The sequence below is a fragment of the Henckelia pumila genome, chromosome 1 (assembly GCF_033568475.1).
Source record: "Henckelia pumila isolate YLH828 chromosome 1, ASM3356847v2, whole genome shotgun sequence".
Classification (NCBI taxonomy): Eukaryota; Viridiplantae; Streptophyta; class Magnoliopsida; order Lamiales; family Gesneriaceae; genus Henckelia; species Henckelia pumila.
Window position 1 is genome coordinate 134,810,577 of NC_133120.1, and position 72,089 is coordinate 134,882,665.

At 36.5% G+C, this 72,089-nt stretch overlaps 2 protein-coding genes, 2 long non-coding RNA genes and 1 other non-coding gene across 9 annotated transcripts; 3 read left to right on the plus strand and 2 right to left on the minus strand.

Annotated features, from left to right (window-relative positions):
• Positions 1-11,443: 11,443 nt before the first annotated feature.
• Positions 11,444-16,870, plus strand: LOC140877558 (uncharacterized). 3 transcript variants are annotated; one of them, XM_073281096.1, is made up of 4 exons: positions 11,444-14,500; positions 14,628-14,853; positions 14,968-16,017; positions 16,093-16,870. In XM_073281096.1, exons 3-4 carry the CDS (start codon positions 15,643-15,645, stop codon positions 16,363-16,365), a joined length of 648 nt encoding a protein of 215 aa, XP_073137197.1. In that variant the 5' UTR covers positions 11,444-14,500; positions 14,628-14,853; positions 14,968-15,642; the 3' UTR covers positions 16,366-16,870. The 3 variants fall into 3 exon arrangements, with proteins under 3 accessions (XP_073137197.1, XP_073137200.1, XP_073137204.1); XM_073281099.1 differs by having other exon boundaries at positions 11,444-11,649; XM_073281103.1 differs by lacking the exon at positions 14,628-14,853 and having other exon boundaries at positions 11,444-11,649; positions 15,627-16,017.
• Positions 16,871-21,650: 4,780 nt separating this feature from the next.
• Positions 21,651-22,070, minus strand: LOC140860326 (uncharacterized). The gene is made up of 3 exons (XR_012143681.1): positions 21,996-22,070; positions 21,845-21,916; positions 21,651-21,722 (listed from the first exon to the last, which is right to left on the minus strand). It is a non-coding gene; the product is annotated as an uncharacterized lncRNA (long non-coding RNA).
• Positions 22,071-25,854: 3,784 nt separating this feature from the next.
• On the minus strand, positions 25,855-28,379 carry LOC140876170 (uncharacterized). Its single transcript, XR_012148695.1, has 3 exons — positions 26,959-28,379; positions 26,446-26,522; positions 25,855-26,375 (listed from the first exon to the last, which is right to left on the minus strand). It is a non-coding gene; the product is annotated as an uncharacterized lncRNA (long non-coding RNA).
• A 3,890-nt stretch (positions 28,380-32,269) lies between these two features.
• LOC140875166 (protein HIRA-like) lies at positions 32,270-40,055 on the plus strand. Of its 3 annotated transcripts, XM_073278750.1 has the most exons (11): positions 32,270-32,710; positions 32,801-32,914; positions 33,458-33,733; positions 33,955-34,206; positions 34,296-34,693; positions 34,827-35,802; positions 37,179-37,389; positions 37,532-37,772; positions 38,054-38,176; positions 38,885-39,002; positions 39,208-40,055. In XM_073278750.1, exons 2-11 carry the CDS (start codon positions 32,807-32,809, stop codon positions 39,622-39,624), a joined length of 3,120 nt encoding a protein of 1,039 aa, XP_073134851.1. In that variant the 5' UTR covers positions 32,270-32,710; positions 32,801-32,806; the 3' UTR covers positions 39,625-40,055. The 3 variants fall into 3 exon arrangements, with proteins under 3 accessions (XP_073134851.1, XP_073134841.1, XP_073134861.1); XM_073278740.1 differs by having other exon boundaries at positions 32,270-32,914; XM_073278760.1 differs by lacking the exons at positions 32,270-32,710; positions 32,801-32,914 and having other exon boundaries at positions 33,597-33,733; positions 33,952-34,206.
• A 23,053-nt stretch (positions 40,056-63,108) lies between these two features.
• LOC140876964 (small nucleolar RNA R71) lies at positions 63,109-63,215 on the plus strand. Its single transcript, XR_012149188.1, has one exon. It is a non-coding gene; the product is annotated as a small nucleolar RNA R71 (small nucleolar RNA).
• Positions 63,216-72,089: the final 8,874 nt, after the last annotated feature.

The window sequence follows — 72,089 nt, forward strand, 5'->3', positions numbered from 1 at the left end:
AAAAGTAAAAAGGAAAGAAACAATGGGTTGCCTCCCAGTCAGCGCTAAATTTGCAGTCAGTCTATACCTCGACTGCATGTCGTGATTTATTCGACATTTGGTGGAGCATCGAAAGTGATATCGTGCTCTTCCACTCCGACGTTCATTTGGACTCCTTCATAATAGTGCTTAAGCCGGTGGCCATTCACCTTGAAAGTTTTGGATGTGTCCAAACTTTGAATTTTGACTGCACCATGAGGATAGACGTTAGTGACAACAAAAGGTCCATTCCAACACAAACGTAACTTACCTGGAAACAACCGAAGTCGTGAATGATATAGCAGAACTTTCTGACCGACTTCGAAGTTCCGTCGAGAGATCATCTTGTCATGGAATGCCTTTGTTTTGTCTTTGTAAATTTTAGAACTTGCATAAGCATCATTGCGGATCTCTTCTAATTCTTGCAACTGCAGCTTTCGATGCTCGCCGCTCTCATCCATCTGCATGCTGAAATTCTTTATAGCCCAATAGGCTCTATGCTCTAATTCGACTGGCAAATGACAGGCTTTCCCAAAAATTAACCGATATGGTGACATTCCAATCGGTGTTTTGAACGCAGTTCTATAAGCCCACAAGGCGTCATCCAATCGCAAGCTCCAATCCTTTCTCATAGGATTCACGATCTTCTCTAGGATTGATTTGATTTCTCTGTTGGATACCTCAGCTTGACCGTTGGATTGTGGATGATATGCCATGGAAATCCTATGCGTCACATGATATTTCTTCAGTAGACTCGCCACGGTTCGGTTGCAGAAGTGTGTGCCTCTATCACTGATGAGGGCTCTAGGAATTCCAAACCTAGAGAAAATGTGATGCTTGATAAACTCTGCAACAACTTGAGAATCGTCAGTACGGGTGGCTTTTGCTTCCACCCACTTCGAGACATAATCCACAGCAAGTAATATATAAATATAACCATGTGAATTCGGAAAGGGTCCCATGAAATCTATTCCCCAAACATCAAAGATCTCACAAACTAGAATGGGTTGTTGGGGCATCTCCTTTCGTTGGAAGATGTTACCTGTCTTTTGGCATTGGGCGCATGACTTACAGAATAGGTAGGCGTCTCGAAATAAGGAGGGCCAGAAGAATCCGCTGTCCAACACCTTCCTTGATGTCCTTCTCGGTCCAAAGTGGCCACCACATGCATAGGAATGACAAAACGTGAGAATAGGGATTACCTCGCTCGCGGGAACGCATCGTCATATATCTTGATCCACACAGTGCTTCCACAAGTATGGATCATCCCACATATAATACTTCGCATCACTTCTCACTTTGTCTTTTTGCGCCTTAGAAAATTCAGAGGGGAAACCATTAGTAACTAAATAATTCACAATATTTGCGTACCATGGTAATTCGGTGGTCGTTGAGAATAGCTGTTCATCAGGAAATTCGTCACGCAAATGCAGCTCCTCATCAATATGAACTAGACGACTCAAGTGATCAGCAACTTGATTCTCGGCCCCTCTTTTGTCTTTGATTTCTATATCGAATTCATTCAGCAGTAGTATCCATCGGATCAGCCTTGGTTTTGCCTCTTTCTTCGCCATCAGAAAACGAAGAGCTGCATGGTCAGAATAAACAATAACCTTAGCACCAAGTAAATATGAACGACATTTATCTAAAGCAAAAAAGTACTGCTAAAAGCTCCTTTTCAGTAGTGGAGTAGTTTCGTTGGGCATCGTTCAGAATGCGCGAAGCGTAGTAGATGGCATGCGATGCTTTCCCAACTTTCTGGCCTAAGACAGCGCCGACAGCATAGTCACTGGCGTCACACATAATTTCAAAGGGCTTGCTCCAATCCGGTGGTTTGATTATTGGTGCAGATATCAAGGAGTTCTTTAGTTTGTCAAAGGATGATTTGCATGACTCATCAAACTCAAATGACACATCTTTTTGTAATAGCCTGCACATGGGGGATGCGATCTTGGCGAAATCTTGAATGTACCTCCTGTAAAAACCTGCATGGCCAAGAAAAGAACGTACTTCCCGCACACATATGGGGTAAGGTAAAGACTGAATGATATCAATTTTAGCTCTATCTACCTCTATCCCTTTTGATGACACAACATGACCCAAAACCACACCTTGCCCAACCATAAAATGACATTTTTCAGAATTCAAAACGAGGTTGGTTTCGACACACCTCTTAAGGACAAGTGCAAGGTTAGATAGACAGTTTTCAAAGGAATCACCATAGACAGTGAAGTCATCCATAAAAACTTCTAAGATATGCTCAACAAAGTCTGAAAAAATACTAACCATACACCGTTGGAAAGTGGCCGGTGCGTTTCAAAGTCCAAAGGGCATCCGTCGATAAGCAAAAGTGCCAAACGGGCATGTGAATGTCGTTTTTTTCTGATCCTCTGGTGCGATAGCAATCTGAAAATAACCAGAATATCCATCAAGAAAACAATAGTAAGGATGACACGCTAACCTTTCAATCATATCAATAAAGGGTAAAGGAAAGTGGTCTTTTCGGGTGCCGGCATTCAACTTCCTATAGTCAATACAAACCCTCCACCCATTTTGAATACGGGTGTGAACCATCTCGTCATCCTTATTCTTCACAACGGTGATTCCTTTTTTCTTGGGTACCACTTGGACCGGACTGAACCACTGACTGTCAGAAATTGGGTAGATAACCCCAACTTCAAGTAGCTTCAGAATCTCAGCCTTTACCACCTCCATCATCGGTGGATTCAGTTTGCGTTGCGGCTGACGTGAGGGGTTTGCTCCTTCCTCCATCAGAATTTGGTGCATGCATGTCGACGGGATAATTCCCTTAATGTCTGCTATGGTCCACCCAATAGCAGTCTTGTGCTCTTGTAACACCTTGACTAATCGCTCCTCTTGATTAACTTCCAAGCTGTTGGAGATGATAACTGGTAATGTTTCTCCTTTACCAAGGAAAACATACTTTAGATGGTTTGGAAGTGTCTTCAATTCGACCTTTGGTGCCTGCAAAACAGATGGAAGATGCCTGGTATTAGAAACTGGCAAAGCTAAGTAAGAGACATTACCTGACTGAGGTAGCTCAGGCGAACTATTCAGAAGTTTCTCAATCTCTTCTATTTCTTGATTGCATCGAATTCCATCTTCCGTCTGCATAATGGGTGCTATAATAGCCACCTCTAGATCATCTTTCCCTGCATGCTCACAATACTCTTGTGCCAAGAAATCCGCAATATCAACAGAAAACACACAATCATCACTATAAGGGAATTTCATGGCATCATAAATATTAAATTTTACAACCTCACAATCGAATTCCATAGTAAGTGTGCCACTGTGAACATCAATTTTCGTCATGGAAGTTTTCAAAAACGGTCTGCCTAACAAAATAGGACTATTATGATCACCGTTTTCCATGTCTAGCACATAAAAATCTGCAGGGAACACTAATTCATTTACTTGCACCACACATCTTCTACTACTCCCCTAGGGTATGCATTAGACCTGTCCGCTAACTGTATGACAATTCCAGTTTTGTTCAATGGGCCAAGTTTTAAGGATGCATATATAGAATAAGGCATAACATTAATTGATGCTCCTAGATCTAGCATGGCCTTCTCAAGTCTAACATTCCCTATAGTGCATGGGATAGAAAACATACCTGGATCCTTACATTTTGCGGGTAGTTTCCTTTGGATCACTGCAGATACATTCTCACCAAGTTCCACTTTTTGACAGCCCTTCAATGTCTTCTTCCTCTTTGTTGTGCACAACTCCTTCAAAAACTTTGCGTATCGAGGTACCTGCTTAATCGCATCTAGCAATGGAATATTGACCTCACATCTACGAAAAGTTTCATAAAGCTCCTTAATCCCCTCACCTTTTCTAGAGTCCTTAAGTGCTAAGGGAAAAGGGGCAACAGGCTTATATTCAGATAAAGGAGGAAACTTATCTCTTGGCGAATCATCCTTGGATGATTTTTCTTCACTTACCTTTTGCTCTTCTTCTTCTTTCAGCTTCTCTTTGGGCTCAACCTCAACTTCTTTCTCCTTCATTTTCAACTCCTTCCCATTCCTTAAAGTTATCGCACTTGCGTTCTCTCTAGGGTTCACTACAGTTTGAGATGGCAAACTGCTGGAATTTTGTGATTCAAGCTTGTTGATTGCTGTAGCTAGCTTTCCCATTTGAGTGGTTAAGTTTTGTATACTTGCCCGGGTGTCCTGTTGAAAAGATGCAGTGTTAGTGGCAAGTTCCTTAACTATATTTTTGAGAAACTCACCTGGAGTTGGTATCTGAGGTCTCTGCTGTTGCTGTTGAGGGTACGGCGGCCTATAAGTTTGATTATGTGGTGGGGCTTGAGGTCCCGATTGACTTGCTTGAGGATTCCCATATCTTAGATTTGGATGATCCTTCCAACCAGGATTGAATGTGTTGGAATAAGGATCATACTTCTGTTGTGGTGGTCCAGGAAATCCGCCAGTAGCGTTTACCTGTTCAACTGAGTCCTCTTGAAGTGTAGGACACATATCAGTGGCGTGTCCTATTGCAGCGCAGATGCCACATGCCTTCGCAGTCTGTCCATTCCCTACAGCCATCTGACACACAAGAGTCTTCAATTCAATTAATTGTTGTTCAAGAGAAGAAACATTTACCTCGTTGTTCTTCCGTGGTGGATGATCATTCCTTATGGTGCCAAATTGTTGAGAATTGGCAGCCATATTTTCAATCAAATTCCGTGCTTGTACCAGCGTTTTGTCCATGAAAACACCTCCACTCGCCGCATCCAACATGCTCCTGTCATGAGGCAACAAACCTTCATAGCATAATTGAATCAACTGGTTTTCACTTATCTGGTGTTGCGGACAACTAGCGCAAAGATTCTTGAACCTCTCCTAATATTCGTGCAGTGATTCCCCTGAATATTGCTTGACGCCATAAATTTCTTTTCGGATGTTCGCAGCTCAAGAGGCTGGAAAAAATTTATCCAGAAAGATCCTTTTCATCTCCGTCCACGTGGTGATAGAGCCAGATGGCAAATAGTATAGCCAATCCTTAGCAGCACTCTTCAAAGAGAAAGGAAAGGCTCTCAGTTGAATCTGCTCCTCCGTCACTCCATGGGGTTTCATACTAGTGCAAACCACGTGGAATTCCATCAAGTGTTTGTTCGGGTCTTCACCTGCAAGACCATGAAAATCAGGTAGTAAGTGAATTAAACCAGATTTAAGTTCAAAAGTAGCATTATTTTCTAATGTAGGAAAAGTAATGCATAGAGGTTGTTGATTAGGATCAGGAGTGCCCAATGGTCTGAGACTCAGGTTAGCATTAGCAGCCATCTCTTCTTCTGTAAAAGCAGCTCTAGAAGCGGCTTCTTGTTGTTTCCTACGGAGTTCTCGCCTTCGCCTATGCAAAGTTCTTTCGATCTCTGGATCGTAGAAAAAATCCTCTTCAACAAGATCACCTGAAAGCATGAACTAGAGAAAGCTAGAACCAGAGAAAAGAAGAGAAAGAGTGAGAATAACAGAATAAAGAAAAATAAAACAAAATAAAAGAACACAAAAAAATTTAACACCGTTCCCCGGCAACGGCGCCAAAATTTGGTAGCGCTTATCGCGTATGCCCAAATTACCCGACTCAATCAGATAAACAAATAATGCAGTAGCGTGAGTAGGGATCGTTCCCACGAGGAAAGGTAAATTTAAAAGTGTTCTTTAAAATAAAAAGGGGTTTTGGAGTTGAGATTAACTACTAAAAATCTTAGCAATTAAATAATTAAAATTCAATAGCATGCAAAATTTAAATAAAGACTGGAGAAATTCAATAAGAGATGAGACTTGGTATCGGTCGACTACACCCTTGATATTCATTCATTCAATCATCGATTATCTAAAATAATTAATCTTATTAAATTTTCGTAATTGAAAATTCAATTCCTGTTTCACCGTAATATTAGTTAATCAGAAAACAGCATTCTTAATTAACACTTACCAATGGACCAACCCGATAACAGCAATCTAGATTTAAATCCACGGTAGTATTCAAACTAGTAAAACTGACGAAACTAGACAACACAACACCAGCGGTTATATTTAGCCTATCCAATAATTGACCCTACAAGATAATAAATTCAACTGCAGAAATTATCACACGTAGTTGCTTCGCAAATTAAAGGTTTCAAACAATTATTGATTTGAATTCTAATTTAGCTCTCGCTTGTAATACAAAATCCTAAGATGGCCAATCCTAAAATTTCGCATACAAACATAAAATAAAACAAATCAAAAATTGATACTTAATAAAGATTAAAACACTACAAATCAAATCTCATGAATGAAATATACCAAGGGTTCGTCTCCCTTAACCAAGTAAAAGAGTTTAGTTACAACGATTCATAACAAAACTCACAAAAATCAAAGAAAAGAAGAAAACTAGAATTAAGAATTTTAGAAGAAAAACCTAGCCCCCAATGTATCTCCACAAGTCTCATAATAAACGTCCTAAAACGGAATAATAGTCTAATAAAGGCTAGGAACTAAATTAACAAAGTTTCCAAAAATATATTTTTTTTCCGGAATAACGACGCCTGCTCGATCCGCAACATTCTGCGGATCGAGCGAGAGAAAATGCGTAACTCTCTACCTCGCGTAAAAAGGGTCTCGCTCGATCGGTAAACATCTGCGGATCGAGCGAGACAAAAGTTCCATCCTACTGTCTTCATAAAATAAGTACTCGCTCGATCCGAAAAATCTTGCAGATCGAGCGAGAGAGCCCTTCCAGAATTTGGCTTGAATTTCCCTTGCTTCAAATCTCCCTTCCTCCGAGATTCCATCTTAGTCCGCAAAATAAGCGACCTAACCACAAAAACAAGAATCCCATCATGCAAACACAGAAAATGCAATACGAACAAAATGCTAAAATAAAACATGCAACTAATGCAAAACAACAACAAAAATGATACTAACAAATGCAACAAAAACACAACTATCACATCTTATCCGAACCAGCGCTGTATAACAAAATCAGAGAAGCTCAGTTTTCTGACCCCGAAGGTACATAAGTTAGCTAGACTGACTAACAGAGACAACACGTTAGGCTTTGCATTTCAGCAATATGGTACCTTATAACTGTAAGGAAGATATTTGGTACCAGAAGATGCTAACTTGAGAAATTTGATTTATCCCTGGCTCACCATAGCAGCCTAAGTATCCACCAGGGGAGCATGAAAATGTACAAGTATTTGAGAACTCGACTCTGGTGGAAAGACATGAAGCGCGATGTATATCAGTTTCTGTCCAAGTGTTTAGTGTGTCAACAAGTCAAGGTTGAATACCAAAAAAATGGAGGTTTGCTTCTCAGTCTAAGTGGGAGCATATCACGATGGAATTTGAAATCCATTTGCCTTTGTCTTCGAGGAATTGTGACACTATCTGAGTAGTGGTGGATAGACTCACCAAGTCAGTGCATTTCCTTCCATATAACCAAGATTACACCTTTGATCGTATGGAGAGATTGTACATCCAAGGGTAGTACAATTGGATGGTATACTCATGAGAATTGTCAATGACAAAGATCCCCGGTTTACTTCCAGATCTTGGAAAAGTTTCCAAAAAGCATTGGGAACTAATCTGAGCCTTAGTACTGCCTATCACCCAAAAATAGATGGTCACTCGGAGAGAACCATTTGCACTCTTGAGGATATGTTGATCCAAGGTCTTGCGCAACAAGACTTTTCCTCTTGTTCTATTCCAGTGACAGCATCGAGGCACCGAGGCACCGAGGAAGCCACTTGGGAGCTAGAAAACCGCATGCAAACTGAACACCCTAAACTATTCTAAGTTGTAAAAGCATTATTTGTATTTTAATTATAGTTTTTAAGTTGTAATTTTGTACTGTTTCTAATAAAGATGTTTCTTATTCCGTTACCCTGATTTTGATGACGAAATCTCTTAAAGTGCGGAGAGTAGTAACCCAATATCTGGATTAAGCTAATCAACTGACTAAAAATGTTTAAAGGGCCAAGACATGTTTAAGGGATCCTAAATTGGATTTAAGAATCTAAAAATTAGAACAATCGGAAATGGTTCCAAGTGTTCTTGTGTTGGGATAGTTCGGAAGTTTTGAAGAGAAGATTTGAATCACCGAACTAGATCGGAATTCAATGCTGAAGATCGGATGTGCCGAGCAGTTAGGAAGTTCTGAACTGCATATCGAAAGCTTCGAATCTCCTTGCAATCATACAGGGTATGAGTTTTGATTGGTGATTGGACTTGACTAAGTTTGGAAGCTTCGAACTAGGCTTCGAAAGATCCAAATTGTGTCAACAACATTGAGTTGTCCAATCAGAGACACGCATTTGGTAGTTGGAGTTCGGAAGGACGATCGAAAGTTCTGAAGTGCGTTTCAAAGCTCTGAACGAGAGATCAAACGTTCCAATCGTGGTCTATAAATAAGGGCTGGAGGCAGCCATTTCCCTCACACTTTTCTCAAGTTTCCCTCTCGTCTCTAGTTAGTTTTAATATTTTTCGGGCGTCGTATTCGAGGGCCAGACAGTGATTAAGTGCTACTGGGATTGTAGCAGTGTTGTGCCTTGAGTTTAGAGCAATCTTCATCAAAGGACTGACTACGGAAGCAAGAATATTGCTAGACTCTGATTAGCTTCAGTGAGTAGCTATTAGTCTAGTTAAGACTTTTAGAATGATATAATTTATATGATATGCATTTTATTATAGGCTTGGATTCTAGGCTGTTCACCTAGACTTGACCTATAAAGGTACGTAAGTATTGAATGAGATATCCAGCTGAGTATGCATTCTTATGTGTTGCATTTCATCTGCCATGATATGCATGTATTTACTGTTCATATGACGCATGATCATTTATCACGTTGAGCCGTATCTCCTTCGAGATAGCCATGGTTTAGTTGGGTTGCTCAGCCCTATATTGTGGACGATTGGACGTCACGAGTGACATGGCCGACGGGCACGGAAGGCTATGATGTTTCCAAGATATTTCTCAATCCACTTTCAGTTGTTATGCTTGTAGTCTAGATGGGTACTTCCGAGTCACACTAGACTCCTTGGCGCTTTCAGTCTGAGCATGAGTTTCTTGTTGATCCAGTTACCCAATCCATGTAATTTTGCATGCACATATAGGTCTGTATACTCTTATTTTTTGTACTGGGCGTTAGAGCTCACGTCCCTATATTTTCATCTTATATACCCCATTTTGCGGGACAAGCCTCTGGCTGGATGATGCCGGTAGGAGTTAGCACCGAGTAGAGGATCAACACCGTTGAGATTTTCCCGGTTATCTAGTTTAGTGGATTATATTGCTGATTTGGTTTGATACACTGTTATTCGATTTGGTTGTACCCTAAATAGCATTTTATACTGTTATTTCAAATTTGGGGATCTGTACTATGTTTTCCGCTGATTTTATCTGATTATTGTTATTTAAGATATAATTGCATGCGTAATAATTTCTTAGTAGGTGATTCTGGTGTGGGTCGCTACACTTTTTAGGTGCTTTTCGATTTCAATTCAAATCTACTAACTCACACATTGAAACTTATGATCAGACACATGAACAACTTCAAAAACTCGAAAATGATTCATCCAAAAATTACCATCTTCAAAATTTTCATCAAAACTTTTCATATAACAAACACACACCAAAATTCTCAGATTCACACATCTTTTCTCATCAAATATAAAAAAAAATTTACACCAAACGTCAAGAATGATTCAAGTTTCACAGTTCTACATCATACTCTTCAGAATCTTTTGAAATCAATTCAATATACATTACATACACATTAACATACAAGTTTTTCATATCAAATACATAAATTCTCGAATGGTGGTTTAAAAGAATTTAAAATTTTTGTGATCGTTGTAGGTAGCGATCTAGCCTTGTATGAACGAAACTGAGTGTCTTTCTTCTTCCTTGGTGCATGGTTTGAACGAGAGAAGAGAGAGGGAAGATGGAGTAGGCGACGGCTAAGAGAGAAAAGTCGTGAAAGAATATGCTTAGTCAGTTTCTAACTAATGGGCTTGAAAGTTGGCCCATTAGTTGCAAATGGTGACTTTTAAAATTCGATCCTCTCAATTTAAAAATAAAACCGCACCAACATTAAACTTAAAATAAATATAAAAATATTTACTTAACCTCGATAGTTCGTAGGCTAGTCTCGTTTTTCTCAGTCTAGAAATAATCTCAAACCTGAAAACAATAAAATTAACTTGCAAATTACATTAAACACAAGGCAAATCACATAACATTAAATCATTTAACACCACATTTAAACATATATTTTAACAAACAAAAAATCAACTTTGAAACATAAAATCTCATGTAATGTATATACCACAAAATATTTTAAACATAAATTTTAAATATTAATATCACATAAAATTATTTAATTAAACATAACTTTTAAATCATAATTAAATAAAATAAATAATTTAAAATTCATTTAAAATCCCGTTATTACTCGTGAGTGGGTTTATGGATTTTTCGGGCGTTACAATTTACCCTCTTTAAAAATAATTTCGTCCTCGAAATTCGACTGATCAAACTCCAATAACAGAGGCTCTCAAAAATCTGATCTACTAAATCCATGTTTACATGCATGTCTAGCTTCCAAATCTTAGCGTCCCAATAACCATGCTTCTGTTGTGCGCTCTGATAGAACAAAATATTTTATCGTTCTCAAGTGTCTTTCTCATCTCAATCAAGCCAACGTTTATAAACTTTCGTTGCTAAGAACAATTTAAAGCAAATAATTACAGCTTACCTACGTCCCACTGTAACCCAAATTTGATATTTTTACAAAATTCTTAGTACCATAAGTGAAATTCCAACCACATCCTTACATCAACTCATACATAAAACCTAAAAGTTAACTATAATGTTCATCTCCCAAACACAACGATTGCATTATACCATAACTTGACTAATTACTCATACATGTACAATAAACTTATTTATCCTTGAACATCCGTAAACCAAAATTTATGTTCTCAAATTTTTTTATTTAAACATACCGATTAAAATATCAACTCCAATAATAAACTTAACTTATTAACACTTAACCATGCGGACCCAAAAATCACATCAAAGATCAACTAAGTTCCTCGTCAAAACTAAATCCAAGATCATTTTTCCTAGAGGTCAGAACTAGGGGTGAGAAAGATTTTTGTTAAACTGAATTAACCAATCGAACTGAGTCAATTCAAAATTTTGGTTCGGTTATTTCGGTAATTCGGTTTTAATATTAAAAAAATTTGGTTATATCGGTTAATTCGGTTCGGTTACGGTTTTCAAAATTATAAATTCGGTTAACCGAATTAACCGATATACTCCAATACTATTATTTTATATTTTTATAATATTTATAATGTTGTTCATTATTTTAATTTTAAAATATCTGGGCCGTAATTTCTTATAAGCTCACATTTAGTGTTCGCAAATCTCTACCCTCTCCACTCTCGCTTCCAAGTTCCATCTGCCGATAGCCCATCTCTCATCTCCGATCGAGACGCCGACCGCCCATATTTTTATGTCTCGGTCAGTCTACGGTTCGTCATTTGGTTGCTTTGAGTATTTCTCCGAGTGATTTTGGCGTGCGCACATCGGTTGCGAAGCGAATTTGAGGTTGAAATAATGGAGTTGTTTTGATTATTTGTTCGTTTTAAATGGATGATTTTTTGCTCCGGTCATTATTTTTGCGTTATTTTCATTTTCTTAGAGAGTATATCTGCTAGGATCTTAGGTTTCTTTTCTTATTGACTGATGATTCGTGGGTTTATATGACGTTTGATTTTGGATTTTTGTTCTAATCGTGCTTTGCGGAGAAGTGACCTTTAGTTATGGTTTTTACAGATTTTAATTTTTTTTCTTTCTTCTTGTACATCACTTGCTGCTGTTTGAGATTGCTCGTGGCTTTTCACAATCTTGTATCAGTTCTACTTCTAAGGCTTAAGGTCAACTCTGCAAGTTACCAGCAAATTTTTTTTTAAAACAAATTGGTTAATTCGGTCACTGACCGAAATAACCGATTTTAATTCGGTTCGGTTACCATATTATAATTAATTCGGTCGGTTTGGTTATGTCTAAATATTTCGGTTCGGTTCAGTTATTATAAATTCGGTTCGGTCGGTAATCGAACCGACCGAATGCTCACCCCTAGTCAGAACAACAAACACAAGGCACAATCTTTATCAACTTATATATCCCGTACAACAAAGGCATGCAAGAGAATAATCAACCATCATACTACATTCTTTATGATCCAAGTTCATTTTTAAAAAGAAAATAAGCCATAATGCCCACAGGTAAAATATCACCAAACAATTCTATGCCAACACGTGACATTTCGACCCAAACAATAACATCCTAAGCAGATTGACTTAAATCTAAAAAATGATCACTAAGTTCAGTAAAGCAAAATCCTTTTGTACCCAAGTCATTCTTTCCCAAAGGTACTCTTAAACAGAACAGATCCAACACAGTCATAAATCCAAAAATAAATTCGCACAACACAACATATTTTATTTTTAAATCATGCATAGTCATAACAGTAAACAAAATCATAACTTTAACCTTAAAACATAAACCTTATAGTCATGGAGGCAGGAGCATTCGAGTCCTTGGCGACATTGCATGGAAAAATTGGGTCACAGAACCAACATCTTTGATACTAATTGTGGCGTCCTGTAGTTTTGGACATTTTCAAGAATTATGGTGCAGAAAGATACGTAATACATTTTTTTTGAAAAACATGCATCGTGCTCATAGGTACAAAGTATCATGCGTAAAAATTAAGTTTGAGCAAAGCAACTCAAAATCTTATGGTTCAAAACTCGTTTAAGCTATCATTGAACAAAATGATGCTAACTCATACGGGAACGCCAAAACTTTCTCACACACGCAAAACTTGAAACTGTAAAATATGAGATCACAAAATAACGTATTTACAACATGATTGATCTTAAAATGACCCGCTAAAACTTGAGTTCAAATAAACAAGCATAACATTAATAAAATGCCCAAGCTTTCATGGAGATGCTTGACATAAAGTTCTCAAACGTCCATGCCATGCAAATTCTTCTCGCCTCCTCGAATACTCGGACCCATAAACAACCTTTAAATTATTAACTTCCTCTTTTACATATGCACCATAAGACCCTGTTTGATATGCTTGATAAACTCTTGATTGTTTTGCAATCACATGTTTGATGTAATCATTGATCATAGATAAAAATCAGGATTGATTAAAAGTTAGTATAGCCCATTGACAACCCATCAACCCATTCTACCTTTGATTATATTTGTCACATGGATTACAAAAGCAATTTAAAAAACTAACCCTTCACTATAACTAATGAAAAGCACAACCCACTCACTTCGTAAACCTATTTCCCTTTCTCATTCTTCTCTTCTTCTCTTGTGCGTAGCGGCGCCGATGGTAATCGAACTGGAAGAGAGGATTTCTGTTTATGTTCGTTATGAAATTTCATGCCTGATTCATCTTCTGAATTTGTTTTCTATTAGACCTAATTGTTTATTTTTGTCCTCTTTCTCGTTAAAATCATCTAATCTGCTTTTGAAATTTAAAAAAACGCAAGGTGAAATTCTAGAATCATTAATGGTTGGTAGGCGCAAGTCAATAATTAGAATTATTCCTTTGCCTCGCTCAGTTATTTTTTTGTTGACATACATGTGGTTTCAAATTCCATAGAACATTAGTTATTAAACTTCGTTGATAACTTTTTCATTTATTTTTCTTTTTGTTTTAATTGTTGTAATAACACAATGATGGAAAGGTGCAACCAAGAGGCTCCCAGGTATCCGAATCAGTGGACCTTATTATTCAATAATAAGATGTTCTAGATTTTAAAAATATTTTATACAGTAAGTTATTTTTTGGAATTATTTTCTTTATGCTAACTTCCTTTGTTATGTTTAATAAAGTGTGCAAGTTATGTTTAATAAAGTGTGCAAGATGGAGATTAGACATCGTAATATCATAATCTTTATGGTGCTACACAAAATGTTGTTTTGTACATTAATGCTGGTAAGTATTTTGATACGACATTACACAAGATTAATTCGTCGACGACGGCGCTCATTCTGTAGAACAAGAATGAGTGCACAAATTAACCACTTGAATAGGGTTATTGAAATGGGAGATGTCCAATGCATAGTTAATTTGAGGATGGATCGAAATTCCTTTGCACAATTATGTTACTTGGTCACTCATGTCGTTGGCGTTAGAGATTCTAGATACGTTAGGGTTGAAGTAAAAGTAGCCATGTTCTTGTCAATCTTAGCACATCACAAGAAAAATAGAATAATTTCTCATGATTACGTCTGAAGCGGTAAAACAATTAGTAACTATTTCCATTAAGTTTTGGGCTCAGTTCTGAGGTTACATAGTATGATCTTTCTGAAGTCCGTACCTGTCGACGATACTTGCATTGATGATACATGGAAATGGTTCAAGGTAAAACTATTTTTATTTTTACGTATTTAACTCACAATCTATTATGAAAAGTGATTCGTATCAATGACAGGCATATGTGATCGCTGGCCACAGTAATTTAATATACCTCCACATTTTAATCTTCCAGGGTTTTCTCGGTGCGTTGGATGGAACGTACTTAAATGTTAATGTACCAATTGCTGAGAAGGAAAAATACAGAACTAGAAAAGGGACCATTGCAGTTAATGTGTTGGGTGTGTGTGACAGAGATATGAAATTCATATTTGCACTCGCGAGATGGGAAGGATCGATAGCCGATGCCAGAGTGCTTCGTGATGCCCTAACTCGAGATGACGGTCTTAAAGTTCAAAGAGGTAGTGTGTTGTTTTTAACTTGATATTATCATTGTCTTCAAATTGTATTATTATTATGGATGTACTATTTTTTACCAACTCTATAACATTCACCAAATTATTTTTATTGACTAGGTTCATATTATTTGTGCGACAACGGATATGCAAATATACCTGGTTTCTTAACTCCGTATAGAAGAGTACCTTATCACAGGGATGCTTGGGGAAATCGTACCACTGCCCAACAGAATTATAAAGAGTTGTTCAATTGGAGACATAGTAAAGCGAGGAACGTCATTTAGAGAGCCTTCGGTTTACTAAAAAAAAAAAGATGGGCTATCCTTCGAAGCCCATCTTTCTATCCCTTGAAAACTCAGAATCGAATTATAATGGCATGCGTTTTGCTCCACAACTTTATCCGCTCTCAAATGACAGACAATCTTGTTGAGGTTTTTGAAGAAGAGACACTAAGCTCGCTTCCAGAAATAGGCTATGAATTCATCGAGAATTTCAATTCATCGGAAGAATGGGACCTGTGGAGTGACAATTTTTCTACATCTATGTTCCCTACCTAATAAATTCGATCATATTTATAGACTAAATATCTCTTTTCATTATTGTACTGCAATTTTATTTATTGTTTCTTCGTTTTGTAAATTTTTATATGTTTTTATTGTTTAATGAATATTTTATATGCTTCCATCGCATATGCATATTCTGTTCATGTTTGATAAATAATTGTTATCGTATTGTTTAATTGACTGTTGCTAAGTTATGAACATAACTTGTTGCAGGTACTAATGCACTAGAATGTTTGAATTGATAGATAGCGGAGCAACTTCCGGGAGTGTTACTTATAAAGCCAAGAAATCTGATAAGTCGCGGCGTACTTGGATAGCACCGAAGGAAGAGGTCCTACTCATAGGTCTAAAAGATGTGGTAACGAAAGGCTGGAAAAGTGAGAACAGCTTTCGCGCAGGCTATTTACCCTTACTGGAAGCTGCCATGAAAAATGCATTCCCTGACACCGATATACGTGGAATGCCACATATAGTTTCGAAAATCCACGTCTGGAAGAAATACTATAGTAGCTTGTCCTCAATACTATCCAAGAGTGGCATTGGTTGGAATGATACGGAGCACATGATTGATGCTACAAACGAGTCATGGGAAGAACTACTGAAGGTATTTTGGTTTGGTATGATTTATGAAACATTTTACTAGTAAATTTGCTTGCTAAAATTTACCATAATTGTTCAGGTTGACAATACTATTCGAGTAATGCGATACAAGCATTGGCTGCACTACCAAGACTGGTGCGAGATCTTCGGGAACTATAGGGCGAATGGTGACAAAGTCGAAACCTATGCGGCGGTTGCTCAAGATGTATTAAACATGACCGAACAACATACAAATGAAGTTGAAGTTGGAATGAAGGACGTTTATCGTCCAATATCCGAAGATGGTGCTGACTCTATTTCTGTGACTCACTCTCCCTCTCCTAATACACTTGGTGGGAAAAATTCGAAGTAAATAAAACGCAAAGCCATGAATGACGGAGATGATGAAATCGTGTCTGCGCTAAACACTTTAGCAAATATCACTAAGGAAGCTATGTCAAACCTTGTCACCGAAATGGCAGCGGATTCAAAGATGCAAGAAAATATTAGGATGGACAATGCTATGGACCGTGTTTTGTAAGAACTACGATACATTCCAGAGTTGTCATCGCGTGACAAAGTGCGCGTTGCAGAGTTGTTGGTCGACAATCCCAAGAAATTAGGATTGTTTTTGAAGCTGGATATGGACAGTAAGATCAACTTGAGTTTGAGTCTCCTAAACCCATAATTTGAAATTGCTTTTGCTATGAGTAACATGGTATCGTGGATCCAATTCAGCATGCAATTTAGGTTTCGATATCAGGCAGTCTTGAAGAAGTTACTCACCTTCTGGAGATATTTTTTGTTATGAACTTATTCTTGACAACATGTTTAGGTGGTGATTTTTTGTGTAATGTTTTGTAGTGAGTAAGGTGCACTAGTAGAATTTATGCCTTTTACTTCGCATATTAACTGAAGTCGTAGATAGATAAGTACCAAAGTAGATACACGTGAAGTAATAGGTACCATTTTACTTCGCTTAATATTGAACCGGTTCTGAAGTAAAAGCATGCCTTTTACTTCAGCATTTACATTATGTGACGAAGTAATATAACATCTATAACTTCGTCATTTACGTTGACTGACGAATTAAATGCGCGTATTTTACTTCGGCAGTTTTCTTAAGTGACGAAGTAATAGAACATATATGACTTCCGTTGATTCATTAAACGACGAAGTAATAGAACATATATGACTTCGGTATTTACATTGAGTGATGAAGTAAATGCTCTATTTAACTTCAAATGTTATGTAACTTGGCGAAGTAAAAACATGCCCTTACTGCAGCAGTTTCATTAATTGACGAAGTAATAAAGTACATATGGCTTCGGCTTTTACATTGATTGATGAAGTAAAAATATATGTACCACTAAATCAACATTAAACAATTTTAATTAGATACAATAACACCATTAATATATATATATATATATATATATATATATATATATATATATATATATCTGAAACGTAAAATACACTAATTAGATTGATAAATTATCCATCCAAAAGTACATCCATCAATAAAAAAATTATGCATCCACGAGTATTTCTACAAAAGATTGATAAATTATCCATCCAAAAGTATATCCATCAATAAAAGTATTATTCATCCCAACGTGCATATGACCAACTTTAATTTTATTAAAATATATATATATATATCAGCAAGTTACATAACAGACATACATTAGATAATATTGTTGGGAGCTACATGCATGACAGATCTAACTTCCAAGTCCATGATCTGCTCCATACACTGAAAGTCTAGTCGTTCCTGCGTCGCCGGAGCATTATACTGCAAAAAGGAGTAACATTCTCACGATAGTCTCATGATCACATGAAACCAAAAAACCTATACCAGGAACTTACACTCTTCTCAAATAAAGGAAGAACTGTGTGATCCACCAAAAACTTTATCAGGTGACCCACCACAGCTTCCAAGCCTTTTAGGACTTTGACAGCTTCTCCTTGTAAATCAACAACCCTTTTATCGGAACTAGCATATACCGATAATTCATCTGCAAATAACAAGCAATATAGAGTACCACCTCGTTCATCATAAAGGAAAATCAGGGCAAGTTTAGTCGAGAAGCCCAAGATAGGACTGTAGTAGTGCTGCTTGCTCAACGGAAAATCAGGGCACACACTTTTTCAGGAAACCAAACACCAATTCGTGAAAAATTACATAATCAAGAAGGAATAATATCATAAACTGACAATTTTCCCTCTCTTATGCCTTTTATGCTGTTTTAATCAAAAAATCAGAATGATCATATCCCAATAATTTGACGAAGCATTGCATGGCTAAAATAACCATGTAATCTATAAATTACCCCTTAATATATCCATAAGGCCAATATGCTAGTTCACATAATCACAACAGATATTGTAGTCCAGCCACAACGAGACTCTCATCTGTGGCGCATGATATATTTAACATAATTTGACAAAAGAAACCAAAGAAAAAAAAGTAATTAGAGGTGAGGATATGTTTTCATATGTTGGTTACATTTTTTATGGATTATTTCTGTCAAAAAGGATACTATCACAGGTAGAGAGAAACTAGAGGAAGAATTCAAGTAACTTGACACACATATTTAACCCCTTTAAATATATGACAAGAAACATTACAGTTCGACTACATGAACTTAGATTGGCTGGAGAGCAGCAGAAACAAACTAAAATACAAACTAAATATTTTACTTGCATTAAAACTAGACAAAATCTTACCATGGTAGTGTCATTGACATGATGGATATTGGGAAGGCCCCTTGAACCTCTTAAAAGTATTCTTTCATCCGCATCCAGTTTCATCATATCCTAACAGGAATAGGCACAAGAATCTCACTGGTTAATATTGGATCAGCTAACCTGATACTGTAAGATTCTAGAAACTCCGTCCCATTCAACCATTGAACACTAAGAGTATGAACATAAGCAGGTGTTGATATCCCATATGAAATTTTATCAAATGGAATGAGAAAAAAAAATCTAAAAAATAACAATTTGATGTCATCGTTCATTGCATTAATAAAATATAGTATGTATAAATCAAAGAAGCTGAGAATTAATGAATATGGAATAATGATAAATATATATATCATAGGTAGAAAAAGAAAAAAAAAACTAAATAAAACTCTCTTTTAACTCATTGTTTCTCATAATTAAAATAAATTAACAGAATCATGATTCGTTCATATTCGCCATAAAGAACAGATTTGAATGTACCAAAACAAGAATCAGTTAAAAATCACATCCCCATACCTGGTTGTTGTGTCCACATTTCTTCTTCATGTAGTTGATGGCACGAGGGTGCAAACGGGCATAACATCTTCAAGAACATCACAAAATAAAATATAACTAAAGCTTCAAGTGATTTGGAAGTGAGAATTTGTTTAGAAAAAAAATAGGAAAACAAAAATCTGATTAATAAGGGCACCACCCAATCTATGAACTAGCATATACTTGATCTTTCCACCCGTCCAACTAATAAAGTACAAAATCATTAATTAGAATACCGAAATACAACACATCACTTACATTTTATAATGTGAATCGCACAGGGCAGATTACTGCAGATCAATGAGACGAATTGATCCCTTAGAACTACTATATGCTAACATGTTGCAATGACAAGGATGAAATTCAGGTGAAGTTATAACCTCTGCAAAAACAAAAACAAAAAAACAGATATATGGCTTGGTTGCCTTCAACATCTAAACATCCACAGTGTGAATTATACGGATCTAAAATGAAAAAAGCCCAAATAATATATGCTGGAAAATTGAAATAAATCCAAAAAAATTCGGAAATTTGATGTGTACCTTCAATCGACTCAAAAATTGTACCTACAACAAATAATACATCCAATTGGTTTACTGCATATCATCAAATTTTGCTAGCAAATTATATATTGGAACATGGTGTATATAAAGTTTGATGCTTCCTCTATGTATATGAAACATTTCTCGAAGTCTGAAATCTGAATTCCATTATAGTCTTGCGAAACGATACCTTGTGATGTTGAAATATTGAAAAACTTCAGCACCATCACTTGATCCCATGTATGAAACTGATATGGGTAAAGATAAGGCGTAATCCTTGAAGCCATCGTCCTGCATTATGGTTCCGGTAGCGTTTGCGCCTGCTGCTGGTTCCGAATCATTTAAAACATCGCAAAGGACGACGGTACCTTGCACTGCTTCGGGGTCCTAATGGGTACGGGCTGCCCTCAATGTCAAATGTGTTTACACTCACCCCCTTTACATGCATACATACATAAAAGAAGTTGTATATTAAAAATTGAATAATATTTTATACAGTATGGCAAATTTATAAATATTTGATACACAAAATCTACTTACCTAATAAGTTTTACCATTTCACAACTGAACCTTAGCCAAGAACTTTATGTCTATGTCATTTGCAGCAACTGAGAGTGACCAAAGGGAGAAGTTAATAATGGATTCAGGACCAGGTCCGGAATTGCCCGCAGAATTTGATGTGAACACTCCATTTTTCATTGCATGGTATGCCCCAAAACTATGGAGCTAATTAAAGACGAAATCCAATAATATAAAACATCAGTAAATATATCTAAACACCCAGCCTTTTTTCATTCATCAGATAATATAAGACATCCATAAATTATAGGACATCTGCAAGATAATGTTATGCAATATCTTTCATGCTCGACTTTGATATCATATTCTATGTTATGCAAAATTTGACCCAAGATCACACTCATTCGTGCAGCATGTTTTCAAAATGGAGCAAGAAGAGTATACAAAAGAAAATATTGATTGGATAATCAAGATATTCTTGATCTTATTGAAAAGGTTCGAACATCAAATACTATGTGCTTTGTAACTAAATATTATGTTTAACGACAACAATACTATGGAGCTTTTTTTATTCATCAGATCAAACTACAATTATCTCATGATCCTACACTTCCTAACTCCAATATCCCATTATCTCAATGGAATAAGAATCTTTTATTTACACTTTAAAGAGATTTTTGCATTTCAATTTTTGAAATTAAAATACCGAAAGTAACTATTGATTTTTATGCTAATAAAATAGTAAGAGATTAAAAAAATATAAAGTGAACTTCTACATTTTTAAAATGAAATTTAAATTTAAAAGAAAAAAATAAATAAACAATCCAACCTACTGATATAGATGACAACGAAAATTGAATACCTACTAACAAATTTGATCTTCAACTATGTAGTCAATTAATATTGTATGGAAATAAAAAAGTTATCTATTATGAAATTCAAACAGAAGTCAAACACCATTTAATAGGAAAAATCAAGAAGATATTAAAATTCTACAAAAATAAATTTGATATCAAACCTGTATTTTTTTCATATTTATGTTACAATATTATTTAGAATAAAATGATTGCCATGAACTTAAAGAATAACAAATAGTGATATCACACCAATAAACCTCGTGAGGTTAAGGGAGGAACTAAGAAGAAACTAAGCTAAGTGAAGATCCATGGAATACTTTATAACTATCAACTCTAACACTAAACAACAATGCAAGCCGTCTCAAAGTCAGCTATGGGAGTTAACTCTATCAACAACAGACGACAGTTCTTTTATAAATACATTACAGAAAAGAAATTTTGGCACTAGAAACTCTTACACATAATCGGTTTTTGTCAGATCAAAGCTATCAGGAATTGGTCCACTTAATTTGTTGAAACTCAGGTCTCTGCGTAAGAAGGGTAAAATGTGAATTTCAAGATGACATGCTACAAGTTACAACTACAACGAATTTAAGAAGAGAAATCAAGCAAACAGAAACATCAAAAAGAAAGAAAGGATTCTACTGACAGAACTTTCAGTGTTTTCAATTCCCCTAGATAATTCAGCAATTCCCCCACAATGTTGCAACTCCTCAAAATCCTGCATTCTGAGAATCAATGAGTTGCACACAAGAAATTATTATTTTGGCTGGAGAGAAAATTATAAGAATCACACTAACAGCGTGTCGAGCCCTATTGAGTTATTAGTTAGAAGTGGAAAAATCGACTCATCCCCATTCAAATCGCTAATTCTCCTGCATATTCAGGACACAAAGAATCAAAGTTACTGCAATTTCACCATACTACATGCACAGGAACAATCACATGATCATATGTTATACTCACAAGTCAAGTAACTTGGTAAGCGAAAAAGTACTTGAAGGTCTCGGTCCAAATAGCTAGACCACTAGCCTGTATCTCTCTGGCATTTTCAAATTTAAAGCTAAGTATTAATTTACACACAGGAAGAACACATAATATATCTACTTCATCCATTTGAAAAGATAATTAATTTTATAGATGCTAAATGCTATCTGCTCAGACTTTTATATAGGCCCAAATGGCCAAATAGCTAGATATATATCTTATACATACACACATATTTTTCCATGTTTTGGTCTTTTGGAGCCTCCAAAATTGACAATGGACGCATTTATTCCAAAAATATAAAAAGAAAAAAGAAAAGAGCTTTATGCTATGCAAGATACAAATATCTTTTTTTGTCTTAAACATGAATTTCTTTTTTTTTCTTCGGTCTTTAATATACAATCTATTTTCTAAATTTACGTAAGATTTTATCTATTTTTTTGTTTACCATCTACCACATTTCGACTGCTTCCAACAAATTTTTTTACCTCATCAAAATATTTATTAAATAAAAATAAAACTGGAAATTCTTTCTAAATTTTACTTTTTCTATATTTTTCTTAATCAATAAATGTAAAATCACGCACAACTCTAAAAATATTAGACCAAAAATTATCAAATTCATCTATATAGAACATGAAAATGTATATGAGATCTAGACAAACAAAAATATGAATGATCGGGCAGATCTTTTAATTAAAAAGAGATGGAGATTTTATGATGCAAAGCTAAAAACATGATAGTTTGTAATATATACCTGAAAAAGGGTAACCGATTGGGGACTAAATCTGCTGCGGAGGTAGCCTGTTAAAGCCGGCGCCGGAAGGCTCTGTGCTGGGCTTGGTGGGTAGTTAGGATACGAAGGAGGATACAGATTCACGTAAAAAAAAGGAAAACATCTTCCAAAACCCCCAAAAACCCAAATTGATACCAAAACAGAAGGATTCAGAACTTGGGCTTTCGAATTACGGCGTTGGCGAGCGGTTCACGACGGTGGTGGATGGCTGGAGATGCAAATCAGCGGCCTCTTGGTTGAAGGAGAAAGGGGATCGCGAGTAGATATGCGATGGATTTATTTTATTTTTTTTACTCAGTGTTAAAAGTGAAAGAAAGTTTGGTACGTATAAAATCCCGGTTCAAGAAAGGGATCCTTGTTTGATAACGCGGCTCTCAGATCAATCACGATTGATACCCGGTGCAGCGGAAGTTTAAAAATTTTATTATGGAACAATTCCATATTGTGGGTATCAACCGTTCAACGATTAAATTATAAGTGTGTGTAAAATTTAAATAACTATTATTAAATTTTACCTTCAATCTCGAAGCGAGATTATTGGACACCACACAGATTTCTCTACGCTTCTTGTATCTCCCTGGAACTGATGAATATTCTGTCCTTCAATCAGGTCCACGAATGGAGGTTTAATCCCTCTGATAGATTGCACTAGAAAATCTATCAGAAGTTTTCTGCGAAGAGAATAAAGAATTTGATTCGCTTATTCCAGACTGCAATTCAAAATCACAGACCGGAATTTCTCAGACAGAGAGGGAGGGTGTTCGGCCACTTTGAGAGAGGAGGAGGCTAGGGTTTTCGAAATTTTGCTCTCAAAATTATGACCAGTTGTATGTAATTTCTGTACTGTAATAACTTATTTATAATGCAGGCCACTAACACCTTAGGGCCCATTAGTCATAAGTTGAGGCCCGACAAGCAAAGCCCGCATGTTCAGAAATTAATATAAAATTCATCGTGACTCCGATTGATAAACCGATTTTACCAATGTGCACAGAAACCATTTCTGCACATTTTAAAGTCAAGATAAATTTTCCTGAATCCGAATTCAGTGGTTTCCAAAAAATGTACATCCCTATGTCATTTTAGGAAATCCTACTCCCTTACTCTTATTTAAGAAGTCCAACTTCTTTATTCATTAAATTTAACTCTTTAAATTTAACTATCTCAACGGGGATTAAAACTTCATTACACTGTGTGACCCTCAATGGTTCAGGGATACAGCTAGCCGTGGGCTCACAACTCCTTGTGACTCGGAACAACGATTTCCGACTTGCCCAACGAATCATGGTAAAGCGCCTAGCAACATCGCCCCATGATTCCCTAGGTATCACTGATAGTGCCTACAAGAACCAGTAGATTTTGGTTCGCGTACAGTACGGTCCCTTCATCCATATATCCCGATCGAATCAACAACCATTGGTATATCGAGAGTCGCTCAAGATTCGATAACTATGCAATATATCTTGAAGATCAAATTAGTGACATCGCATGTGCTACTAAGAAACCATTTCTTAAATCACATCAAGTACTCTGGCCAGAGATTCGTCACACTAATATCTCCTCAGATCGCATAGGATATCCACACTCGCAAGTATGTGGTGAATCCTTGACAACAATGCATCGACTCCTATATGTGTTGTAACTGTACCCAATCCCGACACCTGATGACCCCCATAGAGTCGGTAAACGAGTCAAAGCACAGTACTAGCATATAGAGTCTCCATGATGTTTCAAGTAGTAAGGACTAATGGTGTACAACCAAAACCGCGGACTTTATCCACTCGATAAGTGATAACCACTTGGAAAGTCCGGATAGGGTAGTTCGATTATTCATCCTATGAATATCCATTTGCATGCTTCGAACATCTCCATGTTCCCTACCAATGAAACGTGGTACTCCGCATCGCAAATGCTAGTCTCAAACTCGAGCGATCCTTATCCTTATTATCGGACGGCTCAATCGACTAGGAACAGTTTAGAATATACAGTGACTATAAGATGTATTTCATGATAGACATCCCCATGTTCTACCACATCTTACATACACTATAGTATATTCAAGGTCTTTATCAAAACAACAATAGTATATCATAATATAACAATATGAAGAAAGATAAAGTCATTGCCATTAATAAAAGTGTAAATTATATTAAACAAAAGATCGTTTGTACAAAGAGTCATCAAAGCCCATAGCCACAAGTTGGCTCACTGGGCACCCACTCTTTCAATCCTCATCTGATTCTTCTTTTTACTTCGGCCCTTATAATAAAATTTTTTATTTTTTTACTTTTTACTTCGGCAAAAATAAAATACCGAAGTAAAATGCTACAAAAATTATTAGTGAAGCCCGGATTTTTTAAGTACCGAAGTAAAATGTGCACTTTTACTTCGTCCGTGTTATTACCGAAGTTGATTGTTATATTTTACTTCGTAATTACTAATTGCCGAAGTAAAAAGTGCCGAAGTAAAAGATAGAAATTCTACTAGTGGTGAAAGATTTTATTTTGATGTTGACATTTGAAATGCTGATGTATTGATCCAGATTTATGATGACCATTTTGTGTGAACCACAATATTGTTGTTGTTAATATGTGTGAACCTGGTGATCCAAAACCAAGTGTATCACATTACATTTGAATTATAAATTCTTTACGTATTGTTCCAGCTTTCTCCTTCATTGTTTGATTGTTCCATAATGGATTCATTATATTTTTTTATGGATCACATTAGTCGTGTCCTTCATTGAAATTAAGCTTAATAGTAACCATGTATCATTTCAACGTATAACCGTATTTGAAAACACCAAAAAATTAATCAAAGACTAAACATCTCACAAACATAAGTGTTTTTTTATATATATAACCATCATTCGGAAGTTGATACACCAGAAATAGAGACAACACACAACCTAAACAAAATACAATATCATTGCGGAATCATATATAGGCAATACCAAATATATTGGCCACGTAAGATGATAATATATAAATAGACGACAAAATCCAACAAACGGCAGCACCAAAAAGATCCAACATTTTAAAGCATATTATTTAGAATTCCGGATGACTTTGCAGATTCAAGGGGTTGATTCGTCCGAGCTATCGAACAAACAATGGGAAGCAGTGGCGTGGTCTATAGCACGATGCTTGAAGGAGTGAACTGGGGGTCGTTTGATGCCACGTTTGTTGGCGCCAGTGTGGTTCACACTAGAAGCATCCATTACTAATGCTGGAAAATCTTCTTTCTTTTTGTCATTAACTTGATCATCATATGATATGATGATCACGTCAACTTTGTACTCGCTGGTCACAGTTGCTTCCGAACCTTCTTTGTGTGACACAGACATTGTGGGGTTGCATTTGATAAAATTATATCGACTGCAATAGCTTTGTACACGCTGATAAGAGAAAGTAGTAAGGTCTTTTATAGTGAAGAAAGTAACAAATGCATTAAAGACATACACCTACCTATATTTAAATTCTAGTCATTCCATGAGATCTTATTGACAAGATATTCTTACTTGATATTCTGATGTAAAGTAAAACTGCAAGTGGAAAAAAATATATGGGATAAGCTTCTAGCTTCAGTAATGATAATAAATACATAAATCAAAACGTCAATTCACTTGTAATATAAATAACACAACGTATATCAAGTCACTAAAAAACGATCTCACCACATGTCTTCTTCTATGCAAGGAATGAAATAAAGTATGAATATTTTTTTGCAGTCCAACTCATCACATGCCTCTGTTTATGTTAACTGAACATCACCATAACCCTTTCTAAAGACTCTTTTCAGCTAAAATGCAAGATTGAATATATCAGGAATCGTTTAACCAGCCTTCTACTAAGTTGAACAGGTAAGAATTAAAGATTGTTATTAATAATGATCACAACCTAACATAAACACAAGATGAGTCAAAGGAGAGGTCATGATGCATATCAAATTCTTAATGATTCACCATTATTAATTGATACCTGTTGACCAATAAGCAATGAAGATGCCCTTACAGCAGCTGTAACAACCCATAACATTATTTCATTGTATCTTGGACGTTGGACAGTAACCTTATCCTCGTCTTCGCTAGACGGGCATGACTAATATCTTCTTCAAAATTCACTGGAAGATGCTCATTCACATGGATAATATATGAAGATGATTTATATGTGTATAAACTAACAAAACACATGTCCTAAAAATTCATGAAGATGGTCCTATAATAATGTCACTCAATCACATGAAATACTTGTCAATAAAACAAAAAACATCGCCGTAGAGAAATACATAAATAACTTCCATAAGAACCCAATTAATATACTACTTATACATTACATTTTACTAATGAGGACAATTATGACTAGAAAGAGGAAACAAATCAACGCACATAGGAACCCAAATCAGCAACAAACTTGTTGTTGTGCATACGGGTCAGTCTTATAGGCAAGGCTAGGTATCATAGTCATAGATGACATCCCACAATCAGTCTTATGTAATCCATGGGTGGCATATTTGTCAGGTTAGTTCAAAGGAGACCCAAATTGGCTAGAGGACGTGGTTCTTGTGTGCTTATTATATCGCATCCTCGTACCACTATAAAAAGAACTATCGTCAATAGTATATGAGTTGTTGTAGGTTTTATAGGATCGTCCCTTTGTAACCTTATCAGTACTAGCATTATACTCATCAAACCAGAAGAACCTCTTGTCATGTTTCAGCCCAGCCAGACAGATGTAATACTGCTGACGTGGACGAGTTGAGTGGTTCCTTCCTGTTCGTAATATCATTAGACCATTCCTGCATTCACATTCTGGTGGTGGCTTCAACTCCATTAGACCTACTGATGCATAGAATCATATGTTTTGTTATAGCGCAAGAAAAGTAAAATTATTCAACCACTCAACTACAAGAAAGTATTGGAGTCCCTTCAACTTTGATTATGATTAAATAATATAAAATGGTACAATCTCAGTTAGCAATGAATTTAACAGGCTCACATAATCGAAGATTAACCCATATACTCATTATATTAACGGCAAAACCAAAATAGAAGAACGGTTTTGGCTAGTACACAAGTTTGCGTTCTCACTCTAGAAGTTTTCTTATGGTTTCCGATACAAAGTTAATTAGTGAGAAACAAATTGTTCAAATTAACGCAATTGAAAAATCAGAATCCTCTACAGCTGAAAAAAAATAGGAAATATCAAAGCAACGAAGATAATTTCTAATAGGGAAAAACTTAATGCTGCAAATTCGAAGGACTTGAAGTTGGAGTATGTTAGTGGACTTCGATCACCATCTTTCGATCTGGTGGAAGCAAGCTTCTGTAAGACGAGGTGAAGAAAATCCAAATGATCTGCTTCTTTGTTGTTCCGATAGCTCAAATGGAGTAGATCTAATTTTTTTTTCTTTAATGCCGAGAGAAGTGGGTAGAAAGAAATAGGTCCACTTGATTAATAACTGAGAGAGAAAGAAGGGCTTTTTGGTCAATCTAAATTATTTGTATTAACTTATCCCACTTTTAAAAATCATATCAAACATAAAAAACTATAAAATACATACTTATCTTTCCTTATCCATCACTTATCAATCAATATTCTAGTCCAAGAGTTATCTCATCTCTGTACTAAACGAGGCCTAAAAGTATACTGAGTCTAAATACCCAGGAAGAAACTTTCATTACATAGCTAATACATAATAAAACATAATTTATAAGCTTAACTAAACAAAAACATCATCCATAAGAACATATGTCATAAACGTTTTCATTTTGGGTGATGAAATATATGCAATTGTGATAGCCATCATTTATGAGCATATTGGGTTCCCGTGATCACGGTCGCTGTACAACAAGCTATGAAACATACTGACCTTGGCCAATATGCATCTCATCTCGGCCTTGGCCGCATAAACTTTCATTCTTTGGAAGGGACCCTCTGGGACTCAATCTGGAGTACCAATCTCGTATTGCTACCACAAGAACACATACAACATCAAAATATTTTTCATGCATCATCATAATCATAAACTTTGTCATACTTTCTCATCAAAACATAATAATCATAAACTTTCTGATAACTTTATCATTCTCATCATAAAACTTCTTATAGTTCATTCAAATACTTCAAAATATCTTAAAATCATCATGTCATCATGAACCTTGAAAATAGTTTGAAACTTAACATGTCATGCTCTTTAAATCCTTTCATGTTTGAAAATCATGCATGCTAACTAAAAGAAAGATAAACACGTCCATTAAAATTAATTTCACAATATTTCATACTTTTCATAAGGAACACAGCTTTCGTGAGAGCATACTTGCATATAATATACATTACATAACTAATTCGATCCACATGTGATATGAATCTAAAAAGCTATCGAAGATTCATATTGTTCCAAGATTTTTCTCATAATTTTCCATCGAGATTAGAAGGAATTGGGATCCATGACAATCAAGTTGGGGAGAAAGGAAGCCAAGTTGGAAAGCATGGAGTTTGTGGTGGAGTACTAAAATTTTATGAAGCTTCTATAGAAGTCAAAATCCAATCTTCACCGTTCAAAATGTATTTAAGATGTTATGAAGCTACGGTTAAAATTTCAGCTTGATCCGACGGCTAGATTTCGAGTTATGATTTTTGCAAGAATAATGCACAATTCTGACAGCTTCAGAGCCTAGGCTCCAGTTTTAAGCGCCTAGGCGCCAGTACGGGATTTACACACAGTACGACATGTATTGTGTGTTTTCGGGTTTTTGATTATTATATTATTATTTTGAGTATTTTTGATTATTTTTTAGTATTATAAGTTTACTAGGAAAGTTTTAGATGATATCTTTTGATATCTTTTATATTATTTTGCTTTATCTTTTATTATTTTGTAGTTATATTATAAATACAACATATACAATCATTATTAACAACAACAATGAAGATTACTGAATATTGATTTTATAAATTATAATTATTTTTAGAATTATGACAAAGCTTTGCTTTTTGTATCCAAAAATCAAACTTATCAAAGTTTAATAAACTTTGTGGCGTTTGTCAATTGATTATATTCGTAAATTGTCAGAGACAGGTTCCTCTGAAGGTTCCATTGAGATCGATTGTTTATCTCGTGATTATCTGTTGCGAATTTCATTGTAAGTTAGAGGTAGATTTTCCAAACTTACTTGTTTCAAAAGATCGGGACAACATTATTGAGTCTTTTTGTTATTGAACTGAGGGTGCGATTTTAATATAGTCGTGTTTGCTTTTCATGACATCCAAGATTCTTATCAACATGAGTCGTTCTTTTCATTTTTACCTCAAAACTTGAAAGTTTTTGCATAGAAACTCTTAAAAAAGTACTTAAAATACCTTAAAAGATCATAAACATGAATTTAGGACCTCAAATACGTTAAAAAAAATGCTCGGGACAGAACCCTGGGCGCCAAGGAGCGCCCTAGTGCAAAGTATGAGTGCTTTCGGGTGCTCCTGTGCCTAGGCCGCTACATGCGAATGCAGGCATTGGCGCAGTGTGCCAAAATATTATTTTCTTGACTCTTTTTGGGTTCTTTTCGATCCCAATTCAAACCTACTCACTCACACAGTGAAATTTATGATCAAACACATGAAAAACTTTAAAAACTCGAAAAAGATTCATCCAAAAACAATCATCTTCAAAAAATTTACATCAAAACTTTTCATATAACAAACACACACAAAAATTCTCAGATTCACACATATTTTCTCATCAAATCTCAAAAATCTTTACACCAAACGTCAAGAACGATTCACGTTTCACAGTTCTACATCATGCTCTTCAAAATCTTTTAAAATCAATGCAATATACATTACATACACAATCAACATACAAGTTTTTCATATCAAAATACATATATTCTCGAATGGTGGTTTCAAAAGCTTCTAAAACTTGTCTGATCATTATATGTTGTAATTAACTGGTACCTTGGTAGCGATCTAGCCTTGCACGAACGAGATTGAGAGTATTTCTTCTTCCTTGGTGCAGGGTTTGAACGAGAGAAGGGAGTGGGAAGATGAGTAGGCGAAGACAAAGAGATAAAAGAGGTGAAAGAATTTGACGGTACTCAGTTTGTAACTAATGTGCTTGGAAGTCGGCTCATTAGTTGCAAATACTGACTTTCCAAATTCGCTCATTATTTAAAAATAAAACCGCACCAACATTAAACTTAAAATAAATATAAAAATATTTGTTTAACCTCGTTCGTAGGCTAGTCTCGTTTTTCTCAGTCCAGAATTAATCTTAAACCTGAAAACAATAAAATTAACTTGTAACCATTAAACACCAAACAAATCACATAACATTAAATAATTTAACACCACATTTAAACATATATTTTAACAACCAAAAACTCAACTTTGAAACATAAAATCTCATGCAATATACATAGCACGAAATATTTTAAACATAAATTTTATATCATTAATATCACATAAAATCATTTAATTAAACATAACTTTTAAATCATAATTAAATAAAAATAAAATCATTTAAAATTCATTTAAAATCCCGTTAATACTCGTGAATGAATTAATGGATTTTTCGGGCGTTACACTCTCCGCTACATCAATTGCCCAACCCCTCTTGTCCTCCACTTGGGACTTTTCGTGCCACCTCGTTTTCAATATCAACGAAAAACATCTTCATGGTTTTTAGTGCGATTGAGAAGAGGAATGGGGATCTCCATGGTGGACAGATTGAGGATGATTTCGAAATACACAAGAAGAAATATATCTTGAAGAGATATTTCGGTTGATATTAGAATAGTTGGAGTAAAATTGTAAAAGTGTTAATCGATTGAAGGTAAAATTTCAATGAACACTCACATGTTATTATCTATACTATTATATAAAAGTTGTGACCTATTTCAAAACTGTTTTAGTCAGTTTGATGACATCAATATAAATTTATAATTTTAAACCTCAAACATACATTATAATTCATATAGATTATTGGGTAAAATAGTAAAAACTCACGCTTGCATTTCTAACTCCCATCATTAAAACCACTCACTATCTATGTGTTGCTAAAATTAAAGATTCATTTCAGTTAACGAATTTCATTGCAATTTTGTTTAATATCAACATATTATTTGTAAATTATTAAAATTTCGTATTTATTATAATTTTAACTAGATATTAAATTATTTACATACACGCAGCGCAAAGCGTGTACATCAGTTGCTAATATATATAATAGATGGGACATATATGTATACGAAAACAAATAACCAACAGAATCTTCCATTAAATTTTTGACCATTAACAAGTCATTAACTTTGCTAGAAAGAGGATCTCAACCCTGCCCTATGAACGCACGCACAATTAGGGTTTTTGGCTTTTTGCGACTGTTCCTAAATTTTCGAAAAATTCCCAATTTAAGTAATCTAATTCTGTATGGGTTATTTTTCCAATTAACGAAATAGTATTCATATGCTTTTAATTTTCTATTTTTCTTGAACTTTGGGAGACCAATTCCAATTTCCATGTCGAATTGGTTGCCAAAATTACTCCAAGCAGAAATTGGTTCGTCCTAGTTTTTGTTTAGTCCGTTGTGCCCAAGTTGTTATTTTCACTCTTCTTTACACTCCTTTCTTAAAATAAAAATTTTGTCTTCAACTGCTGGATGCGTTACAGTTTTCGGATGTAAGGTTATTGAATTTTTGGGTGATGAGGATATGAAACCAGGCGAGACTTCGGTCTTGGAGTGAGTTTAATCGAAAAAGCTATTTTCTCTTTCTTTTTGGAGGAAAAAAATTCTGGGTTTTTGTGTATTTTTTATTAATTTTTCCAGTAGTGAAATATGATAGCAGAGAAACCTAGTTGGATAAAGCATGGGGGCACCCAGATATTCTCCATTGACATTCAGCCCGGTGGCCTCAGGTTTGCCACTGGTGGAGGTGATCATAAGGTTTGCTTTCCTTGGCTTGTATACGTCGGAGCCTCTATTTTCCTTTTCTATCTTAATTTCCTTTCTTGCTGGCGATAAATTTCCCAGAAAGATTAAATCTTTGGAGTCTAGGACTACATAACGCTTGACACGTCTTCCAAATTAATATCAATTTTCTTATGTAATTCTTTATGCTTGCAATTACTGTTTGTCCCTGTGGACATTTTTTTTAATGTATCAGTTTTACAAAACTAGACTGAAGTTTCTACTTAACCATTGCTTAGTTGCTAAATAACAAATAGTGAATCTTCTCTCCAGGACCTTCGAATCTCTGAATTATTTTTGTGATATGATGCAGAAGTGGGAGGCTTATCGTTTTCCTTTTCTAGATGTCATAAGAATCATGATTAAACCTTCTCTAGTTTAATGCAGCCATGCCATCATGACAAGCTTAGAGATTGAACAAATCTGTATATCTGTGGGTTTTGACATCAGTTAACTGGGTAATGAATACTTTTTGAAAAGGAAGTTGCTCCAATAAAGTAATCTTTGCTGTATGTTCAGGTTCGCATTTGGAACATGAAACATGTTGGCAAGGAATTGGCATCAGACGATTCAGCACCTAAACTTCTGGCGACTTTGCGTGATCATTTTGGTTCAGTTAACTGTGTTAGATGGGCTAAACATGGTCGCTATGTTGCATCTGGATCGGACGATCAAGTTGTTCTTATTCATGAGAGGAAGCCTGGTTCAGGAACAACAGAGTTTGGCAGTGGAGAGCCACCGGATATTGAAAATTGGAAAGTTTCCATTACTTTGAGAGGACACACAGCGGATGTGGTAATAAGAGTCTCTTAATTGTATAGCGTGAATCTCAAAAATTCACTTGTCTTTAAGTTATCTACTAGGTTGCGGAAGAGGAAGTTTTTGTTACAACTTACAACTAAAATCACCTGATATGATAACATCAAATAGATTGTCGATTTTCTCTCATCTACAGCTTGCTGTTGAACGGTTTGATTTTTAACCAAGGGGTTGATTCTTTTCCATGCCTAAAGTAGGTGGATCTTAACTGGTCTCCTGATGACTCAGCACTTGCTAGTGGAAGTCTGGATAACACAATTCATATTTGGGACATGAATAGTGGCATCTGTACTGCTGTTCTTCGGGGTCACTCGAGTCTGGTCAAAGGAGTTGTTTGGGATCCAATTGGTTCATTCATAGCGAGCCAATCAGATGACAAGGCTGTAATTATTTGGAGAACTACTGATTGGAGTCTCGCCCACAGAACTGATGGTCATTGGTCAAAATCTGTATGTTAACCATGTATTGAGATGAACCCTTTGTTTGTTTTTCTATTGATTCCATGTCCCCTGACCTGATGTATGATGTCATTTTGCAGCTTGGATCTACCTTCTTCAGGCGGCTCGACTGGTCACCTTGTGGCCATTTTATTACTACAACTCATGGTTATCAAAAGCCTAGGCATTCTGCACCTGTTCTTGAAAGAGGGGAATGGTCTGCCACTTTTGACTTCTTGGGGCACAACGCTCCAATTATTGTTGCCAAGTTCAACCGTTTAATGTTTAGAAGGAGTTCCTCCAATTTTCGGGACTTAAAAACTGCATCACTTGGGTGGAATAATGGTTCTTCTAAGACCGAAGGAAAAGATTTTCAGCCATACAATATTATTGCTATGGGAAGTCAGGACCGCAATATAACTGTGTGGACCACTGCAAGCCCTCGTCCTCTCTTTGTGGCCAAGCATTTCTTTACTCAAAGTGTTGTTGATCTATCATGGTGATTTTACTCTTCGGTGCCTATAAGTTCCTTTTTTGGAATGTGTTCCAATTATGCTTGGAGTTGCATTCTTAAATTTGCATAATTCCAATCCCTTAGTTCATGTTTACTATATTGAATTGTCTGTGTGCAGGAGCCCTGATGGATATTCACTTATTGCTTGTTCTTTGGATGGGACAGTCGCAACATTTCATTTTGATGCAAAAGAACTTGGACATGCGTTAACTGATGCTGAATTAAATGATTTGAAGAGAAATCGCTATGGTGATGTCAAAGGTCGGCATGGGTACTTGGCTGAAACTCCAGCACAATTAGTGCTGGAAGCAGCATGTATGAAGCAATCTGCCAGTAAAAAAGTGAATTTAGTAGTCCCAGAGAAACAGCCATCTTCAAAACTTTCAACTGATTTAGTTTTGGCTACAAAAACCAACAAGACCCATGTCAACAATGGAAAGAAAATTGAAGATGCTATCATTGATGAGTCAAATACAGGAAATTGTGCACGTATGTCGATTCCTGTAAAGCAAAAAGAATATAGACGTCCTGATGGTCGAAGGAGGATAATACCTGAAGCTGTCGGAGTTCCTGTCCAACAGGAAAGAATGCCTGTTGATGACCATTCTGAATCTCTTGAATTTGCTATAAAGTCTGTGCATCACATGAAGGATGATGATGGTGTACCTAGAGAAGTGCGCATCAGAAATTCTGCCAGCAAAAATGCAGATTTGAGAGAGAGATCCGATGTAATGGCTAGAGCAAGTATAAGTGAAAGTTTTGTCCTTGAGAAGGTTCCTGCCACTGGGATTGATGAAGGAAGAACTATTGTTGAACAGGCTACTCATGTGGCGTCTGGTAGTATTCTTTCCATTAGGGTGTTTGATAAGAAAGAAGGGGAAGGTTCATTGCCTTTGTGCTTGGAAGCTAGTCCGGTAGAGCATTCTGTAAACGACATTATAGGAGCCGGAAGTATTTTTTTTATGAAAGAAACGGAACTATCTTGTACACGTGGAACTCAAAATCTTTGGTCAGATAGGATTTCTGGAAAGGTCACTGTACTTGCTGGAAATATGAACTTTTGGGCTGTTGGTTGTGAAGATGGATGCCTTCAGGTTAGCACAGTAGCAGTTCTCACTTCCCAGTACATTATATTAAGTTGAATCATTTGATGGATTTACATGCTGCCAAGCTCCAAATTCCGATGGGTAGCTTGCATCCACTATTTATGAATTTGTCAGATTTTTTTTACTGCATCAGTTTTTGACTGCTTTCATTATTTGTGATTGTCTTATATGTGGTTTTTTTCCATTTAAAAACCATAAAAAAAATAGAGTACTTGCTTCATTGACTGCAAACGAGAAACATAGGCATCCACATCCGTTAGATTTTTGGTTTCAATTTCATGCATAAAAATATGATAAAAATTGCAATTATTAGTTAGACTCTGGAAGGAATCTTGTATCATTACATAATCACTGTACACACTTTCAGTCTTCTTAATGTGCCTATAAACATTGCAGCACCTTCGTTCACGTCATCATATGTTGGAGATATTATAAATAATCTACATAACTGTAGGTGGATTCTCCTTGTTAATCTATACTATATATTAAGTAAGAGTAAGCGGTCTCTTGGAATGGGCATCATCTTCATTTTTGCGCTTATATAGTTATGTAATTACGAATATGCCATTTTCATTATTTTTTTCATTTCATGAATATTTATTTACGAAAATACCATTTTTAATCTAACTATTTATTATTATAATTTTTTTATACTTTCAATTAAAAAATAGACAATAAAAGACACGCATCGCGTGCATTCGGATACTAGTATGGACTTAAGATCTTGTGATGAGTTTGTTAGTGGCTTTGTTGTGTTGACAAGGCTAACAGTGAGCTTATCTTATAGTACTTATCAACATGACTTCAGATGTCAATCATGCACTGCAAAGTGGACATAGCGAGGACACTGGTATTTGAATGGATTTTTTTAAATATGTCGTATGTAGGAAAAGTTTTCTGGGGTTCAAATGTAAATCAGGGAGTCTGACCTCCTTATTTGCAAATTAAAAAAATTCCAAGGGAACAGACCCAGGCTATTTGGTGAATTTTGAAGAAACAACTCACTGCATGGTTTTTTAGGAAAACGTTCTCTCCTCCTGTGAGATAGGACACGGTGGGGTTATTTTTGAAACTGCCCCCAGGTTATTATTAACTGTCATGGTCGACTGCTTAGTCACAGTCGGTGTATCCTTGTTTTAGAGATGCAATTTTTAACATGAATGGGAAGAAGTATTGAACAATTATGCCAGTAAGTTCCTACTGGATGGTTATCAATTATCAATTCTGATTTTATTTTTGTTAATGTGACTTTTTTGTTTTGGTTTTTTGTTGGCTATGAGTCACGGGAACATCTGGTTCATGTCACAAACTCTTCTTAACAAATAACACTCTGGTGAAATATTATTATTTATTTTTTTGGAAAGGTTTATACGAAGTCTGGAAGACGTGCCATGCCAACCATGATGTTGGGATCTTCTGCTGTATTTATTGATTGTGATGAATTTTGGAAATTGCTGGTTGTCACGAGGATGGGGTCCTTGTATGTTTGGGATCTCTTCAACAGGAAATGTCTCCTCCATGACTCCTTGGTTTCGCTGATAACTACAGATGCAAAGTCCAATGCTAAAAACCCTGGTAACCTGGTTTCTTCTTCTTGATTCTATAGAAGTTCTATGGTTATGTAGATAATGCTGAAATTATAACTATTGTCGATTTGATTTCATTTTGCATTGTAGATTGATGGCTCTAATATTTTTCCTTTTTTAATGAACTCTAGTTACAATCAAGGTTATATCAGCAAAACTATCCAAATCTGGTAGTCCCCTTGTTGTTTTGGCTACACGCCATGCGTACCTGTACGATACTAGTCTAATGTGTTGGTTGAGAGTGGCAGATGATTTTTTTCCTACATCAAATTTTGCTAGCTCTTGGAACTTGGGCTCAGCTCATGTTGGTGAGCTGGCAGGATTGCAGGTTGATGTCAGGAAATTTCTTGCCCGGAAACCTTGGTGGAGCAGGTTTGTATATGCTTCTTGATCTTGAATCTTCAATGGAACTTTCAAAGATACATGTAATATTGGCAATATATAATTGGTCGTACGACCTTTAAGGAGTACATAAACTTCTCTGAAACTCTTTACGAAGCATTCTGGTCGAGTCTCGTGTTATCTACCTGTGCTAATGTATCCTGATGCCTTTTGGCCATGGTTATTTGCGTTTGTACTGCTGTGTTCACTGTTGGGTGGTTCTTTAATTGCTTTTTGCATGAGCTTTATCTCAAATTGTTGTCTTACTGCAGAGCGACTGATGATGGAGTGCAGACACGTGCTCATTTGGAAGCTCAACTGGCATCTGCACTGGCTTTGAAGTCTCCAAAGGAATATCGCCAATGCCTTATCTCTTATGTGCGCTTTTTAGCAAGGTGCGAGGTGTTTTTACTGGTACATTGTCTTATCATTCAATCTAATTGGTGATATCATGTTCCTATGGTGACCTGTTAATATAGAATAATCAGATTTTCATTCAGTGAGCTCTTAGAATATTCTTCCAACGGTTTTCATTTTTCTTTCTTTTCTTTATTTTATTTTTTGTTTTTAGATAATCAATTAAAACTAGCTTTATGGAATTGGAAGAGTATTGTGGAGTAGACTAGTAGTGTCGTATTTTTTGGAAAACCAGCAATGTTTTACGGGAGATTGCAAAGGATGAGTTGGGGAAGTTGATAAAACTTGTGTAAAATATCGGATCAAACAATATATTTTAGTAATGTTTGGTTTTATTTTTTGGGTGTTTCTGGTAAATGTTCTCTGAAAAGTTGTGTTTGTATTATATTCCTTTGCATTCGACGAAATGAAATTTGTATTTGTAATACCCAAAAAATATATATTGTTGGGGAGCTATTAGTAGCTAAAATTATCTCTTCTACATTGTATGGTTGGCTATTTTAAGCTTTGTGCTTGAGGTATAATATAATATCAAATCTTGAGTTAAAATCATTTAAACAAATATAGGTTTGGGTATAGCGGCAAGCATATATAAGGAAAAGAATTTTGATCTGTCATTTATGTTTCTAACATAATGAATAGCTTTCATGATAATCTAAATATTTTGATATCTTTTCAAATCATAGAGAGGCAGACGAGCCCCGTCTAAGAGAAATTTGTGAAAATTTTCTCGAACCTCCTGTCGGAATGGCTGAAGCTGGATTTTCAAATCTCAAGACACGAGAATGGGATCCTTTTGTCCTTGTAAGGCCTTTTCCTACTCCTAATTATTGGAGGCATTCGTTGAATTTAATTGGATATTACTTTCTTTGCAATTTGCATTTTTTTACTTCATCTCGACTCATATCTCCTCCCTTCATAAAAAATCAAACAAGTTGGTCAAGTCTGGGGCGTGTGTCTTCATCTTTTTACCTTCTGTATTCGTATAGATTTACATGCGCCATTGCAGGGAATGAACAAACACAAACTCCTGCGAGATGACATTCTTCCATCAATGGCATCGAACCGAAAAGTTCAACGTTTGCTTAATGAGTTTATGGATCGCCTGTCTGAATATGAATCAACTGAGACAAGCTTCGAAGAAAAGAATCTCAAATCTGCAATTTGCAGAACAAATTCAGATTCAACAGCTGCAGATAAAACGAATCCCATTGAACCTATTAGTCATCCAGTCGAGCAAACTTCAGAAACAACTGAGCTATTGGATGATACACGTCCAAGAACCATTGGTAAAGATTCCATTATCGAAGACTTGAATCAAGAACGACCAGGAGGAGAACCCAAATCAGAGAAAACGAATCTGTGTCCTGCCACAGATCCAATAGTCCAACGCTTAACAAGGCCAGGAGAAGGATTCTTGACTTAACTTCTTGGGTGATTCTACAACTTACTTTAACAATTGTGCATCCTTTTCCTTTGAAGTTCGAATATCATATGGTAGCAGATAGCTTCTTACCATTGAACACACGTAATCCCTAGGTTTAATAGGTGAAATGGCGTGGTTTCTTGAATTCTGCGCAAGACAACTTGTTAAAAGGTCGAGCAGGAGCAGTTTTTGGGTATTTTTTAGAGAAGTTATCTCACAAATTTGAAGAAATTCTAAGGTTAGAACTAGTTTTTGCTGTTCATAGGTTTGCTAAATCAATTTATTTGACTTGTTTCTTGTAATATATGTCTAGCTAATTTGTTGATTTTTTTTTTAATGGTGAAGTGTAAAATTTAATTGTCCTGATAGTATAAATAATTCTATTATTTTTTGTTATATTTTCACTTCCAAAATTTTGTTCTCTTTGTTCATTTCATCAGTTTGGCAACTATTGTGGGGTTTTCGTTGTCATTGTTTTTTGATACTTTTCTATATTCTATGCAACTATCACAATGAGCAAATTGTATTTACGACCATTGTGAAAAAATAAAAATAAAAAATAGTATAAAACCCGTATGAAAATTGCTATAGTCTAAACTGTCAATTTTAATTTTAATTTTAATTTTAATCCTATAGTAGTATCTGAGTTAGATATCTATCATCGAATTAATTAGTTTTGCAATTTTGTTTCGACTATCAATTTTTTTGGTTTTTGCAGTAATCAAATGATAATATCACTTTGTGGTATGCATGTGTGTGTTTACTAATAGAATTATAAATAAAAAACACGAGACTAAAGTAATGTTTGAGATAATTTTTAAGAAACACTTATTAGATTTTCGAGCCCGTTTGGAAACCGTAGATAATTTAGGAAAAACATTTTTTTTTTTTAAAAAAAAGCACTTTTGTAATTATTTTAATGTTTGGATGGGCTTCTAAGGTAGTGTTTGGGAGAGCTTCTTAAAAGCACTTCTTAGCTTTTTAAATTTTGTGAAATTTTGTTAACGAAAAGCTGAGAAGTACTTCTTAGAAGTTCTTCCAAATGCTATCTAAGTGCTTTAAAAAGCACTTTTAAAAGCCAAAATTGGGGCTTTTTTAGAAGCTCAAAAATGTGGTTTTTTTAAAATGTTTTTCTAATTTTTATTTCTACTATTAACCTAACCATCTAATAATTCAGCCGGCACAAAAAATGTCTTCTACTAATCTACTGATCAAAAAGTTCCAAGGAAACAATGTAATATTGATTTATAAGAAATTCATTGCCTATACAAGATCGTTGAAAATGACATGTTTTATATAAATAATTTATAACCAATTAAATATTGATTGTTATGTTTTTCAAGATTTTCAATCTTTATGAATAATTGTTATGATTTATCGATTTATTGTGTTATTTTTAATTTTATTATATTTTTAGATTATTTAGAAATTAATATAAATATATATTAGTAAAAAATCTCTAGAAATAGTATTCATCCAAACACATTTATGAATTAAATAAGTGTTTTTCATTTGTTTATCCAAACACAAAAATACTATAATTTTTATTTAAAAAAGCACATTTAAAAGCCAACTTAAAAAAACACTTTTTTAAATAAAAAAAAACTTCTCAAACCAAAGGTACTATTCGTTAACAAAATTTTGAACATTTTTTAATAAAAAGTTGAGAAGTGCTTCCTAGAAGCTCTCCCAAACATTACCTAAAATTGCCTGCCGTTATATTTACATGATTAAAATTAGTATATATTTTGTAAGCTCTCGTGTATATCTAACTTTCAGAATATTTTCTATCAAAAAAAAAAACACCTTTCAGAGTATTTATGTATGTTTGTTTAAAAATGTCCATTTTTTAACAATACAAAAGAGGGTTGATTTTATTTTTCCTTTTTATTTTGTCATATTACAAGTCGGACGGTGACTGTGTTATGTCGCTTTTGAATTTTGATTGAATTCTTTTTACCATAGTTTGTGAATGATATTTAAAATATATCAGGAAGCTCTTTTCATTAAGTTTAGTTTTGTATGTGTTTTTTTTTAATAAAAAAGAAATAAGTGTATTTTAAAAAATTAAAATAGCTATAGAATATATGTAGTAAATTTTGAACATGTAAGAAAATACAAAAACTCATATGAGTTTGTCTCACGAATAAATTTTGTGAGATAGATCTCCAACCTGATCCGACCTGTAAAAATATTATTTTTATATAAAAAAATTATGAGATGAATTGCATCTATATATATATATATAATATCATCTGTATTCTAATGGACTTGCAAATACATATGCAATACTCTTTATATAATTATTTATTAATAATAATTTTCAATTTTGAATTTTACTCGAAACTCCAACAATAAAATAAAATAGCATAACTAATTTGGGCTGGTATTGTCATTGTGGAGTTCTAAATGGTCAAATTTCATGTTGAGATGTATTGGAAAAATTAAGTTTCGGCATTTTAAGTCAAATGTAAAGTTAAACTGCATTATCAAACTGAACTGGACAAGACAAATCAAAACTGGTTGAGTAAACTGTTCCCGACCCAAACTTCTATATAGACCAAACAGTTTACCTATCTAGATTGCTTACCCAAACTGAAGATGACCTAAATCGAATCTTAGCCAGACTGAAGCATTTCACTCAGAAGTATTTGATGAAGTCAGTCTACCAAAATTCTCGAAATTATTGGTTGGTGTCAGTCTACCAACATTCTCGGAATAATCGGTTGGTGTCAGTCTACCTAATTGGATAAAGTTTTCTGTACACTGATACATTGCAACCACATCCGTGGACAATTATACTATTTCATAAGAGAAGGTTGGCGTGGCAATACACAGTGCAATGGGAAAATCTTGAGAGGAATGAATATTATTTAAATATTTATGACTGTTGGCACCAAAATTTATAAATAGGAAACGAGATCAGTTTTGGGGGCTCTCTCTTACGAACTTGATTTCTCGCATATATCAGTCTACCTTGGGCTTTCACAGCCTACTTAGAAAAACTGATCAAGAACTCGCAAAGCATACATTCGAAAAAATTATCTGATCATTGAAAGGTCATTTTGTGCTATCAATCGAGTTGTAAACACTTTGTAATAGATTCAGTCTAGGACTGTTTTATTGAGTTGTGTTACTAGGAGTTCTAAGATAGGAAGTGTGTAAGCCCTAGTCTTGGATTGGAATTTTCAAAGAGATGTAAAGTTCAAAATCTTCTAGTGAAAACCTTTCTGCCAAGAAAAAAAGGGTTACGTAGAAGTATTTAATTCTTCGAGCATCCAGAAACATTAGTTCGTGTTCTTCATTTCAGTATTTTATCTTTTTCAGTCTAGCATTTCATTTTGATACTTAATGTTCAGATCTGTTGGTTGGCATTATTCCGCAAGCTACATTTGTTTGTCAATTAGCATCGACACCTAAGAAAGACAGAATTCAGTTGCCAACCCGATTGAATTCAAGTTTCTGTTGAAGAAATTTTTGTGGTGTATTCATCCCTCCTCCCCCCTACCCCCTACACTTTAATCGATCCTATCAAGTGGTATCAGAGTGCATGATCTTTCTTGTCTCTGAACACTCTCTCAAGATGACTTTGTTAAGCAAGATTCACATGTTCTCAAGAGAAGAATTTGATTACTGGAAGATGAGGATGCAAGAATACTTGTTTGCTTTGGACGATGACATGTGGTGTGTCATCTGATGGGAACGGTTGGGGTGAGTACTGACTTCCTAAACTGAATGTACTATAGTAATTGACCCTTGACAATACTAAATTGAGTTCAGTTGAGGTTGGTCAACTGAATTGCTTCCTTTCTCGTATGTCGATATTAATCGGCAAAAAATAGTATGCGCAAAAAGGTGTCAACTAATAGATTAGAACTAAAATCAAATTACCAAACTGAATTGTGAGTGATTGAGTGTGCTCGACTGAAATGTGAGTAAAACCAGGAGGAAAGAACACGAGTGTTTGTTTATGGATGTTCGGAGCTAAATTCTCCCATGTCACCCCTTCGTCCACCTAGGAAGGATTCATTCTAGAAGACTTTGACTATTATAACACTTTGCAACAGTCCGATCCAAGAATAAGGCTTACCCAACTGCCTATCTAGACTCAATCTGAAGAACTAATCCCTCGACTGATTCTTGCTACAACGGTAGTGTTTGACAGTTCACGAAACTGATCCATTACAATGTTTACAACTCGATGAGCTTTGCACAAAGTGATCCTACACTTGATCTCATTCAATTTACTTCAGTTGAGACTTCTTGAATGTATATGTAAGTTTGATGTGTGAGTTTTGCAACTGCTTCATTTTCTCTTCTATGTGTCTCACTTGTATCACGCGTGTGCTTGTTCATGATCTTTATCTCCTTTATGTAGGAATAGATTGCAACGGCTCTATTAATTCAAATTGTATTCGTACTGCAACATAGTACTAAACCTCTCCAACTCTGCGGTGTCAGCTAGTGTACGAGAAATCCTATCTGCAAGAGGTATACTGATATCGGTAATTCAGTCTTTGTTTATGTAGTCTTGGTAATTCAGTTTGGCTTACTGGAACATTTTGGCTGTGGAAGACTGATTCAGTTTAGCCCTCTAAACTGAATGCATTTTACTAGATAAGCTCATTCTAGTTGTCTTGACAGATTGATGATTTCAGTTTGGCTCTTGGTCAAATTCAACTCAGTATATTCAGTTTGGCTCTGAATCTTGTCCAACTTACGTCTTCAGTTTGGCTTGTAGACAAATTCATTTTACTTCGATATTTTGCCTATATTTTTTTGTAAACACCGAAATAATATTCCAACACATTACCATCACAAAGGCCAATACAGCAATCGCGATGACAGAAGGATCTCCCCAAACTGTTGAAAAGACTAGAAGCGAATGGAAAACTAAAGACAAGAAGAAGGCTAAGCTGGATAATGTTGCTAAGGACATCCTGTTTAAAACTTTTGACAAGAATACCTTCAGTAAAATCAATATGTGCAAAACTGCAAAATAAATATGATAGAAACTCATTCAGCTTTGCGAAGTGAATGAACAAACCAAGGAGAACAAACTGTCTATTGCAACATAAAAATTTGACAACATTCGAATGAAATTTGGAGAATCCATTGATCGAGCTTTTCTTGCACTATGAATTCCAAAAAATACATGTATCTCGCATGCTCGAAACAATCGCAAGTGCACGATGCAAATTATAATATAATATGTGAATATGAGTATCATCCACAGGGACTAGTTGCACAATTTCTACCTAAATACTAATCCTTACTTCACTTTTACGAAAAGTGAGATTTGTTTTTATTAACTACTTAATGACAAGAAAATAAATAAATACAAGAATAAATAAGAATCAGGAATTAAATCAATCTTAGTAAATTAAATTCAAATAGTGGAGAAAATGTTGAGATTTTCGGTTCACCTTCCCCTAATCGACTCTGAAAATTACTTCCAAAAACCAACTCACGTTTTTGACAAGATTCCCTAATTCATTAACATACTCTTTCAAGTTATGCTAAACTAATTCAATGCTATGAAATAATTAAATGTCTTCAATTATTTATCATAGATGATTGCATTCACGATTCGTGGAATCCCTTAGGTTTTGACCTACTGGACTATCACTATCAACATGTACCCAATTTCATATGTCTATGTAAATTGTAGATCCATGAATCATGCTATTTGTTCCTATCATGAAATTTTCTTTTGAAATAAAACACGATATAAAATATTGATAGAGTTAGCTATGCTCCAATAACGCAAAACAAATCAATAGCACAATTAAGCATTCATCGAAAGTCAAAAACCAATATTCATGAGTCGACAACCGAGGTCGGATCCCCTAAATCCCAACAAAAGAGGTTTAGCTACACATAGAGCTCATAATTAACATCAAAGTATTTAATTCAAACCGAGAAATAAAAGAAAAGAAATTTTAAACAAGAGAATAATTGCTTCAAAATCGCTCTCTGCTTCGTCTCTCTTGTTCGTGATCTTGCAGCCGCCAAGAAATGTGCCAAAGATGATTTTCTAACCTAAAAATAGATCCTTATATATCTCCAAGAGTTCTTGATTTGCAACTTTACTTCCCTGATTTCCGAAGGATTTTTTTTTTTTTTTAATTCAGCGGCTCACGCCTAGGCGCAGAAAAGTCACGCCATAGCGCGAAAAATTCTGTTTCCATCTTCTGAACATCCTCTGTTTACGCCATGGCGTAAGAAATTTTTGGAAAACGGTGTTCAGATCAATCAGAATTGATACCCGCTGCAGCGAAAGTTTTAAAAATTTTATATGGAACGATTCCATATCATGGGTATCAAAACTTTACGATTAAATTGTGAGTGTAAAAATTAAATAACAATTAAATTTTTACCTTGAATCTCGAAACGAGATTATGGACACCAACAGATAACTCTGCTCTTGTAGTATATCCCAGGAACTGATGGACGAACAATTCTTCAATCAGGTCCACGAACAGAAATTTAATCCCTCTGATAGATTGCACTAGAAAATCTATCAGAAGTTTCTACGAAGAGAATTAACGAATTTGATCCGTTAAACCAGACTGCAAATTCAAAATTCACAGGCTGGATTTTCTGACAGAGAGAGGAGAGGGGCGGCGGCCACTAGAGAGAAAACAGCTAGGGTTTTTTGAAAATTTTGTGACCTCTGTTGTGTCATTTCTGTACTGCAATAACTTATTTATAATGTGGGCTGCTAACAGCTTAGGGCCCATTAGTCATAAGTTCAAGCTTGACAAGCAAAGCCCGCATGTTCAGAAATTAATATAAAATTCATCGTGACTCAGATTGATAAACCAATTTCACCAATGTGCACAGAAACCATTTCTGCATCTTTTAAAGTCAAGATAAATTTTCTGAATCCGAATTCAGTGATTTCCAAAAAATGCCCATCCCTATATCATTTTAGGAAATCTTACTCTTCTACTCTGATATAAGAAGTCCCACTTCTTTATTCACTAAATTTAACTCTTTAAATTTAATTATCTCAACGGGGATTAAAAATACATTACTTGTGTGACCCTCAATGGTTCAGGGATACATCTAGCCGTGGGCTCACAACTCCTTGTGACTCGGAACAACAATTTCCGACTTGCCCATCGAATCATGGTAAGAGCGCCTAGCAACATCGCCCCATGATTCCCTAGGTATCACTGATAGTGCCTGCAAGAACCAATAGATTTTGGTTAGCGTACAGTACGGTCCCTTCATCCAAATATCCCGATCGAATCAACAACCATTGGTAAATCGAGAGTCGTTCGAGATTCGATAACTATGCAATGCATCTTGAAGATCAAATAGTGACATCGCATGTGCTACTAAGAAACCATTTCTTAAAACACATCATGTACTCTGGCCAGAGATTCGTCACACTAATATCTCCTCAGATTGCATAGGATATCCACACTAGCAAGTATGTGGTGAATCCTTGACAACAAAGCATCGACTCCTATATGTGTCATAACTGTACCCAATCCCGACATCTGATGACCCCAATAGAGTCGGTAAACGAGTCAAAGTACAGTACTAGCATATAGAGTCTCAATGATGTTTCAAGTAGTAAGGACTAATGGTGTACAACCAAAACCGCGGACTTTATCCACTCGATAAGTGATAACCACTTGGAAAGTCCGGATAGGGTAGTTCGATCATTCATCGTATGAATATCCATTTGCATGCTTTGAACATCTCTATGTTCCATACCAATGAAACGTGGTACTCGACATCGCAAATGCTAGTCTCAATCTCGAGCGATCCTTATCCTTATTAACGGACGGCTCAATCGACTAGGAACTGTTTAGAATATACAGTGACTATAAGATGTGTTTCATGATAGCCATCCCCATGTGCCACCACATCTTACATACACTATAGTATATTCAAGGTCTTCATCTAAACATCTTATAGTATGTCACAACATAATAATATGATAAAAGATAAAGTAAACGCCATTATAAAAGTGTAAATTATATTAAACAAAAGATTGTTTATACATAGAGTCATAAAAGCCCTTAGCCACAAGTTGGCTCACCGGGCACCCACTCTTTCAATCTCCCACTTGCCCTAAAGCCAACTAGTCATACTACGCAGTCCCATTGCTTCGCGATGTTTGTCAAATAATGGTCCTGGCAAGGGCTTAGTAAGTGGATCAGCGATATTGTCTGCAGAGGCCACTCTCTCGACAGTGATGTCTCCTCTTTCCACGATCTCCCGGATGATGTGGTATTTCCTCAGTACGTGTTTGGATCTTTGATGAGACCTTGGTTCCTTTGCCTAAGCAACGGCACCCGTGTTGTCACAGTACACCGGGACTGGACCAACAACTTCATGAATGACGCCCAACTCTTGGACGAAATTCCTCATCCAAACGGCCTCTTTAGCAGCAGCTTATGCCGCAATGTATTCTGCCTCAGTGGTGAAATCCGCTGTGGTGTCCTGCTTGGAACTCTTCCAAGAGACAGCACCGCCATTGAGCATGAACACAAATCCAGAGGTTGACTTCGAGTCATCCACGTCACTTTTGAAGCTAGAGTTGGTATAGCCTTCCAATTTCAGTTCTCTTCCTCCATATACCATGAACATATTCTTAGTCCTTCGTAAGTACTTAAGAATGTCCTTCACGGCTTTCCAATGCATTTGACCGGGATTGTCTTGATATCTGCTCGTGACACTCAGAGCAAATGCTACATCCGGTCTGGTAGATATCATCCCATACATGATACTACCTATGGCTGATGCATATGGTACATGTGTCATTTTCTCTATCTCTTCATCAGTCTTGGGACACATGGACTTGGATAGAGAAACTCCATGACACATAGGTAGATGTCCTCTCTTGGACCCATCCATTGAAAACCTTTTCAATATATTGTCGATGTAGGTTGCTTGAGTGAGTCCTATCATTCTCTTAGATCTATCTCTATAGATCTGTATCCCTAGAATATAGGATGCCTCACCCAAATCCTTCATCGAGAATCTACCTGATAACCATATCTTTGTTGACTGCAACATCCCTACGTCATTCCCAATGAGTAGGATGTCATCAACATAAAGTACTAAGAATGTCACAGCATCCTTAACTACTTTCTTGTACACGCACGGTTCCTCCGGGTTCTTGATGAAACCAAAATCCTTTATTGTTTCATCAAATTTCTGGTTCCAACTTCTTGATGCTTGTTTGAGACCATAGATTGATCTCTGAAGCTTGCATACCTTATGCTCGCTTCCCATGGATGTGTATCCCTCAGGCTGCGTCATATAGATCTCTTCCTTAATGTTTCCATTAAGAAATGCAGTCTTCACATCCATTTGCCATATCTCATAGTCATACCAAGCAGCTATGGCAATAAGGATTCTTATGGACTTGAACATTGCAACTGGTGAAAAGGTTTCATCATAGTCAACTCCTTGTGTTTGAGTATAACCTTTCGCCACCAATCGTGCCTTGTAGGTCAATACCTTACCATCAGGCCCAAGCTTTCTCTTGTAGATCCATTTACACCCTATTGGAACAATTCCATCGGGAGGATCTACTAAAGACCAAACTTGGTTTGTATGCATCGAATCTATTTCCGACTGCATAGCTTCAAGCCATAAATTTGAATCCACATCAGAAATTGCTTCCTTGAAGTTTCTTGGATCACATCCAACGTCGGGTTCATCTTGATCCCCTTCAAGAAGAAGACCATATCGAATAGGAGGTCTAGAAGTCCTCTCGGATCTTCTAGGTATAGGCGTGTCCTCTGAAGATTCTTGAGGTATGGGATCATTATTTTGTATTTCGGGTTCTTCTCGAATTTCTTCGAGTTCCATCATCTCGCCTTTCTTATCCAATAAGAACTCCTTCTCCAAGAAGGTGGCATTCCTTGAAATAAACACTTTTGTTTCAGTAGGATGATAGAAATAATATCCGATTGAATTCTTCGGATACCCTACAAAATAACATAAGGTGGATCGACTATCCAACTTATCTCCCACTGTCTGCTTTACGTAAGCAGGACATCCCCAAATCCTCAAGTACGAATACTTAGGAGCTTTGCCATTCCATAACTCGTATGGTGTTTTATCTACTGCTTTAGTGTGAACGTTGTTCAACAACAAAACCGCCGTTTCAAGCGCGTAGCCCCAAAACGATGGTGGGAGCTCAGTGAAGCTCATCATGGATCGAACCATGTCCAACAAGGTTCTATTACGACGCTCCGAAACACCATTCAGCTGTGGTGTCATAGGAGGAGTCCACTGAGAGAGAATCCCATTCTCTTTTAGATAGTCCAAAAACTCGGTACTCAAGTATTCTCCACCTCGATCCGATCGAAGTGCTTTAATACTTTTACCTAGCTTGTTTTCTACTTCAGCCTTGAATTCTTTGAACTTTTCAAATGCTTCAGACTTATATTTCATTAAATATAAATACTCATACCTTGAATAATCATCAGTAAAGGTAATGAAGTAGGTGTGGCCAAATTGAGTACCAATTCTAAATGGACCACAAACATCTGTATGGATCAAATCCAACAGATTTTGACTACGCTCAGGTTTCCCCTTGAATGGAGATTTAGTCATTTTTTCTTTCAGGCAGGATTCACAAGTAGGTAGATAGTTAATATCATACATATCAAACATGCCCTCTCCCACTAGCTTGTTCATCCTCCTTGAGCAAATATGACCTAGCCTAGCATGCCAAAGGTTTGCCGGGTTTTGACTATTGATTTTCCTTTTGTTCGTTGTTACCGGTTTATCAACATAATTTATTGGAACGTCTTTTAATTTTAAGTTATATAGATCGTTTTCAAGTTGTCCATTTCCAATCAAACATTCATTCTTGTAAATATTGCAAATCCCATTCACAAAATTGCAAGAAAAACCATCTCTATCAAGCATAGAAACAGAAATAATGTTTTTAATCAAGTCTGGAACAAATAAAACATCTCTCAATAGTAACTTAAAATCTTTCTGCAAAATTAAATAAACGTCTCCCACAGCTTTGGCTTCAACTCTAGAACCATTTCCGAGCCTCAGCTGGGTCTCACCCATTCTAAGCTTGCGACTTCTTGTCATCACCTGCAAATCATTGTAAATGTGAGATCCACATCCGGTATCCAATACCCAAGAAGTAGTATTAAGTGAAACATTTATTTCAATATAAAACATACCCTTCGCAGTTCGCAACTGCTCTAGATATTCCTTGCAGTTATGTTTCCAATGACCGGGTTTCTTGCAGTGATGACAAACATCCTTGGACTTTTCCATGTTTGAAGCCTTTGTCTTGTTCTTCTTCTCGGGTCCGGTTTTCTTGGATGGGGCAGAACGTTTCTTACCCTTTGTACTTGGCCCCTTCTTAGCAGAACCGGTTTATCCTTCTTTAAAGTGGCTTCATAAGTTACAAGCATATTGACCATCTCTTCAAGGGAGGCCTCTATCTTGTTCATATTGAAATTCACCACAAAACTGTCAAACAATGAAGGAAGAGAGAGAAGTAATAAGTCCACATTGAGTTCATGCTCCAATACCAAATCAAGCGTTACCAACTTCTGAATGAGCCAAATCACGCGTACCCCATGATCACGGACCTAAGTCCCTTCACGCATGCGACACGTCATTAACTCTTTTACAGTAGCGAACCTTTCAGCTCTCGATTGAGCCCCAAAAAGTTCCTTGAGTTGTACGTGAATGTCAGCAGCATTCACGGTATCCTCAAATCGCCTCTGGAGTTCATCAGACATCGAAGCTTGCATATAGCTTTTGGCCTTGATATCATGGTCCCACCATATATCAAGTTTGGCCAACTCTTCCGGACTTATATCAGCTGGTGCTTCCTTCGGAGGAGATTTTTCTAACACGTAGAGCATCTTCTCCGAGGTCAAGACAATCTTCAACTTACGGAACCATTCCGTATAGTTTGCGCCAGTCAGTTTATTTTGTTCGAGAATAGAGAATAGTGGATTGCGCGAATTCATCTTAATGAAATACTGAAAAGAAACAGACAATAATCAGTGATTGTTTAATTAATTTACTAAGACATAAAATAGGCGAAATTTATTTTATGAATCTCACTCCCACTATTTTAACGATTTCACTACCCTCTAGTGAAAACGGGAAACTGTTTTCCTTAGTGGAAACATGGAGTCCAATTGACAAACTATGGTTCCGAATAATATCATCCAACCATAATTTTCAAAAGGTAGAGCCCAATTGCTTCCAAAGCAACCTCCACATTTTTACCTCATGTCCAATAAGGACCCAATAATATGACGCTGTTTATTGTGACACGTCAAGATGACCCATCAATATTAAGTTGTGATGGACGGTCACCATGTGGATCCCCAATAATATGAGCAAATCCCATGAGAGTTCCACCCAACTTACAACATGTGTCGATCCAATGTATAGCTTTCCGACGAACGGGCCCCCCCAATAATATAAGCCGGACCGTATCCGCGGGTAGCATCTCATACATTGATCGTTGATGGAAGGTAGGAACATTTAAACAATATTTAAATTCCCTTTATTTATCTTGATATCAATTTTAAATCATATTTAAAATGAGGGATTTTATTTTGAAAATTTGTGTCATCATTCATTTTTATGTATGCTTGCGGGATTCATACAATTTGTTCTAAACATGCATACATCAATAATATCATATATTATTTAAGGATGATCGATCCCATTATCTATTCGACCCGTGGTTGCCAATCACGAGTCTAAGTCCAATCCTAGGTAATATGCAGGTATGCAATGCAATCCTATTACATTGAGCTTCCAATTTACATTTCTTCAGTCTTCATTGTCTGCTGGGCCCACCATTTCTTCAAATCTTTGTCTCCCACTAAGTCTAATAAATTTACAATAAATTTCGATGACAAATATGGGATACATTTATAGGGGTGGGAACGGGCCATAAACTAGGCCTACTTTTATTACATATGACAATCATATTGGGCTATAAACCAAGCCCATTAATAAACACCAACAACAATAAGACAAATGTAAATTCCTAACATACACCTACAAAATTGGTTATGGCAATCGATCATCCCATTATCCAATTTTAAATTCAAAATTTAAATAATTGGATAAACATGCTGTGGCATCATAATTTAAAAGATAAAATCATATTTTATCTTATCCATCCATAAGATCATATCTTATCATCAATTGTACCAAAATAATCAATTTTCAAAATTCAATTTAACGGATAAAATATTTAAATTTTCCAAAAATTCAAATTTATCCAAAAATCAATTTTAAAAATTTCGGACTCGAACAATTCGATCCGATGCCTCGTGATCTTATCAAAAACATTTTTCGATCGGATCAAACACTAGAATTTCAAAAATTCAAAATTTTCAAAAATCAATTTTTTTTTTTAATTTTTCCGGGCTGCCCGGGACAATCCCGGGCAGCCCGTGCCCTGACCGGGCGTGGGATGGGCAGCCCGCCGCTGCCAGCGCCGTGCGCTGCCCTGGGCAGCGATCACATCGCTGCCGCCCAGCGCTGCGCTGGGCAGCGCCGTGCGCTTGGATCGCTGCCCTTTTTTCTTGCCCGTCAGAAAAATAAAATTTTTGATTTTTTTTTAAAAATATGTTTTGTTTCAAAAACCCGAGGCCAAAAATTTTTGTACAATCGATTAATTTAATCGTTTGATCTGAGCAATCTGGCTCTGATACCACTGTTGAAAAACGGTGTTCAGATCAATCAGAATTAATACCCGGTGCAGCGAAAGTTTTAAAAATTTTATATGAAACGATTCCATATCATGGGTATCAAAACTTTACGATTAAATTGTTCGTGTAAAAATTAAATAACAATTAAATTTTTACCTTGAATCTCGAAACGAGATTATGGACACCAACAGATAACTCTGCTCTTGTTGTATATCCCAGGAACTGATGGACGAACAATTCTTCAATCAGGTCCACGAACAGAAGTTTAATCCCTCTGATAGATTGCACTAGAAAATCTATCAGAAGTTTCTACGAAGAGAATTAACGAATTTGATCCGTTAAACCAGACTGCAAATTCAAAATTCACAGGCTGGATTTTCTGACAGAGAGAGGAGAGGGGCGGCGGCCACTAGAGAGAAAACAGCTAGGGTTTTTCGAAAATTTTGTGACCTCTGTTGTGTCATTTCTGTACTGCAATAACTTATTTATAATGTGGGCTGCTAACAGCTTAGGGCCCATTAGTCATAAGTTCAAGCTTGACAAGCAAAGCCCGCATGTTCAGAAATTAATATAAAATTCATCGTGACTCAGATTGATAAACCAATTTCACCAATGTGCACAGAAACCATTTCTGCATCTTTTAAAGTCAAGATAAATTTTCTGAATCCGAATTCAGTGATTTCCAAAAAATGCCCATCCCTATGTCATTTTAGAAAATCTTACTCTTCTACTCTGATATAAGAAGTCCCACTTCTTTATTCACTAAATTTAACTCTTTAAATTTAATTATCTCAACGGGGATTAAAAATACATTACTTGTGTGACCCTCAATGGTTCAGGGATACATCTAGCCGTGGGCTCACAACTCCTTGTGACTCGGAACAACAATTTCCGACTTGCCCATCGAATCATGGTAAGAGCGCCTAGCAACATCGCCCCATGATTCCCTAGGTATCACTGATAGTGCCTGCAAGAACCAATATATTTTGGTTAGCGTACAATACGGTCCCTTCATCCAAATATCCCGATCGAATCAACAACCATTGGTAAATCGAGAGTCGTTCGAGATTCGATAACTATGCAATGCATCTTGAAGATCAAATAGTGACATCGCATGTGCTACTAAGAAACCATTTCTTAAAACACATCATGTACTCTGGCCAGAGATTCGTCACACTAATATCTCCTCAGATTGCATAGGATATCCACACTAGCAAGTATGTGGTGAATCCTTGACAACAAAGCATCGACTCCTATATGTGTCGTAACTGTACCCAATCCCGACACCTGATGACCCCAATAGAGTCGGTAAACGAGTCAAAGTACAGTACTAGCATATAGAGTCTCAATGATGTTTCAAGTAGTAAGGACTAATGGTGTACAACCAAAACCGCGAACTTTATCTACTCGATAAATGATAACCACTTGGAAAGTCCGGATAGGGTAGTTCGATCATTCATCGTATGAATATCCATTTGCATGCTTTGAACATCTCTATGTTCCATACCAATGAAACGTGGTACTCGGCATCGCAAATGCTAGTCTCAATCTCGAGCGATCCTTATCCTTATTAACGTACGGCTCAATCGACTAGGAACTGTTTAGAATATACAGTGACTATAAGATGTGTTTCATGATAGCCATCCCTATGTGCCACCACATCTTACATACACTATAGTATATTCAAGGTCTTCATCTAAACATCTTATAGTATGTCACAACATAATAATATGATAAAAGATAAAGTAAATGCCATTATAAAAGTGTAAATTATATTAAACAAAAGATTGTTTATACATAGAGTCATAAAATCCCTTAGCCACAAGTTGGCTCACCGGGCACCCACTCTTTCAGAAATGTCAAGCCATAGCGTGAAAAGTTCTGTTTCCATCTTCTAAAAATACCATTTCATGCCTAGTCTTTTACCATAGCACTTTCCGAGCTCCGTTTTCTGTCTTTTTCCTACAAAACATCTTAAACGCATGAGTAGATGCTATAAAGCTCAAAAACTTGAATTTTAGACGGAAACACGGAAAAATCACAAATAACATGCTCAATGGAACCCAAAATAATCTAACTTAGAATGCATTTTTGGGTTCTATCAACCCCCTCATATTTACCTTTAGCTCACCCCGAGCAAAATAGGTTAAAGCCAGAACACAACTTACAGTTCATAAACAAATATTTTTTTCCGAAAAGCCTCAGAGAGTGACAATGAACATTTTATTCTTTCTTTTCAATTTAAACTCAAACAATACATCCCTACAAAGTTCTCACATTACACCCTTGAGAGAAAAGTGGATGTGTGTGTGTGATATTGATCCTAATGTCATGTATTTCATGCAAATCCAGTTGCCCCAGATGACTCAAGTGAAATGTCAACACAAGCATAGTTCTACACGCATCTCTTCAACCATCACTGACTGAACACAAGTGCTTATTTGGCTTGGGGTATGGGATATAAAAGATTGGAAGAATATGCACAACGTAGGGAGTACATCATTCATTATTTAACACAATCAGATTTTTCATCCGATATCCTCTACACCTTACATTCCCACCTTTTTGTCTTGAATTCAATTCCGAATTCATTAGTTTCATAGGTTGCCTCTTACCTTACTTTCTCCATTCTCGGTTTTTTTTTGAAAGAAACCATCACTGTACTCCCTTGGATGTAGATTTGGTTCAGGATAGGATTAAAAGAGAAAATAGCCAAAGACATTTGTCAAATGGAGTTTAATGATTATGCAAGGTACACTCCATTATTTTTCAATTAAGCTCACCAAGAAACTCAAGGATTTTTGATTAATCATGAAAGACTCAAGATTTTCAACGAATTCAACACATTTATTTGGCAATATCAGTCAGCTAAGTTCCGAGAATGCATGCTTGATTTCTGCAAGTATCTAATGTCACAAGAGCTTCTCCAGTTTAACAATTCATCACACTCCACACACTTCATTATTCACAACAATTTGTGCAAAAGAAGGTGCACTCTCTACTCGTGGGTTTCATGATTCAAAAATTCAAGGATGCTAGCCTGTGAATTACCAAAAATTTCAAAATAAATTCGCATCAACCCAACATCATCATTGGCTTGTCTTTTTTCAAAATTTTTCAATTTTATTTTCAACTTAGACACAAAAAAACTAAGCAACAGAAACAACTAAACAAAATGAACTAAGCGCAAAAAATAAACTAACGAGCTAACGAACAAAAATGCAAATAAACAACAAAAACAACTAACACAAACGCATGTGTCCCCCCCCCCCCCATACTAAGACTCTGCAGTGTCCTCACTGCGACCGAACTAAAACAAATTTAACTAAAACACAAGAACGAGAAACAACAAAATAAAAACAAAATGAAAATAAAAGCAAAACTCCCCTGGTGGTGTATCAATCCTCCTCCTCTTCTTCGTGTTCTGGTGGTGGGACGCCTTCTTCCTCAGTGTGTGGTGCTCCCATGGCATATGAGTGAGCAAATGGCGGTGGGTACGGTGGTGGATGCGGGTACCGGGAAGAATCAAAACCCAAGTGCGTGACAATGTCACGCGTCATAGACTCAGTGGACATCATATACTGGGCATTCACCCTATCATAATCACTCCAATACGCCTTATATGCATCCTGGCGCACAATCCATGCACAAATTTCATCGACCTTCTCAGTGGTCGTCTTCTTCTTCGGAGGTTGTGGTGGTGCGGAACTGGAGCTCGCTCCAGTTTTAAGCTTGTCTCGATTGTCCTTCATCCCCTCATATATCTTCTTGTTGATGGCCTGTTGCGGTTGGATCCATTCATCATCCACACCTGTGTCAACACCGGCCAACGCACACAACTCTGTAATGATAGTCGGGAAAAATAGCTTTGTTTTCGGGATGTTGGCACATTGTAGAATTTGGATTGAAAAAATGCGGCCAACATTGATTGGCATTCCCTGCATAATTGCGAACAACAGAACTGCCAGGTCCATATGAACTTCACTGACATGGGACACGGGCATCAACCGGAGAACCAAAAAAACATACCACAATGACGGCTTAATCTTAAGATACATGGACTTAAAATTCAAAAATTTGACGGGGTCACTCCACACGGCCCCATCATGAGATAAATCCCGCATGATTTCCATATAGTCCGATTTCACGCAAAGTGCGTCATACGCAGTTGTATCAACTGGTGGCAATCCAAACAACTCGTTAATCCTTGCCTCTCCATAATTCACCCACTTTCCTCTCACAAACACAGTCCGCTCCTTGCCCTCTTTAGCGTTGGCATAGAATTCCCGGGCCAATGGAATAACTCCCGCTTTCGGTTGAGCACAAAACAAGTTCCAATTCCTATCTACTATCATTTTATGAAAATAATACCCTATCACGGTATTGTCAGACAAATGAAAGACCCTCTCGGGCCATAGCGTACGATTAATTTGGAGTGATCAAATCGGTTCTTAGCCTCTTGTGAAACAAACTTACCCGCGATAATCGACGAAGAAGATGATGAAGAACCCACCGCCCTATCTCTTTTTGGTCCCATGAAATCCGAGTGAAAAGATAGAGCCGCTTGGAACGGATTGGTCCGGGAAAAATTTTAAGCTTGGAGTTGTGTAGAGACCAATTGGGTTGCTAAAGATCACAACTTGAAGTTCCTTGCTTCCGATTTACCTGAAAATTCGAGAGATTAAGAGGTGAGGAGGTCGAAATTTTTGGTGTGGGGTTTTAGGGCTTTAGCGAGAGGGAGAAATAAGAAAAGGGGAAGTGGGAAGAAGAAAAGGTGATCTGCGTATTTTAATACGTAGATCTGTCGCGCCATGACGTGAAAATTTGCACGCCATGGTGTGACTTATTAATTTCTGAAAAATGCAAACCAAGGGTTTTCATGCCATGGCGGACCAAAATCACGCCATGGCGTGATATTATGGCCCAAAAATATTTGAAACAGTGAATTTCACGCCACGGCGGATGAATGATCCCGCCTCGGGCCTTTGAAAATCCTATAAAATAAAAATAAAATAAAATGGAAATAAGACACACAAAACGGAAATAATAGGTTCAACCGAAATAACAAAACAAGGGATAAACAAATAGTTCTCAATTTATAGTCTAGAGCTCGACTTTGTCAGATTTAGATTTATGCGGTCTCTGACTGGAACACAGTTGTTCCAACTTTTGGCTCAACGTGCTCGCCCATGTAGTGCTTCAGGCGTTGAGCATTGACTGGTAACTTCTTATCTTGGGAATCTTTTAACACAACTGCACTGGATGGGTAGAATTTTTCAATAACAAAGGGTTCGGACCATTACGATTTTAGCTTGCCCGGAAACAACCTCAACCTTGAGTTAAAAAGCAGCACCGCATCTCCCTCTTTGAATTCCCTTTGCATGATGCGCTTTTCATGACTTCTTTTCGTGCATTCTTTGTAGGATAGAGCCAGATCATATGCTTTATCACGAAACTCTTCCAGCTGGGCCAATTCCAACAGTTTTTTCTCACCTGCAGCCATAAAATCAAAATTTAATGATTTAATCGCCCAATATGCTCTATGCTCCAGTTCAACAGGCAGATGACATGATTTACCAAAAAGTAACCGATAAGATGTAGTGCCTATAGGTGTCTTGAAAGCAGTACGATATGCCCATAGGGCGTCATCTAGCCTGACATACCAATCTTTTCTACTTGTGCTCACCGTTTTTTCCAATTTTTTTTTATTTCACGGTTTGACACTTCCACTTGCCCACTGGTCTGGAGATGGCACAAAGTAGAGATCTTGTGTGTGACACCATATTTTGCCAAAAGTTTTTCAAATAATTTGTTGCAAAAGTGTGTCCCACCGTCACTAATGATTGCTCGTGGTGTGCCAAAGCGATTAAAAATATTTTTCTTTAAAAATTTCCACACCACATGAGCATCATTAGTTGCACAAGCCTCTGCTTCGACCCATTTTGACACATAGTCAACCGCAACCAAAATATATTTTTTAAAGAAGGATGTGGGAAACGGTCCCATAAAATCTAAGCCCCACACATCAAATACCTCACACTTCATAATATTGTTTAAAGGCATTTCATTGTGATTAGAGATGTTACCTGTGCGCTGACACCGATCACATGCAATAACATATGCACGGGCATCCCTAAAAACAGTAGGCCAATAAAAACTAGATTATAATACCTTTGACGCTGTTTTTGTCGTTCCAAAGTAACCGCCTACCTCTCGATCGTGGCTGTGGCTCAAGATTGGTTGAATCTCTTCTTCCGGCACACATCGCCGTATCATGGAATCTGCACAGATCTTAAACAAAAATGGTTCCTCCCAAAAAAAATATTTCACATCAGATAAAAATTTCTTTCGTTGGTGAAATGTCAAATTCGGTGGAAGCGTTCCTGTCACCATATAATTAGCAAAATTCGCATACCATGGGCAATCTTTAATCAAAACAATTGTTCATCCGGAAACCAATCATCAGTATCACCCTCTTCTTTTTTCGTGTCCTCACTGTCATACTCAAGCCTAGAAAGGTGATCCGCCACTACGTTCTCTACCCCCTTATTATCTTTTATTTCCAGATCAAATTCTTGCAACAATAATATCCACCTAATCAATCTAGGCTTTGCATCCTTTTTGGCAAGTAAATATTTCAGTGCAGAGTGATCGGTGTAAACAACAACTTTAGATAAAACAAGGTAGGAGTGAAACTTATCAAACGCGAATACTATAACAAGTAATTTTTTTTCAGTGGTTGCATAATTCAATTGTGCTTCATCTAAAGTCTTACTCTCATAGTATATAGTATGGAATACCTTGTTTTTCCTCTGACCCAAAATAGCACCTACAGCCGTATCACTAGCGTCACACATTACCTTGAATGGAAGATCCAAATCAGGAGCTACCAAAACAGGAGCTGTCACCAGTCACTCCTTCAAGATCTCAAATGCCTGCACAAAATTAGAATTAAAGTCAAAAGGTACATATTTCAGGATAGAGGCTTAGCAATTTTAGAAAAATCTTTGATAAATCGCCGGTAAAAACCGGTGTGCCCTAAGAAACTTCTCACTCCCTTAATAGATGTTGGTGGAGGCAGATTTTTTATGACTTCCACTTTCGCTTTATCCACCTCCATTCCCTGTTCAGAAATTTTGTGCCCCAGCACGATGCCTTCCTGTACCATAAAATGACACTTATCCCAATTAAAAGCCAAGTTAGTTTCGTCACATCGTAATAGCACCAAACGCATATTTTTCAGATAGTCATCAAAAGAAGATCCAAAAATAGAAAAGTCATCCATGAATATCTCTAGGAAATTCTCTGTCATGTCATGAAAAATAGAAGTCATACATCTTTAAAAAGTGGTGGGTGCATTACACAATCCAAACGACATCCGCCTATACGCAAAGGTACCATAAGGGCAAGTGAAAGTTATTTTCTCTTGGTCCTCTGGTGCAATCATGATTTGATTATATCCCAAATACCCATCTAGAAAATAATAAAATTCATGACTCGACAATCGCTCAAGAATTTGATCAATAAAGGGGAGGGGAAAATGGTCCTTAAGGGTGGCGTCATTCAACTTTCTATAATCAATGCACACACGCCAACCCGTAACCGTTCTAGTGGGTATCAACTCATTTTTGTCATTTTTTTATCACAGTTACACCACCTTTCTTAGGAACACACTGTATAGGGCTCACTCATGAACTGTCAGAAATAGGATAGATGATACCTGCATCCAAGAGTTTAATGGTCTCAGCTTTTACTACCTCTTGCATCTTCGGGTTCAGCCTCCGCTGAAGTTGAACCAAAGGAGAGTACCTATCCTCCATCAGAATTTTGTGCATGCAAATGGATGGATTGATGCCCTTAATGTCTGCCACCTTCCATGCGAAGGCTCTCTTATGCTCCTTTAAGATGTGTACCAACTTTTTCTCCATCGCACCTATCAGACAAGAAGAAATAATAATCGGTAAATTATTATCATCACACAAATAAACATATTTTAGATGTGAAGTTAAAGGTTTGAGTTCTAGATTAGGTGGTGCATCTATGCTCGATTGTTGAAGGACCAAATCCTTCCTATCTCCCAATTCTTTGAGTCTGAATCGTACTTGCTTCTTCAACGGAGGATTAGCAGTAAATTATGCAATGATATTTTTCCTCTCTTCATCAAAGTCATCCTCGCATCCATCATTTATAAGTGCACCTTCTAAGGGGTCTTTTAACTCATCCTGCATAAATCATGAACAAGTGAATCCAATGCATCAATCCTAAAACAATCATGATTGTGCAGTGTTTTCTTTAGTGCATTAAAAACATCAAAAGTGATTTCCTCCTCTCCTAATCTTAGTAACAACTTCCCTTTTTGAACGTCAATTAGGGCTTTTTCGGTTGCCAGAAAAGGTCTACCCAAGATCAATGACATATCCAGGTCCTCCTCCATGTCAAGCACCACAAAATCTACTGGGAAAATAAATTTGTCCACTTTAACCAGCACATCTTCAATTATTCCACGTGGGTACTTTATGGATCTATATGCCAGTTGCAGAGAAACTCTTGTAGGCTTTGGTTCTCCCATTCCAAGCTTCCTAAACACAGAAAATGGCATCAAGTTAATGCTGGCAACCAAATCACAAAGAGCCTTATGAAAAACCACATCACCAATCATGCAAGGGATAGAAAAACTCCCTGGATCTTTCAACTTTGGAGGAATTTTGTTTTGCACTAATGCAGAACAATTTTCAATTAAGTTTATCATGGCATGCTCCTCTATTTTCTTCTTGCTTGCTAAGATTTCCTTCAAAAATTTTGCATAACTAGGCATTTGCAAGCATCAACAAAAGGTATATTAATATGTAACTTCTTAACACCTCAAGAAATTTTGAAAATTGCGAATCAAGTTTTGCTTTCTTCAGTGTTGCAGGAAACGGAGGTGGAATAAAAATATTAGATTTTGATGTGGGTGATTGTGTAGAGTCTGATGACTTACCTGTAGATGGCTCTTTCTCACCCTCATTTTTTTTCTCTTCGTGCTCCAACGCTTTGGTTTCCAGTTTCTTCCCACTTCGCAACTCCACGGCCTTTACTTGCTCCTTTGGATTAGTCTCAGTGTCACTTGGCAAAGTTCCTGGCTCTCGATTTGACATCCTCTTTGCCAGCTGCCCTATTTGATTTTCCAAACCCCTTATAGTTGCGTCTTAGTTTTGGATTCGAGTCTCAGTGGATGATATAAACTTTTGCATCATTTGCTCTAAACTGGACTTCTCCTCTTGAGGTTGCTTCACGTTATTTTGTTTCTGATATGGCCTAGATTGATTGTTTGACCACCCCATGAAAATTTCGGATGTTGCTTCCACCCCGGATTATATGTATTTGAATACGGGTCAAACCTAGGGCGGTTTTGGCTTCCCACATGATTCACTGGTGCCTCATCCTGCACATAAAAGGGTTACTAGTTTGACAATCTTTAGTGAAATGCTCACCTTGGCACCTATCGCAGAACACCTCCTAAAAGCGCATCGCTGAATTTCCTAAGCTCAATCCATCAATCATCTTATTCATAGCCTCCTGTTGTGCTGTCATCAAAGTGAATGCGTCCACTTGATGAATTTTTGCTGATTTTTGCATCATGCTCCTCTCAGATTGAGGTTGATAGCTACTAGAGGCCATCTCCTCAAATTGTTCATAACCATCTTCCGGTGATTTACGCAAAAGATTCCCACCTGCAGCTGCATCTAACATAGTACGATTTGCAGGTAATAAACCATAATAGAAAGTTTGTACCATAAGCCAGTCAGGCAACTGATGACGTGGGCATTTCCTTAGCATGTCTTTGTAGCGCTCTCATGCCTCATACAACGAATCTTGTTCCCCTTGAGCAAACATAGTAATGTCGGTTCTCAGCATCATGGACTTCGAGGGGGGAAAGTACTTAGTAAGGAATGCTTTAGCCAAATATCCCCATGTTATGATAGAACCTGCAGGTAAACTATTCAACCACGATTTAGCTTTGTCTCTTAATGAAAAAGGAAATAAACGCAGACGAATAGCGTCATCAGAAACTCCCTGTTGTTTGAAAGTATCACAGATTTCCAAGAAGTTCTCAATATGAGCATTAGGATCATTGATGGTAGATCCACCGAATTGGACTGTGTTCTGGATCATCAGGATGATTGCCGGTTTTATCTCATAATGATTAGTTGTCACTGTTGGTCTAACTATACTCGGTCGAACATCCTAAATAGTGGGTATGCCACAGTCCATCATGGATCTATACACAGGTGGATTATTAGCATCACCATCACCGTTATTGATGCGTGGTGGTTCGTTCTCTGTCATCTCAGCTCGTTGTTGTCTTCGTCTCCTGCGAAAGGTTCTCTCGATTTTTGTATCAAAGGGTACGAGTTTCGAGCGCGAGGATGGTAGCATGCACCACTAGAAAATCCTGCAAAGGTAAGATGGATAATTCGTGAGAATATGAAGTTAAATTAAAGAAGATATCTAAGCAGAAAATTGTAAATAAAAAAATTCCCGGCAACGGCGCCAAAAACTTGATCAAGCTTTTCTTGCAGTATGAATTCCAGAAAATACATGTATCTCGCATGCTCGAAATAATCTCAAGTGCACGATGCAAATTATAATATAATATGTGAATATGAGTATCGTCCATAGGGACTAGTTGCAAAATTTTTACCTAAATACTAATCCTTACTTCACTTTTACGAAAAGTGAGATTTGTTTTTATTAACTACTTAATGACAAGAAAATAAATAAATAAAAGAATAAATAAGAATCAGGAATTAAATCAATCTTAGTAAATTAAATTCAAATAGTGGATAAAATGTTGAGATTTTCGGTTCACCTTCCCTTAATCGACTCTGAAAATTACTTCCAACAACCAACTCACGTTTTTGACAAGATTCCCTAATTCATTAACATACTCTTTCAAGTTATGCTAAAATAATTCAATGCTATGAAATAATTAAATGTCTTCAATTATTTATCATAGATGATTGCATTCACGATTCATGGAATCCCTTAGCGTTTGACCTACTGGACTGTCACTATCAACATGTACCCCAATTTCATATGTCTATGTAAATTGTAGATCCATGAATCATGCTATTTGTTCCTATAATGAAATTTTCTTTCGAAATAAAACATGATATAAAATATTTATAGAGTTAGCTATGCTCCAACAATGCAAAATAAATCAATAGCACAATTAAGCATTCATCGGAAGTCAAAAACCAATATTCATGAGTCGACAACCGGGGTCGGATCCCCTAAATCCCAACAAAAGAGGTTTAGCTACACATAGAGCTCATAAATAAAATCAAAGTATTTAATTCAAACCGAGAAATAAAAGAAAATATGTTTTAAACAAGAGAATAATTGCTTCAAAATCGCTCTCTGCTTCGTCTCTCTTGTTCGTGATGTTGCAGCCGCCAAGAAATGTGCCAAAGATGATTTTCTAACCTAAAAATCGATCCTTATATATCTCCAAGAGTCCTTGATTTTGCAACTTTACTTCCCTGATTTCCAAAGGAATTTTCTTTTTTTTTTTTAATTCAGTGGCTCACGCCTAGGCGCAGAAAAGTCACGCCATAGCGCGAAAAGTTATGTTTCCATCTTCTAAAAATACCATTTCACGCCTAGGCTTTTACCATAGCACTTTCCGAGCTTCGTTTTTTGTCTTTTTCCTACAAAACATCTTAAACGCATGAGTAGATACTATAAAGCTCAAAAACTCAAATTTTAGATGAAAACACGGAATAATCACAAATAACATGCTCAATGAAACCCAAAATAATCTAACTTAGCATGCATTTTTGGGTTCTATCATCCATGACCGAATTTGATGAAAGAGTAAGCAGCATCATCATCGAACTCAATGCACTTGGAAAAGTGTTTCCAAACCGAGGAATAATTTTGAAGGTTATCAAAGGACTTCCCAAGAAGTGGGATGTCAAAACAATGGAAGTGCGGGAATCAAAAGACTTGAACAATGTAGTAATTTGACTCTTAATTAAGTTAATCTACTGTCTAAATATGATTAAGGGATTCTAATTTGGGTTTAAGAAGTTGGCAATCGGATTCAAGACGATCAAAAATAGTTCCGAGGGTTTCAAGTGTGGGAACAGTTGGAAGCCAGTGTTGTTGATAAGAAGTTCCAAGCAGTTCGGAAGCACCGAACTGAAGATCGGAAGATCCGATCTTGTGTCAATTAGACAAGATATGAGTTTTGATTGGTGATTGTAATTGAGAGAGCTCGAAAGGTCCGAACTGTGTTGGAAGCAGTGTGTTGTCCAATCAGAGACACGCGTTCGGTAGAGGGAGATCGGAAGGACGATCGGAAGTTATGAAGTACCTATATCGAACGCGTGTCTCTGATTGGAGGAAGTTCCGAAGTGCGTTCGGAAGCTCCGAACTAGGGATCGGGCATTCCGATCGAGGTTTATATATAGGGTGTTGGTTCCGGAAATTTAAGCAATCTTGTTTTTAATGATAACAAAACTTGTCATTGTGTTTCTAACATATTTACTAAGTGTGCAGCTGATAAAATACAAATTGTAAGTACTAAGTTGTTGGAATACAATCTTAGCAAACTTATGTTTTGGCGCAGCTTCTTGTTTTGACCATATCTTATTGCTCAGCGATCCAAATGACCAGCCACCTAAACCATTGCATAGCCAACGCAAAAGTATGCAAGTCATGTCTGATGACAGTTCGACAAATTCGGATGAAATCCAGGTCAAACGGCTACCTCAAGAGTGAAGTAGATGAACAAGATGACAGCAGATGTATTGACAAACTAGTTCTGGTGTAATGAGAATATCTCTCAGCTCCGTAATCCAAATATAATGATTTAGTATGCGTTGGAAATATAAGAAGAGGATCTACAAGGTATCTTCACAAGTTAAAGTCTGAATCAGAGCCTAAGAAGATGATACAGCACGTTGAATTTGATGGTTCTGCACAGGTTGATAACAAAACTTGAGAATGTACACAGTCAGGTAATTTGAGCATATCTCTCTCAAATGAGATCCAAATGGAGTGATTCTTGATGATTTGGAAATCCAAGACAATGGACTACAACTCTGATGTTCACCACTTTGCCCAAAAATCAACGCATCAAGATCTATAAGACCTTGACCGATCAATATTCTCCCAACCAATGAAGACCTCGAATGATTTGAGCAATTCTGGTATTTTGGGCATAACATATTCATATGAACTTTGAATTGAGTGTTCATATGGAGTTGGAAATCTAAGATCAAGGGCTACAACTTTCATGTTTATCACTTTGACCAAAAATTAGCACAAAAAAAGTTAAAAGCATCTGAACAGAAAGCAGCAACTCAAGCAGTCGAGAACCTCACTCGACTGCTCACCAAGCTTGTCACCTGCTCTATATCAACCGACCAACTTGAAGATATCAACCTATCTAAGCATGTCAAACGAATCGAAGATATCAACCGATCCAAGCTTGTCACCTGATCTCGCCTGTCTACTGCTCCAGATCTAGATTTAGTCAAACGGTCAAAGCTACAGTCCAGAAAGAGAAATATGAACGTTGTGATATCAAAACCTTTTTCAACGGTCATATTTCTTATATCTAACGTCTATATTATTCTTGGAGCCTATAAATACAAGATCTAAAGATTTAAGAAAGAAGATAGTGGACACCCAAAAAAATATTCAGCTTGTTAGAGCTTTTCCACATGAAGAGGGCATCAAAACAGATTATATAGCTAAGTCAAGAGTTTTCCCTTGGTGTGAAGAACACAACAGAATTCTTGAGCGTTTAAAGTCAAGTTCTTCACATCCCAACCCCAACTCACTCACACATATATGAGAGATGATTTGTAAAGATTAGTTGAGTGAGAGTCATAACACAAAGACGTTAAAGATTGTGTTTGTAAGTCTTGGCATAAAGACGTTAAACATTATGTGGATTGTGAGATTGCGACCTAAAATCGAGTGTGAATCTAGAATTTCCGATTTAGGCAGTGGGTAAGTCCTAAAGTTGGATTGGGGTGATTACAATACGTTGTAATGCTCAAAGTCTTCTAGTGGATCCTTCCGTGAGGAAGAAAGGGTGACGAAGGAGATTGAGCTCCGAACATCCATAAAAAAACTCGTGCATCTTTACTTTATCGCATTTACTTATTGTTGCTATTTTTGGATGATTTGTTTAAGCATTTTATATGTTATTTAAAGTACCAAAATATTTCATACAAAGTGTTTGATAAAATGCTTTAACCAAAATATTTTTGCTATCTCAACTTGAAATCTTTTCAAACGAATTCTCAAATGCTTAATCAGGTTTTAGATGGATTTTTTCGAGTGTTTTCCGCTTGTTTTTGTAACCAAACTCGATTTAATTTATCGGTGCTCGGTTCATATTCGAACATTTCAAAAACGAGCTATTGTAGCTCAAAATGCTTTAAAAGTGTGTATTCACCTCCCTTTACACTCTAAACTGATCCTATCAATTCGTATCAGAGAGGGTTGTTCTTGAAATAGCATTTTGAAAATGATCTTATCTTCAAAATTTTGTTTTTGAGGTTTTCTAACATATATATGTATAGTTGAGAATTTCTGGCAGCTTGCAGCGACTTTGGGAAAAATGGCATAACTCCTTGATCGAGTGTCCAAACGACAAACCGCTTTTTGCGTTGCAAACTAGACTTGTAGAGAATCGCAGAGGTATAAAATATTTAGCCTGATTCTGCACGAGCAGAAGCATTTTATTGGTTAAAGTTAGATCATGTTTGCTGCGGCAGAAAACAGGGCATGGACAAAAGTTGATGTTTTTGCCATGAAGCTCAATGATGTTGCACTCATCAATAAAAATTACTTATTATCTCAATTCGCAGTCATAAATCATCAAGAAAATGCATTCTGAAATTAGCTTTACAAGAGCTTTAGAGTTTGATTGCCAACATGATATTCTACTTGTGCTAGCATGTCTTGATATTGAGAATGTATAGTCATTTTGTTTACATTAGTGGTTGTTCTTATATATTATAAGGGACGCTTAAATGCTTTATGAATATTTCAGTTAGCATGTCAATCTTGATTTTGTGTTGCTTGCTAGTTCGAGCTAATTTGGTCCAATATTGATAAAGTTTGCTAGTCGCTCAACTTGATTTATTTGTGTTAGTTATATATCTAGCTCTATTTTTTATTTAATCAAGTTGAGACTAATTTGTTTGCGCATTACATTCATGTTTTTGAAATCATCAAATGGTATTTAGCAAGGGAGAGCAAGTATGAAAAATTGAGTTGATCATAGTAGACTTATCCCTATATTTTCACAAACTTTATTTATTCAAACTTTGAGGGGGAGATATAATATATTTTTTTTTTATTTTGAACCTTTTTTATTATCACAAAAAAGGGGAGAAATATGTTAGATAAAAATATGCTTTTTGCATTACTTGAATTTCAATGTTCATATTTTTTATCCAAGTTTTGTGATCATCAAAAAGGGGGAGATTCTTGGGTCCGAAAATGCAATCAATCTTGATTTTTATGATAACAAAACTTTTCATTATGTTTCTAACATATTTACGAAGTGTGCAGCTGATAGAAGACAAATTGAAAGTGCTAAGTTGTTGGAATACAATCTTATCTCAACTTAGGTTTTGGCGCAACTTCTTGTTTTGACCATATCTCATTGCTCAGGGATCCAAATGACCAGATGCCTAAACAGTTGCATAGCCAACAAAAAAGTATACAAGTCATGTCTATGACAGTTGGACAAATTCGGATGATAGCCAGGTCAAACTGCTACCTTAAGAGTGAACTAGATGAACAAGATGATAGCAGATGTATTGACAGACTAGTTCCGGTGTAATGAGAATATCTCTCAACTCCTTAATCCAAATATAATGATTCAGTATGCGTTGGAAAGATAAACAGAGAATATAAAAGTTCTCTTCACAAGTAAAAGTCTGAATCAGAGCCTAAGAAGATGATAAAGCACATTGAAGTTGCTAGTTCTGCATAGGTTGATAACAGAACTCGATAATGTACACAGTCTGGTAATGAGCATATCTCTCTCAAATGAGATCCAAATGGAGTGATTCTTGATGAGTTGGAAAGCCAAGACAAATTTCTACAACTTTGATGTTCACCACTTTGCCCAGAAATCAACGCATCAAGATCTATAAGACCTCGACTGATCAACATTCTCCCAACCAATGAAGACCTCGACTGATTTGAGCAGTTCCGATATTTTTGGCATAAAGTTTTCATATGAACTCTGAATTGAGTGATTGTTGTGGCGTTAGAAAGCTAGATCAAGGGCTACAACTTTCATGTTTATTACATTGCTCAGAAGTCAACACAGAAAAAGTTACAAGCGTGTGAACAGAAATCAGCAACTTAAGCAGTCGAGAATCTCACTCAACTGCTCACCAATCTTGTCAGCTGCTCTATATCAACCGACCAACTTAAAGATATCAACCGATCTAAACATGTCAACCGAATCAAAGATATCAACCGATCCAAGCTTTTCACCTGATCTCACCTGTATACTGCTCCAGATCGAGATCTAGTCAAATGGTTAAAGCTACGGTCCAGAAAGATAAATATGAACGTTGTGATATCAGAACCTTTTCCAACGGTCATATTTTTTATATCTAACGTCTATATTATTTTTGGAGTCTATAAATACAAGATCTAGAGATTGAAGGAAGAAGAAAGTGGACACCCAAAAGAATATTCATCTTGTTAGAGCTTTTCCACATGAAGAGGGCATCAAAACAGATTATATAGCTAAGTCAAGAGCTTGCCCTTGATATAAAGAACACAACAGATTTCTTGAGCTTTTAAAGTCAAGTTCTTCACATCCCAACCCCAACTCACTCACACACATATGAGAGATTATTTGTAAAGATAAGTTGAGTGAGAGTCTTAACACAAACACGCTAAAGATTGTGTTTGTAAGTCTTGGCATAAAAACATTAAATATTATGCGGATTATGAGGTTGAGACCTACAATCGAGTGTAAATCTAGGATTTTTGATTTAGGCAGTGGGTAAGTCCTAAAGTTGTATTGGGGTGATTACAAGATGTTGTAATACTCAAAGTCTTCTAGTGGATCCTTCCGTGAGGAAGAAGGCGTCGCGTAGGAGATTGAGCTCCGAACATTCATAAACAAACTCTTGCATCTTTACTTTATCGCATTTACTTATTGTTGCTGTTTTAAATGATTTGTTGAAGAATTTTATATGTTCTTTAAAGTACCAAAATATTGTATACAAAGTGTTTGATAAAATGCTTCAACCAAAATGTTTTTGCTATCTCAACTTGCAATCTTTTCAAACGATTTCTCAAATGCTTAATCAGGTTTTAGATGGATTATTTCGAGTGTTTTCCGCTTGGTTTTGTTACCAAACTCGATATAATTTATCGGTGCTCGGTTCGTATTCGAACATTTCAAGAACGAACTATTGTAGCTCAAAATGCTTTAAAAGTGTGTATTCACCCTCTCTACACTCTAAACCGATTCTATTGTAGGGGCCAAGAGCTTCAATTTTCTCACAAAGTTTACAAGATCCTCTCTCGTTTCTAGCTATTTTTAAGGGCTTTTGGGCAACGTATTCGAGGGATAGGCGGTGACGAATCACTACCGAGATCGTAGCAGTAGTTTGCCTTGAGTTTAGGGCAATCGTCATCAAAGGGCTGACTACGGATGCAGATATATCGCTAGCTTTGATTAGATTCAGTGAGTAGCTATTCTTCTAGTTAAGGCTTTTAATAGGAATTTATTGCTACGATGATTGTCTGCTTATAGGCTTGGACTAGAGAGCCAGTATCGCAAGGATGCTTTTTTGGAGATACAGACGTACTATCCGAGATACCCTAATTGAGTATATATGTTCTATGTTTTCATGATTTATATGGCATGACTTATGTGCATTTATTATGTCACAATTATTATGCTGCATGCATTATCACATCGAGCCTATACCTTGATATTAACAGTAGAGGGGTTGCTCAGCCTCGAGGTTTTTGGATGGATTCCATAGATTTGGGTCTGACTATTCCACTACTCATACTTTCGTACTGAGCATTGTTAGCTCATGTCCTCGGTTATGGGTTTGGACACCCCATTCTACGAGACAAGACTTAGGTTGGACGGACCGAGAGGTAGCGGTCGTTGAGCTGCAGCTGGGTGGATTGTACTGTACCAGGTTTCCATTTGAGGAATTTAGTATTACTTTCGATGGGGTTGTATAACATTTATCAGTATTTGTTTTGCGTCCGGTTTTATTTTTTGTCGGTAGTTTTAGTTGAATTATTTAAGTTTCTGCTGGTTAATTGATCATTTGTTTTTTTAAGTTATTTTGCATACTTAAGCGTTTCTTAGATAGTGATTCCGGGACATGTCACTAAATTTTTGGTATTAGAGCATACATTGAGATTTGGGATTTAGGTAAATAGTCTTGATGTTAAATTCGGTTACTTTTATAGATGGCAGGACGTTGAGATGAGAGCCATGGGAGTCTCGGTGGAAGTTGTGGAGATGAGAGGAGAGGGATAATCCTCGGAGACACCGTCACCACAAGGATGACAGACACCGCTTTGAGTTGCGCAAGTTTGTGCAGATGGCTCCCAAGCCATTAGCAGGTGGTGAGACTCCGGAGGACGCGGATAACTGGTTAGCGATGGAGAACTTCTTCGAGTTTTATCACTGCACTGATGAGCAAAAGATGAAGTCCGTTAAATTTCTCCTAGAAGGGAGTGCCCGCAAGTGGTGGAGGT

Bases quoted from the DNA above. Each gene is read 5' to 3' on its own strand.
- LOC140877558 (XM_073281096.1), top strand. From the start codon at position 15,643: ATGTTTGAATTGATAGATAGCGGAGCAACTTCCGGGAGTGTTACTTAT. The intron at 16,018-16,092 runs GTATTTTGGTTT...ATAATTGTTCAG, and splicing joins CATGGGAAGAACTACTGAAG to GTTGACAATACTATTCGAGT.
- LOC140875166 (XM_073278740.1), top strand. From the start codon at position 32,807: ATGATAGCAGAGAAACCTAGTTGGATAAAGCATGGGGGCACCCAGATA. The intron at 34,207-34,295 runs GTATGTTAACCA...GTCATTTTGCAG, and splicing joins ATGGTCATTGGTCAAAATCT to CTTGGATCTACCTTCTTCAG. The intron at 39,003-39,207 runs GTAAGGCCTTTT...GCGCCATTGCAG, and splicing joins AATGGGATCCTTTTGTCCTT to GGAATGAACAAACACAAACT.